The sequence below is a fragment of the Natrix helvetica genome, assembly GCF_964273705.1.
Source record: "Natrix helvetica genome assembly, chromosome: 2".
In the NCBI taxonomy this organism is placed as follows: Eukaryota; Metazoa; Chordata; class Lepidosauria; order Squamata; family Natricidae; genus Natrix; species Natrix helvetica.
This window is the reverse complement of record NC_138552.1, coordinates 297,392,277-297,461,667: the sequence shown is the minus strand read 5'-3', so window position 1 is coordinate 297,461,667 and position 69,391 is coordinate 297,392,277. Positions and strand designations below refer to the sequence as shown.

Here is a 69,391-nt window from a genome sequence, read left to right as displayed (position 1 = left end):
AAAGTTCCCAAGGTTGAAAAACTCAGCTGCCCACTGTTGCAACATGGGCAGCTTTATTTAGCAATCAATAAAATCTTATAAATAATGGCACGCAGATGCTTGCCTCATCCTGAAGTGGAAGGCCTGTTGACCTCGGGTGATATGACGGGCTTTCCCCAGGCAAAGGCAGAGGGGGGGGGGGGGTTCAATAGCCACACCCCCACTTGATGGGATCCCCTGATGCTATTGCAACCTTCTGATCAGCAAAAGCAATGGGGGAGCCAGATTCACTTAAAAACGTTTCCTGACTTAACAACTATAGTGTTTCACTTAACAACTGTGGCAAGGAAGGCCGTAAAATGGGAGGAAAATCAGGAAAGGACAGTACCCGTAGCAGTGATAGTAACAATAACAGTATTACAGAGTGGGAAGGGACCTTGGAGGTCTTCTAGTCTAACTCCCTGCTCAAGCAGGATGTCCTTTTAGACAAATTGCTGTCCAATCTCATCTTTGAAAGCGCCCCTGTTGGACCACTGGAGGAGAACTTCTGGAGGGAAGCTGTTCCACTGATGAATTGTTCTCAACAGATTTTTTTTTTTTGGTTTAGGTTGATGAGTTTCCACCCATTGCTTCTGGTCCTGCTTTCAGGTGCTTTGGAGAATAGATTGATCCCCCCTTGTTGGGAGCAGCCCCTCAGATAGGAAGATGCTATCATGTCTCCCCTAGTCCTTCTTTTCATTAAACTAGACATGCCCAGTTCCTGCAACCGTTCTTCCTATGTTTTAGTCTCCAGTCCCCTAATCCTCTTTCTTGCTCTTCTCTGCACTCTTTCTAGAGTCTCCACATCTTTTTTACATCGTGGCGACCAGAACTGAATGCCGTATTCCAAGTGTGGCCTTACCAAGGCATTATAAAGTGTTATTAACCCTTCACGTGATCTTGATTCTCTCCCTCTGTTGATGCAGCTTAGAACTGTGTTGGCCTTTTTGGCAGCTGCTGCACACGGCTGGCTCCTATTTAAATGCTTGTCCACTAGGACTCCAAGATCCCTTTCACAGTTACTACTGTTGAGGAAGGTACCACCTATACTGTACCTGTGCATTCCATTTTTGCTGCTTTACTTTTCTCACCGTAGAATTTCATTTTGTTAGATAGAAGCCCTGCGTTCAAGTCTGTCAAAATCCTTTTTGTGTCGATCTTCTAAATCAGGGGTGTCCAAACTAGGGAACTTTAAGACTTGTGGACTTCAACTCCCAGAATTCCCCAGCAGCTGGCTGGGGAATTCTGGAAGTTGAAGTCCACAAGTCTTAAAGTTCTCAAGTTTGGACATACCTGTTGTAAAACGTTGGCGATTAGCTCCAGCTTGGTCTCATCCTTGGCTTATGACCCTTCATTTAGTGACTGTTCCAAGTTACAACAGTGTTGAAACAAGTGGCTTACATTACATTCAGTCCTCCTGGTTACAACTGTCATCGCATCCCCGTGGTCACATGATTAGAATTCGGGCACTTTGTAACCGGCATGGATTTATGACAGTTGCACTGTCCTGGGGGGTCATGTGATCGCAACCTTCCGATGAACAAAGTCAATGGGGAAAGCTGGATTCACTTAACAACTGGATGACTTGCTTAACAACTGTGGTGATTCAATTAACAACCATGGCAAAAAAAAGATTATAAAATCAGACACACCTAACCACTGCCTTACTTAGCAACTGAAATTCTACTCCCAATTGTGGTTGTATGTCGAGGACTACCTGTAGGTTCAAAGCCACTGCCGAAAGGAAGGCCACAACTTCTTTTTATTGCAGGGTCTTTCCTGCTCTCTGAGGAGGGGGCTGGGAGGGGGCAGCATCCTTAGCAGCCTTCCCTCAAGGAAGGGGAAGAGGCCGGATGCCCTTCGGCGGGGTTTTTTCGTATGAAAATGTCAGTTCTACCGTCTTCAGCTTGGCGCCTTGCCAGCATCCTGCCAACAAAAGTTAGGAGGGTGGAGGCATGGGGGACAAGTGGGCAATAAACCTGTATGGGGATGTGATGGGGACTGGGGACAGACGGACGACGATGACAGCTTGACGAAGACCAGGGAGGCGGGGAACCAGTTTGTGCCAATGTTCAAGGCTACGCATGCTGACCCAAACATCCAAGTGATTCTCAAAACTCTTATGCAGCTCCCCATTGGCTGAAGATGAAATTGTCAAGGGGGGCGGGAAGGGCCAGGATGAGTGTGAAAATTTGTAACTTTTTGCAAGGGAGTCTTAGTTCTTAGCTTGTCTTTATTGAAGGGACACGGTGGCTCAGTGGCTAAGACGTTGAGCTTGTCGATCAGGCAGGTTGGCTGTTCGAAACCCTAGCGCCGCTTAACGGAGGGAGCTTCTGTGACTCGTCCCAGCTTCTGCCAACCTAGCAGTTCGAAAGCACATAAACAATGCAAGTAGAAAAATAGGAGCCACCTTTGGGGGTAACAGCGTTCCGTGCGCCTTCGGCATTTAGTCATGCCGGCCACATGACCACGGAGATGTCTTCAGACAGCGCTGGCTCTTTGGCTTTGAAACAGAGATGAGCACCGCCCCCTAGAGTTGGGAACGATTAGCACATATGTGCGAGCGGAACCTTTACCTTATATTGCATGTGGGAGAAAGAGGGTCAAGGCGGCTCCTACCTTATAATTTGCAGTAGATATGCATCATGTAGATGATAATCTGCTTCAGCCTGGCAAGATTCTGTCTCAAGGTATTGAACAATCCAGACATCTCTTTGGTGGAAGAATGTCAGTCATTCTTCGTTCTCCTTTGTCCTGACCAATCCTGATTCATCTCCATGCCCTGCTCTAGATAGTTCTTGATGTACAACTTGTCAAGGCTGACTTGTGATGCACCTCTACTCAGAACTTGACAACAGATACAGAGGAAGAGGAAGGGAAATGCTTGGGATGTATTGGGACCTGAGAGGGAGGGGAGGAATTTACGTGCAGCCTAAGAAAATCATGATGCTTCAAGTCCAAGTGATGGGAACCTTCTGGAGGCGCAGACTGTTTCCCCAAAATAAAAGTGATGTGTTGGATTGGTGAACAATGGGTGGCCCACATGTGGAATAGGGGAAATTAACTACAGATAGTATTCAAGTTATGAACGGAACGGAGCTTGCCCATTCCATTTGTAACTTGAGGATTCATGCGAGTGAATCTCATACCTTGAACGTGATCACTCCCTCTTTTCGCCCACACATTCGTTAATCAAATGCGCAGTTTGTTAATTGCACATGAGCTATTTCAGGGTGTGGAAGGCCATGGGCGGCCTAGTGATGGAACAGGCCACCTGCCTGAGACCATCCAAGGCTTCTCCGACCCACTGAAATACTCCCTGCTCCCCACAATTGCTTCCTTCCATGATCTGCTGTGCTGGGACACTTACCGCGCAAAGATCTAGCAAGCTTTTGATCCTGAGTCCATGGGAACACTGCAACGGACGTAAGTGTGAAAAACAGTCATAAGTCCCTTTTTTCAGTGCCAGTGTAACTTTGAACCGTCGCTAAACGAATGGCTGTAAGTCGAACACTACCTGTATAGCGATACAATAAAAGCACAGATTCACATGACGTAGTATGGCCCACCCTGCGGGGTTGACTGCTCCAGTATTATTTATGCAATAAGGATAAATAACGGACAGCCCTCGAAGGATGAAGTGATGGCATCGCAAGTGTCTTCTCGTTGCGTATTTCTCAACAAATATCGATGGAGATTTTCAGTTATCCATTTCAAAAACGCATGGCACAACCTAGGACTGGGATGCCCAACCTATGGCACAGGTGGCACATGGAGCCATGTCGTCACGTCCCGAGAGGCGCTGCTCTGTCAGCTGATTTCAGCCTTCTTTTGAAGCCACTTTTCGCCCTCCTTAAGCTCCAGAGGCTTTATAGGAGCCTGGGGAGGGAGAAAACAGCCCCCACTCCTTCCCCAGAGGCCCTCCAGAGGACTAAAAACGACCCTACGAGCAAACCGGAAGTCCATTCTCGAAGTTGGGGTTTGCCCACAGGGCCAGTTTTTTGCGCTCCGGAGGCTTCAGGGAGGCTCTTTTCGCACTCCCCAGGCTCCTATAAAGCTTCTGGAGTCTGGGGAGGGGGAAAAAAGCATGCCAAAAATGGGGCAGGGGGAAGCGCTGATCATGCGCGTTGGGTCGTTGATGTGGCATGCCCTGGGTTCCCCCTGCTTTTGGCATGAAAGCCAAAAAAAGGTTCGCCATCACTGACCTAGGAACACAAACCCATCAGGACAAGATTCAATAGTTCATCTGCATTTAAAAGACAAAAGAGACTTTGCTGCCTCTTTTGAAGACAGCAGTAAAGTCCACCTTTTGGACAGAGAGGACGGCTGGTTTGAACGAGGGGTCAGAGAGGCGATCAATGTCCAACCTGAACAGCTCTCTCTCTCAACGGAGGGGGGAGGGATATGACATCATCCATCTCCAGTCTACAGCACAGTCCTTTCAGCAGTTCCAAGAAGGCTCCACACCCATTTGCCCCACTCAGGTGACCCTGAGGACACAGGTAAACCTCCAAAGAACATAAATCCTTCCATCCCCCACCATCCAGTCAGAGCTGAAGGAGCTTCTTGGGTGAGAAGTGAAGTATCTTCAAAGAAAAAACAAAAAAGTTTCTCAACAAAAAAAAAGTTGAAGCTGAAAGTCCCACGGTGGTTGTGGAATCTCCTGGGAAGGAAATTCTGGGATTTGCAAGAATTGTGACCCAAAATTTGAGGTCGCAGAAGGGAGCACCAGATTGTCCTCTGAAGCGGCTCCAGAAAAGAGTATTGCAGTATATCTATGGAGATCCTCAAATCCAGCCAGGTCATGGCTGTCCAAGATATATTTTTTCAAAAGGCAACTGGACTTCCTTGGTTGTTCTCCTTGAAGGCGTTTCGCTTCTCATCCAAGAAGCTTCTTCAGTTCTAACTGATTGGTGAGGAATGGGAAGATCTACATTCTTTGCACTCAATTGGTCATCGGACCTTAAGAAAGCATGACCGGAAGAAAATCGACTCATTTGACCTGCGGTACTGGAGAAGTGTCCTACATATTCCTCACATACCCACGGTTACTAACAAGCAACCAAGCAACTTCTGGAGCGCCTAACATCAGACATGTCACAAGAAGGCAAAATCACAAGACTGTGTTACTTTGCCCGTGTCGTGCAAGGGAAGCCACTGGAGAAAGCAACTATGCTTGGGAGGGAGAGCTGTTAAAAGAAACCAGGCCATCAAAGAACACCATCAAAGATGACACCAGAAAGAGCGTAGAACAACGCAAAGGAGTTGTGCAAGATCAGAAGATGTGGGAAGACTTGGCCCAGACAATTACCAAGAGGAGGAAATGACTGAATGGATAATATCACCGTGAGGCTACTTAGGGACTCATCTGCATCCTCAGAGTCACCTGGATCAGACGGCAGATGGGTGTGTAACCGTTGTGTAATTGCTGAAAGGTCTGTTGTAAAAAGGAGACAGGTGACGTCATATCCCTTCCCCTCTTTTGAGGGAGGGCTGCTCAATTTTGACGTAGATGGCCTCTCTGACCCCTTTTTAAAACCAGTGGTCCTCTGTCCAGAATGTGGACTTTGCCCGTCTTCAAAAGAGCCACCTTTGTCTTTCAAATGCAAATGCTGAATCTTGAGTTTGTTCTCCTATGTTGCGCCATGCATTTGTGAAGTGGTTGTTTTGTTTCTCCAACGTACAGGTCTGTACACGTTTTTTTATTTTAAATTTTCAAAACAAACACAACACAAAGAATCCTCCTTCTTTACATACTGTAGAAAGTGTATCAGTTGGTTACAAAAAGCTTTCGTGCGCCTCTTCCACTGTCGTTACAAAATTCGTATTAACTCAAGTATTTTAAATCATATATTTTTATACAATACAATACAATACAATACAATACAATACAGTAGTAGAGTTGGAAGGGACCTTGGAGGTCTTCTAGTCCAACCCCCTGCCTAGGCAGGAAACCCTATACCGTTTCAGACAAATAGCTATCCAACATCTTCTTAAAGACTTCCAGTGTTGGGGCATTCACAACTTCTGGAGGCAACTTCTGTTCCACTGGTGAATTGTTCCAACTGTCAGGACGCCTGGAGGAGGAGGAGCTTCCGGGGCAATGGAGGGACCTTCCTAGAGCTCCGTAATGATGGGGCTCCCTGGCAGGGATAGCGGGCGCTTTCGGCCCCCACCGGTCATTTTGGGGGCCGTGAGGGGGTCAGTGGTAACCCTGGCCATCTTTGAGAACCAACTGTGACCCGGGGGGAATAGCTGAGACCCGGGAAAATCAGACAGCCAGATGGACAGGAGATGGAGGATTGCGAGAACTCTGAGGCTGAGCCACGGCAGCGGAAAAACCGGAAATGTGACTTGCATGGCTGCCAGGATGGCGAGACAGCTGAGAAACAGAGGAACGGAAGAGCGGAGGAGCGTCTTCATGAGGGAGCGAGTCGGTGAGGAGGAGAACAAACTGTTCGGGGGCGGTGTGTGGGCCCAGCCGGCGACGGCGATGATGGCGGCACCGGCGGAGATGGCATTGAAACATCGGGTGCCATATTTCCTTCCATCTCTCTAACCGCGGTGAGCTGCCTATTCAGGAGGCCGAGGGGCCGGCGAGGAGCTGTGGGGATTTAAGAAGCAAGCCAGGGTGGGCCGCCGGAGGCTTTGGGCGACCCCAGAAGATCAACAAGCCATGAAACTGGCCTTGGCACTTCGCCTATCCCCCCCCTGCCCCCCCCCCGCGGATTTCCGATTTAAGCACTTTAAGCACTTTAAGAACTCTAAGAACTGCCTCTGGGCCTCGATGGAGGACTATTGACTATCATGGTTCGGCGTTGTAGGCTTCCTCTCTCCTTTTATTTATCCATTTACATCTTGGCCTTTTCACATGTATTTACATCCTGGACCTGCCATAGCCATAGTTATCATCATCATAATCTACTCAAGGGCTGATATTTTACAACTGCGAGGGTCCCCCCTGTCACAGGTATGCCCCCCTGCCCTGGTGAGGACACACCTCGATGAAGGGTTTATTGACCCAGAGAGGTGGAGGAAGCGGGGGATTAGGGGTTTTTTAGTAAAATGTTTTTTAAAATTTTTAAGGGGTTCCAGGGAGGGGGGGAGGGTTACTCAACCTGGGGGTATGGATATAGCCAGGTCAACAGGTGGGATCAGGATGGAGGGGAGCGGAGTGGGGGAGGTGAAAGGTTACAGCATTCCTATGGGGGGGAATCCGATAACGACGGTCGTAGGGAGGGGCGGGCGCGAGGACACCAGAAGAACACATAGTCGGTTGGGAGACCGGGGCTGTTGGACACGCCCGGTCGCTTGTACCAACCCCCGCAGTCTAGGTGGACAGGATCGGCAGAGCCTGGGCCTTAGGCTGATGTTATGTAATGCGAGGTCCGTGGTTAATAAGGCCCCCCTCATCAGGGACTTGATCTCAGAGGGGGAGCCGGACCTCGCAGGAATAACGGAAACCTGGTTGGGCCCGGAGGGGGGGTTGCCCCTCGGTGAAATGTGCCCTCCAGGTTACCGGGTGTTCCATCAGCCACGGGCCCAGGGTAGGGGCGGTGGGGTAGCGATAATCATCCGGGAAGATTTGACTCCGAGAGAATTCACTGTGTCGCAGACATCCGGTTGTGAGTCTCTGGGCGTGAAATGGGGCCCAGGGAGACAGTTGGGTCTGTTGATAGTATACCTGGCTCCCCGCCATACATCAACGGCCCTGCCCGGACTCCTCGAGCTGATCGCGGAGATGGCGGTTGAGACCCCCAAGCTACTAGTGATGGGGGACTTCAACCTGCCGTCGACGGGAGAGGCATCCGAGGTAGCCCGGGAATTCATGGCTTCCATGACAGCCATGGATCTGACTCAAGTAGTTCGGGACCCCACACACGAAAGAGGCCACATACTGGATCTTGTGTTTGTCTCCGACCAGTGGACGAGTGATCTGGGTATAGGGAATTTAGTCATCACGCCCCTGTCATGGTCAGATCACTCACTTCTCCAACTGGACTTCCCTGGCGCTACTCCCCGCCGCGGGGAGGCGGAACCAGATTGTCCCAGATGGTTCCGCCCCAGGCGTCTGATGGAACCAGATAGGTTCCAGGCGGAGCTTGGGCCACCTCCTGCAGACCTGTCCCGCTCCCGGGCAGAGGACCTGGTGGCCGCGTGGAATAGTGCGGCCGCCGGAGCCTTGGACCGGGTTGCGCCTTTGCGGCCTCTCCGATGGCAACGATCGACCCGGGCCCCCTGGTTTAAACGGGGAGCTAAGGGCGATGAAACGCCATAGGAGACGTCTAGAGAGCAAGTGGAGATCCTCCCGCTCCGAATCCGATCGAACACAGGTAAGAGCCTACTTAAGGACCTACCTGGTGGCAATAAGGGTGGCCAAGCGCCAGTATTGTGCCACCCTTATAGCGTCCGCAGAGAACCACCCTGCCGCCCTGTTTCGGGTGACCCGCTCCATGCTGTCGCAGGGACAGCGGGATCCCCCGTTGCAGGGCAGGGCAGAGGAGTTTGGGGCATACCTGCAGGATAAAATTGATCGGATCCGGAGGGAGTGGACCCACCCTAGTGTTCCAGAGGGGGCGTCCGAGGCTAGTCTTGAGATTCCACGCTGGGAGGAGTTTGACCCTGTTGTCACCGAAGATTTGGACAGGTTGCGCGGGCGACTGCGAGCCACCACATGTTTATTGGACCCGTGTCCCTCCTGGTTGGTACTGGCTTCCTGGGAGGGTACACGAGGCTGGCTACTGGGGCTGGTGAACGCTTCGTTGGGTGAGGGCCTTTTACCAACCTTGAAAGAGGCGGTGGTGAGACCCCTGCTCAAGAAGCCTTCCCTGGACCCAGAGGAGCTAGCAAATTATCGTCCTGTCTCCAACCTTCCTTTTCTAGCGAAGGTTGTTGAGAGTGTGGTGGCTCAACAGTTCCCGCGTCATATGGAGGAAGATGATTATCTAGACCCGCGCCAGTCCGGCTTCCGGCCCGGTCACAGTACTGAGACGGCCTTGGTCGCGTTGGTGGATGATCTCTGGAGGGCAAAGGATGGGGGTTGTTCCTCCATCCTTGTCCTATTAGATCTCTCGGCGGCTTTCGATACCATGTGAAAGTTGGACTTTGAAGAAAACAACACAGGAAGAAAATCAACTTGCCAAATTGTTGGAAATGTGATTATGAATCAGGCACGTACTACCATATGTGGTGGTCGTGGCAAAAAAACAAAAGGACATTGTTGGAAAATCCAAAAGTGGCGATAGAGATAACCCAAGAGGAAATAGAATTCACACGAGAACTATTTATTTTGGGAATCATAAACGATAAACATAACAAGGGGGTAATCTACTCAATAATACATATTATTACGGCAGCAAGAATGATCTTTGCCCAAAACTGAAAAAACAGGGAAATTCCACAAGAAGAGGAAGTAATTAGGAAAATTCTGTTTTGTGCTGAAATGGATAAATTGACGTGGGAATTGAAGAACAAAGACGAATCCGAATATTATAAGATCTGGGATAAAATTTATCGATGGTTGTGTTGCAGAAAATGACAGACTTAGACATCTCAGGATGCAAGAAGAAGTTTATTTGGCAGCCAGGTTCAGAAAGTTAGCCCATGGCTAGTATTGCAAGTTCTGAACAACCTTCATTATCGAAGCAAGCGTTCTTATACATTCTCAAAGGCAGCGTAACACAGAAATACTTAACTCATTTCTCATTGGTTACCATGAGAGAAAAAAAGCCTTAGAAGGAGATGGGGTCTTACTTCCCCTTTTGTCTTGGGCCACAGGTACCGACTACGTGTCTCTATAAGCGAACTTTAGCTGAACCTTGTGGTTTTGGGCTTTTGACATAAGGACATTTACTGGAACTTTTACTGGACTTTTGTGGTTGAAGGCTGATGACATTTCCCTGTCTTCTTACAAGCAAGCTTTTTATCTGTCCCTTATGCCACGTCTTGTTTTTATATTTTAATCCACATTTTATTCTGCTTTATTTGGAACAGAAAAGGAAAGACCCCAAATAAGCAATGATTAAGATTTATAGAATGGAGGTTAGAATTATGTCTGAAATTGTAATAGAAAACAAAGCAACGCGGTTGGAAATACGATATCTTTATATTTGTAAATACCGAATAGACCAATTGCAAATAAGCATGGTGGTTATAATATTTAACATTATATCTTAGTATGTAGGGCAAAGGCATTGCCAGGACAACTGTGTCCAATGTTTTAATGTGTGTTCAATAAAAAACTTTTTTTAAAAAAGGAAGAAAATCAACGCGGTTGAGCTGTGATGCTGGAGAAGACGCCTGCCTACTCCTCGGACAGCAAGGGACTAACAAGAAAGGACTCGCGCACATACTGGTCTATGACAATCCGCCACAGCCATTTGCTGTTGCCAGCCAACTTGCTGGGGGACAAAGCGCTGAGGTTAATATCAAGGAAATGGTGGAATAGAATCATTAAAGAATGGATGCCAAAGGAGGGACAAAATGAAATGTGAACGACAAACATTAAAATATTTTTTTATTTGTTTTAATGAAATTGCCCCACGGTAGCTTGTCCTGCAGTGAGTGGGCTGTGGGGAGTTGGACAGAAGTTGGCTGCAGTGTGTTGTCCCATTCCGGCACAATAACACCAGACATGTCCCTGGAAGACAAAAATCACCCAAGTGTGTCTCACTCATTTTGGCCATGTCACGCGGGGGAATTATGGAAGAGGGAGTGGTCAAAGGAAACCAGGCCACCAAAGAACACGGTAACTGGACACTGTCAAAGCCGATATCAGCCGGAGCATGGGACAACTCAAAGAAGTGGCACAAGATTGGAAGATGTGGAGAGACATGGCCCAGAGAATTGCCAAGAGTCTATAACAGAATAAGGGAAGGGACCTTGGAGGTCTTCTAGTCCAGCCCCTGCTCAAGCAGGAGACTCTATAGCATTCAATGCTAGGAAACTTCTCCTTAGTTCCAGGTTGCTTCTAGTCCAGCATGGTACATACCTGAGCTGGGCTGAGGTTAGTTCTGTCAACTTACGTGGCTCTGTACAGATTTCTTCACCTGTCGGAATGTAGGTGAAGATTGGAGCGACATCACAGGAAACCACGGGCGCATCCAGATGTAGTTAGTTTCCAAACCTTATTCTGGAATTCTCTTTGTGGAATGAGTGTGGTCAACATAGGAGACAAGGAGGCGGCTGGATGTTTTGCAATGTTGTAAGTGAATGATTTGATCCCGCTGGACACTGGCCTTAGTGGACTTCCCTCTTTGTGGCTTTTAGGGAGTTAAAACAGTTCATTTAGCGACTGTTCGAAGTTGCAACAGCACTGAAAAAGGGGACATGACCGTTTTTCACTCTTACGACGGTTGCAGCGTCCCCGGGGTCACCTGATCAAAATTCAGATGCTGGCCAAACGGTTCACATTTATGACGGTTCCAGGATCCCGGGGCAATGTGACTCACTTTTGCGTCCTTCGGGGGGGGGGAGGGAAGCCAGATTCACTTAACAACCATGTTCCTAACTTAACAACTGCGGTGCTTCGCTTAACAATTGTGGTTATAAAGGTTTCAAAATGGGGCAAAACTCACTTAACAACTGTCTCGCCTAGCATCAAAACTATTGGGCTTAATCATAGTTGTAAGACTACCTGTAGTGTGGCTTGTGATGGCATCGTCCTTCAGTCATTGTTGTAGGCAGGCAGTCAATTCCCTTTTTCCTTAAAACTGCTCGGAGCATGGAAGGCGTCTGTGTTCGGCGTAACTGTGCCTCTTCCTTTACCAGCCAAAGAGAGAGAGAAAAATACAAAATATGACAGATGTATATCTAGATCGGAGTTCTGGCTTTGCAGACCGGGGGTGGGGTAGGGGTCCATATGAGTGGCCGGCAAGCGCACATGCGCAACTCAACTTTGTGCGAGTGGCATGCACACGTGCCTGCTGCTCGCTTAAATGGAACGCGTGTGCATGCGTGCCCATGGTTTGCACAAGCGAGGTTGCGTGACAGCATGAGCATGCTTGCCAGCTGTTTCCACGGCCCGGTTGCAAACCCCAGAGCTCACTAGTGGGCCACAGCGCAGTGTTTGGGAGCCCCTTCCCTAGATTACAGGTACAATTTTTTACTTGATTTGACACCCCCAGGAAGCAGCAGTCTCCTTCTAATGACACACACAAACACACACACACACACAGAGGCAAGCACATACGGTCATCTCCATTTGCACCACCCTTTTACGTTCCCTTCTTGGGACTAGACTTAATGAGGTGTTCACACACTCACACACACCCACACACTTTCCACAGGGAAGACAGAAACGAAGAGAACATTGCATCCTTTGTCAGACCTGGCAGGTTGTTTTGCATTCCCATCTTCGAAAAAGTTTCCCAATCAAGAAAAAGTTTCCTAAGTGTTGTTAGTGACCGGTCCCTCCACGTATTTTGACTGGCATCTCTTGGCCAAAGTTCGTTCCAGAGGTTGGATATGGGCAGCCTAGAGAAAAGAAGGGCTGTGGGGGAAAAGGAGGACTAGGGTTCCAGTGTTTGAGAGTCTGCCACAAAGAAAAGGGGTCCACATATCCTCCCAAGGCCCAGGAGGCAAAACAAGACATCACAAGATATCACAATGCCCCCTCCCAGGAGGTAACAAGGAAAACAGGTTGTGAAGAGGATGCGTAAGGCCCATGTTTGCACACACACACACACACACCCCCAAATGGAGAAAAAAAGAACCTGGGTAGTAGACATGCTGAAGCTGGAACTCTGAGAGGCGCTTGCAGTGGGCAAAGTCTGGGCAATCTCTCTGGATCTTCTCCTGCCTTGGTCACCTCCCTTGGTCCACCGGAGAAGGCCTGGGCAGGAAGGCTGAAGCCCGGGTTCCCCATGCGGCCTGCAATTGGTCCTGGGTGGAGGGTATTTATGCGCTGGGTGGAAAGAGGGTGGAAGGGGAAGGGTGACCTGGGGGAGCTGTGCCCCTTCCCCAGTGTCAACAGGAGAGGTTCCTCAGTGCCGGGTGAGCAGAGAAGGGGCACGCATGAGGTCACTTAGTTGGCTCATGAAACATCAGCAGGAAAGGGCTCCGTTGTCATTGCCCTCCTCCTGGCAAACCCTGCTCCCTTCCGACACTGATGATGTCACCTAGATGGGTCATGAAACGTCTGCAAGAAAACCACCCAGCTCAGTGATCACCAGGGAGCCCACAGTCCTCCTCCTCCTCCCTCTCCTCCTTTCCTTCCTTTCTAGCAGTGATGATGTTCCCTAGTTGGGTGTTGAAACGTCTGCAAGAAAATAAGATATAAAGTAACCTAAAGTAATACACACCCATACACATACATAACACACATACAATATACATATACATCTATGTCTGTCATTCTGTCTGTCTGTCTATCTATCTATCATCTATCAAATCTATCCATCATCTATCTATCCATCCATCCATCCATCTATCCATTTGTCCATCTGTCTGTTCATCCATCCTATAAATAGATATCTGCGCCCATACATATACATATATACATACATACAAGCAGAGGGATAGAATCAAGATCACGTGAAGGGTTAATACCACTTTATAATGCCTTGGTAAGGCCACACTTGGAATACTGCATTCAGTTCTGGTCGCCACGATGTAAAAAAGATGTGGAGACTCTAGAAAGAGTGCAGAGAAGAGCAACAAAGATGATGAGGGGACTGGAGACTCAAACATATGAAGAACGGTTGCAGGAAAAGAAGGACTAGGGGAGACATGATAGCAGCCTTCCAATATCTCAGGGGTTGCCCCAAAGAAGAGGGAGTCAAGCTATTCTCCAAGGCACCTGAGGGAAGGACAAGAAGCAATGGGCGGAAACTAATCAAGGAGAGAAGCAACTTAGAACTGAGGAGAAACTTCCTGACATAACAATTAATCAGTGGGAAAGCTTGCCTCCAGAAGCTGTGAATGCTCCAACACAGGAAGTTTTTAAGAAGATGCTGGATAACCATTTGTCTGAAGTGGTGTAGGGTTTCCTGCCTAAGCAGGGGGCTGGACTAGAAGACCTCTAAGGTCCCTTCCAATTCTGTTATATGTACATATATGAATTAATCACTGTCCATTTGGAAGACATAGTGGAAAGAGGGAGAGTTCACAAGGTTGATGCCATATATGGACAAAATTGTGACTGAACCTAGATGCTGTGCTTTGGATACCATGAAGCCCCCTCCCAGGAGGTAACAAGGAAAAGAGGTTGTGAAGAGGATGCGTAAGGGTCCCAGACAACCCTGCAGACCCTGCTCAAACATCGCTTACATGCCATGTCCTGGACAGAAGGGAGTGAACTTCCAATCTTCTTTTCTGCCGTCCTCACCACTCTCTGCACCGCCTTCCTGTAGGAAGCAGTGATGCTTCCAAGCCAGAGAGTAACGCAATATGACAGGATGCTCTCCATCCTCCCTCTGCAGAAGGTGGTGAGGACAGCGGGAGGAGGATGTACTTTTCTCATGCCACGGGGAAAACGCAGGCGCTGCCGGGCCTGCTTCACTCCACTGTGACCCAGCCAGCCTAGCACAGAAATGTGATGCTGCTAACTGGCTAGTCTAAAGAAAAGAAGAATTGGGGGAGACATGATAGCAGTGTTCTAATATTTGAAGGGCTGCCCCAAAGAAGAGGGAGCCAAATTATTCTACAAAGCACTCGAATGCAGGACAACAAGCAATGGATGCAAACTAATCAAGGAGAGAAGCAACCTGGAATTCAGGAGAAACTTCCTAAAAGTGAGGGCAATTAACTAGTGCAGGGGTGTCAAACTTGATTTCATTAAGGGCCGCATCAGGGTTGTATTTGACCTGGGGGAGGGCGTGGCCAGCTTGACTTGTCACTCATGTCGAAGGCGCTTGTGGTGGGCCTGAGTGCCAGCAGAAATGGGCTCCCAAGCTCAGGTTTCTGCTGCCAACAGCCTCCTGCAACCCTCTCCCAGCAGAAATGGAGCTCGCGAGAGCTGCGCACGGCCCTCCCGAGCTCCGTTTCCGCTGGCAAAGGCACCGCAGGCCGCTCCTTCGCTGTTTCCAGGGTGTTCTCTGTGGGCCAGATCTAAGCACCCCATGGGCAGATCTGGTTCCCAGGCCTTGAGTTCGACACCCCTGAACTAGTGGAACAGCTTGCCTTCAGAAGTTGTGGGCGCCAGAGGTCAACCTTGGACTACAAATACTCTGCTATTTTAAATTCTGGGAGTCCTTGGTGCTCTCCGAGCTTGGTGGTTTTCTTGCAGACATTTCATGACCGAACTAGGTAACGTCATCAGTGCACGGAAGAGATTCATCTGCTCACCAGCCAGTTTTGGAGGCCCAGCGTTGTGTCTCCCACAGAAGCCCCGATGTATCTGACCTCACCAAAGTACCAGTCTGGAGCAGTGCAGGACTTTCACTTGGGGCCCTGAGGCTGAGGGACTCTAGGTCTGGAGAAACAGAGGTGGGTCCTCCTGGAGTTGCCCCTTTGGAGCCAGGACCTTGTGGCCAGGCAACCTGTTGGCAACAGGCTCACTCTCAGCTTGCCTGAGGATGAGAGCATTTGAGTTCTGGGCGTAAGAAAGGAACACGTACATGCCCTTGAAGGAACTTCCATCATGGTGCCCCATCTTCCGTGGTCAATAAGGGCCACGTGGAAGCGCCCAGCCCTCTTGCTGGACAGACAGCTGCCTCCCTTCCAGAATGCCAGGGGGTGGATCGTGTCGGAGCCAGGGCTGAGCGGGGCAGGGGTCTTCAGGAGCGATCCCGTGGGAGGGTGGGGTGGTGATGGCAGGGATTCGTGGCCCCTTGATGGGGGAGTCTCGACAGACAGGCAGACACCAGTGAGTGCCGTATTTTGTAGTTTTATATACAGAATACAGGAAAAAAGTTTCCGTAAAGCCTAAAACATAGCAATTACTTCTGTACATTAGAACTCAGCTGCTGAGAGAACAGGATGGGGGGTGGGGGTGGAGGGGGGGAGAGGGGGGGGGGAAAGTATTGGAACAGAGGGGTGAAGAACAGGATTACGACAAAAAACGCTTTGCTACAATTAAGACAACCGGAGGCCACGTCATACCACATATGTACCACATATGTACACAGCTTTAGAAAACACTGAAAAAATGCCATCAGTTGATGTATTTACACAGAGCCCAAAATACTTCTCGTCATCGGAAAACGGGAGGGTGGGGTGGGGGTAACGATGCCAGGGGAGGAGGCCTGGCCTCTCCCTGCCCAGCCCAGTCCCAGAAGGGCCGGGGAGGGGGGCAGGAGGGGTAGAGAGGCACAGGGTGTGGGCACGGGGGGGGGGGGGGGGGGAACCAACCGGCATGGGGAGAGCGCATCTTTACATTAAATAAAACAATGATAGTTGTATAGATTTTGCTGTATGAAAACTGTATTTCTCTCTCTTTTTTTTTCAATATAAAAACTATTGTCACTGGCACAAAATAGAACAAGTTTTTTGATTATTTTACAATGGCGAGGGAGCACGCTGGCCGCGGGGCTACGACCCCCAGCCACCCCCCCTCCACCCAGCATAGCCTCTGCGTGTGGCAGTTTCCTTTTTCCTTTTTTTTCCTTTTTTTTCGTCTTTTAAATGAAATGTATAGTACAAATATATGTGCAAATGCCCCTAAAACTTGAGCAAACCATAAAAAAAAATTAAAAGTTTCTTCATTTCATGCAAAGGGCATCCAAAGTCTGCAGCCCCCACGTAGGAAAAAAAGAAAAAGAAATGCGGACAGACGGGGTCGGGGGGGGGGTTGTCAAATGAACGGGTGTCTCTGATCCGGCAGGGGGGAAGAGAGGAGGGGCTTCTCCCCCCCCTGCCCGGGCCGCCCCAGGGCTCCTATGGCACTGAGTTGGACCGGAGCACGGGGGCCTGGTGGCCCCTGGGCGACAGCTTCTCCTCCAAGTCCGTCTCGTGGGCTAAGGCCGAGGCGTCCACCTTGGGAGGTTTGGTTGCAAACTCTGTGATGCTGAAGACAAACTGCAGGCAGCCCAGCTTGATGTAGCTGCCGTGGTGCAGGAGGGCCGTCCCCTCCCAGCCTGCTCCACTGCCCCCGATCAGGCTGGAGCTGCTGGCTCTGCAGCTGCAGGGTGGCTGGGGCTGGCCCTGGGCCTGGGCTCGCATCGCGGCCGTCTCTTCGCTGGGCGCCGCCGACGGCTCTTCCTCTGGCGGCTTCCGGTTCTTGTGGCGCTCTGCAGGGAGAACAGGCAGAGGATGGAGGCTGAATGGGCAGACTATCCCACTTGGGCCCCCCACCCCCACCCCGTTTAATTGCAGAGAGTGCTCGATTTATGACCGCACAACATTAATCAATGGTACGATGGGCAAAAAATTACATCTTACAAATAATAAAATGATAAACAAAATGAAAAATTAAACAAAATAAATAAAAAATAAACAAAATAAAAAATTAAACAAAGTAAATTAAAAATACATAAAATTAAAAAAGTAAACAAAAAATTAAATAAAAATAACAAAATAGAAAATAAATAAATAAAAAATAAAAATAAATAAAAATAACATAAAATAGAGAATAAAAAAATAAATAAAAATAACATAAAATAAAAAACACAAAATAATTGTTGCGCCCTGCCAGTGGTCTCTGGGAGCTGGCAGCCGATTCGGACGGTGAGGAGGGTTGGGGAGGAACCTGGGCCAGTCCTGGAGTCTGGGGTGGGGTGTGGTGGGGGCCTCGGAGGAGGGCTCTGTGTCGGAGGCAGAGAGGGGGCCAGAGACACCTGGGAATTACGTGCTGCCTCCAGAGTCGGACAGCCGCAAGGCAGAAGAACAGGGGGAGCCTGTTTCCAGTGCGTGCATGCGCAGAGCTGCCAGAAGGCAAGAACAGAGGAAGTTAGTCGTTAAGTGAATAACGAGGAAGAGGAAGGAGAGAATTCTGGGAAACGGTTTGAAAAAGCAGATGTCCATAGGTAAGAGTATCTCCGTAGACAGTTGCCCATAAAGGACCGATAGCAAGGAGGGAGGCGGGGGGGTGGGTGTCAGCACAGAGATGATGGGATGGTTTTCTCCAGGGCCTGGGAGTGGGGATGGGGGTCAAGGGCTTAAAGAGGCCCACTTCTCTGGGTCTTGGGATAATGGGGGTGCCTCAGGCATATCTCTCCAAAGACTGGGCAGTCTGCATTTATGGAATAGGAATAGGAAAAGAATAGAGTACAATAGAACAGAATGAAGAATAGAATAGAACAGAACAGAACAGAAGGAGGAATAGAATAGAATATAGAATGGAATATGGAATAGAATAGAACAGAGTAGGATGGGATGGGCAGAATAGGAGGTGGAAGGGGCCTTGGAGGTCTTCTTGTCCAGCCCCCTGTTCAAGCAGGAGGACCTATACCATCTCAGGTAAGTGAGAGAAATCTATTTTTAGGATAAAAAGAGGAGCCTTTACGGGGCTGAGAACTCAAACGACTTCTCCTGTGGGATGGGTGGCGTATAAATGTAATCAGTCCATCACTGTGGCCACACCCAAAAACAACCACCCGGGAGGAGCTCGGTAGCTGTGTGAAGACTACCAATTTCGTTGCTAAGGCCTTCCGCCCACACCTGTCCCTGTGCAATTGCCACAGGCGTCTCACAAAGAGGAGTAGGAAGGTCCCAGGCGCAGGGTGGCCCTTTGGGCAAATGGCTGTGTGTGTCTTTGTGTGGAAAGACTGCTGGCCTGGGGGAACTTACTGATCACGCTCTGGACTTTGGCAACCATGCTGCTGGGCGGGATGAAGGCCGCCTTCTCCGAGAAGTCACACGAGTACAGGACGTTGTCCACCGTGGTCCCGTGCTCGCTGTAGTTGAGCAGTTCGTAATGTTTGGTGTTCTGGGGGAGAAACTCTGTTCTACCAAATGGCCAAGGTTGGGGAGGGGGGGAAAGTCTCATCGTCCTCCCCCACCCCCAGGGATACCTGGGCCCGCTGCCCTCCTCCCAGCTCTCACCTCATCGTAGAAAATGCAGGCGTGTTTGCCAGAGACGTAGTTACAGTGACCGTAGTTTGTAAGGCACACGTCCATGTCTGCTCCTGCCAAACGAAGGGGGAGGGTCAGAACTGCAGTGGGGGAGGGGGGACTCTCACTACCAAAAGGCTGGGGGGGGGGGGAAGAGACTGGGTCAGGCCTCGGGTCCCTCCTTGCTGCGTTTCTTGTACGTAAATCATGTATTAACCGCTACCCGGGGGGGTGACTTTCCCAGCGATGGGGGGGCAGAGGAAGCCCCAGGAATGCCACCACAAGGGGGGTCTCCTCTCCCGCCTCCTCCCCCCCCTTCCGGCCATGCAGAGACTCCAGCCCTTGCCTGTCCCGATGTAGAGGGTCCTGTAGCACATGTTCACCGCGCTGCCCGAGCCAAGGAGTGGGTAGAAGACTGCCCGGGCCTGCACCTCCTTCCTCTGTCCTGCAAAGGCAGAAAGATGCCCTGGGTGCCAAGCGCCTCCCCTGAAAGGCTCCCTTCCCATTGCCCCCCACTTCCCCCCTCTCTCTCTGATTGCCACTGGGGAGAATTAGGCTGGGCTCAGCTTTCCCACAAGGCCCCTCCCCAGGAAAAAGGGCCTAGCATGTCTGCTGGAAGGAGGGGGGGGGCTGTTTAGCTAGACTGGTGCTCCCCAACCTGTGCAGTTGTCCACTGGGGGGCGTGAGCAGATGGCCAGGGTGTAGGCATGCCCCACTTGCGTGAGCGTTACAAGCGTTGTGGGCGCTTGTGGCTCCATTCGCGCAGACACTCACGCCTCCACTTGTGCAAGCAAAGGGCGTTTGTGCACGCAAACACACCTGCGCCCACAAAAACATCCCCTCTTTTCCCCCTCCCCTCCCCCACTCTGGCCGGGGGGGGGGGATCCCAGGGCTCTCTTGTCCTCCAAGGGTGGCAGAATAGCAGCGCCCAGAGCCCAGATGGGAAGTGGGGTGTCCCCTTTGCGGTGTGGACAGGCTGGCAGCTTCCGGTGAGGGCTTAGTTCGGGCGACAGAGGCGCCTTGGGACTCGGCTGCTTTGAAAGCCATCGAGTTTGGTGCTCAAGGAATTTTGACGGGAAAATTTGGTCCCGCTACTCGTCTTTTCTTCGGTACTTAACGCACAAACGATGTTGGATGCCTCGCTATGTTATTCCCGATGGGAAAAAATGATTTGGTACCGGTTTTTGGTACTCATTGTGTCTCCCCGAACCAATTAAGGAGGAGTACCAAGGTACCGCTCAGTATCTACTCTGATGGGCACCCAGCAGGCTCTCAGGAGTTGTGGGGGAGGGGGGGAGAGAGAAAGTGCGAGAGAGCACACCAACGAAAGCCAGAAAGACTGGGGGGGGGGGGTGTTAGAAACTGGGCACATGCAAGAGGATGCCAAGCCCCCAACTCTCTTTTTTAACCCCCCCCCCCTCCCCCGGTTGGAGCAGCAATCCTCACAGGGAAAGACGAGATTACGACAGCCCGGGCTACCTTCGGCAGGGCTGCCAGCAGAACTGGGCGGGGGGCTTCCCACGCTGTCAGCCGCGGGTTGGGCTTTGGAGGCGAAGAGCTGGTGTATCCTCTGCAAGGCCAGGAACTTGACCAGTTTCTCGTCCAGCATCCCGATCTCGATCTCTGCTGATGAAAAGGCAAAGGGGGTGGGGGGCGAGGGGGGTCAATCGGCTGAGGGTGCCTGGATCGAGCCAAGGGCTCCAAAGCAACAGGAGCAACCACAAGGCGTCTCTCAAGGAAGCTTGCTGGCTGTCCAGCCCAAAAGGAATGCGGGTCCACCCTTGGCAGAAGGCCCAACGATGGGCAGGCTGGCTCTGACCACTCGACGATGAGAATGGGTCAGTCTCCTTTGCCAGCCTTCAATGTACGTGTGTGTGTGTGTGTGTGTGTGTGTGTGTGTGTGCTTCAAGTCCCAAAGGGGCTTTTTCAAGAGGCAGCTGGACTTTCTGGTTTTTCTTTGAAGGCGTTTCGCTTCCCATCCCAGAAGCTTCTTCAGCTCTGACCGGATGGTGGGGAAGGGAAGGGTTTCTACTCCTTGCAGACAGCTGCAGGTCCTTTGCATCCTTTGAGAGGGTCCTTGAGGCCACCTGGAGGTTCATCTGTGTCCTCAGGGCCACCCGAGTGGGGCAAATGGGGGGGGGGGAGCCTTCTTGGAACTGCTGAAAAGACCATGTTGTAGACTGGAGATGGGTGACGTCTGTTGTGGGTGGGCTGTTTAACTTCGACCTCTTGCACCCTTCTTTCAAACCAGCCGTCCTCTCTGCCCAAAATGTGGACTTTGCTGCCTTCAAAAGAGCCCCCTTTCTCTTTCAAATGCTGATGGAAGTGCTGAATCTAGTACTGATGTCTTTCTTCTCCGAGGTTGCGCATGTGTTTATTGTGGTTGTTTTGTTTCCCTAAGATGCAGATCTGCACACATCTCACTGCCTTGTGTTGTATGGCCTCCTTGACTCTCTCAAAGGATGCAAAGGACCAGCTGTCTGCAAGGAGGATCAACCCTTCCCTTCCCCACCATCCAGTCAGAGCTGAAGAAGCTTCTTGGAGGAGAAGTGAAACGTCTTCAAAGAAAAAACCAGAATGTCCAGTTGCCTCTTGGGGGAGGAGGGGGGGAGGGGAAAGCACCTCTCGGACAATCTCCATAGACATTCTGCCCAGCCAGCATGACTCCCTGAAAAGGACTTGCCCTCCTGCAGGAAGGAGGCTTTCGCAAAGGACTCTCACCTCCGCTGCCATCTATTAATGCCTTCACAGGTCCCGCAAGGTCCACTGCGGCTGAGGAATTGGAAGGGAGCGAGGAAGGGGTCGCTAAGGCAGGAAGGGGGCTTGGGCTGACCTTTCCATCTGGAGATGAGAGGGAAGCAAACAGTTAGGTCAGGACATGGTTAAATCTCCCAGATCTGGGCAAACAGCTAAGTCTGCTTATCTTAACAGAGTAACAGAGCTGGAAGGGACCTTGTGGGGTCACCTAGTCCAACCCCCAACCCACCCAAGCAGGAGAACCAACTCCATTTCTGACAGATGTAGTCAGTCCAGGCTCTTCTTGAAAGCTTCCAGTGATGAAGCTCCCATAACTTCTGAGGGCAACCTCTGTTCCATGGGCCGATTGCCCTCACGTTATTTATATTTTATAACCAAGCTAATACAATGAAATAGCAATAGCCTTAGACTTATATACTGCTCCACCGTGCCTTTACAGCCCTCTCTAAGACGTTTACAGAGTCAGCCTCTTGCCCCCAACAATTTTGGGTCCTCGTTTTACCGACCTCGGAAGGACGGAAGGCTGAGTCAACCTTGAGCCGGTCAGGATCGAACTGCCAAATTGCAGTCAGCCGGCAGTCAGCAGAAGTAGCCTGCAGTACTGCACTCGTAACCACGCCACCCTCGCTCAAAAAAACAAAGGCTAGGAAATGGCTATAATTACAGGAAGTCCTTGACTTATGACCTCAACCCCAAATTTCCATTGCTAAGTGAGACATTTGTTAAGTGAATCACACCCCATTTTACGACCTTTCTTGCCACAGTTGTTAAGTGAATCCCTGCAGTTGTTAAGTTAGTGACACGGTTGTGAAGCGGATCTGGCTTCCCCACTCACTCCGCTTGTCAGAAGGTCGAAAAAGGGGGTCTTGTGATCCCGGGACACTGCGACCGGCATAAATATGAATCAGTTGCCAAGCATATGAGCTTTGGTCACATGACCATGCGGATGTTGCAACGGTCGTAAATGAGAAAAATGGTTGTAAGTCCCTTTTTTTCCAGTACTGTTGTAACTTTGAACAGTTGCTAAATGAAGAGTTGTACAGTAAGTTGAGGAATACTTGTATACTTTGTCCCAAAGGTGCTTTTTCCAAGAGGCAACCGGACTTCCTCGCGTCAACGCCTGAAGCGCTTCCATGACTGCTATCAACTTGAGAAGGGAGGAGAATTCCATGCGTACTTCTGGCTCCTGTAAAGCCTCCTATTCTTGTAACTGGGATGTGAATGCGCATGTCCAGAACCCTGCCGTAACATCTTGTTGGTGAATGTGATTGATGACTTCAGGCAGAGGGGAGGGGACACAGGGGTAAAGTTCAAATGCCATTAAGTGGGATTCAGTTTTGGCTCCACAGAAGATCAAGCCAAGATGTTGATCCTAATAAATGAATGTTTTTTTGTTTGAACTTTGTCTCGAGGCTCGTAAATTAATTAGGTCATCTCTTGGGAAGTTCACATCTTGGTTTTCTTTGAAGATGTTTTGCTTCTCATCCAAGAAGCTTCTTCAGTTCTGACTGGATTGGGGGGGGGGGAAGGGAATGGAAGGATTTCTACTCGTTGCAAACAGCTGGTCGTTTATAATAAATCCTTCCCTTCCCCACCATCCAGTCAGAGCTGAAGAAGCTTCTTGGATGAGAAGCAAAACCAAAGTAAAACCAGAAAGTCCAGTTGCCTCCTGAAAAAAAAACACCCTTGGGACAACCACAGCCTGGAGGACAGAGAATCTCCATAGATACCTGTATATTTTATTTATTTGTAAGTGGGATTTAGATACACAAGGAATTGTGAATGGGAAACAGCAAAAACCAGAGCAAAAGTATTTTTGGTTGGAAAAACAACCTTTCCTCCTTCCGACTTTTAGTCCAAATTTAATTTTTGGGTTGACAAATTACGGCATCCTTCTTTCGGTCCCTCTGGATACAAATACTACTGCAGTGGTACCTTGCTACCAGGGTGGATTTGATTTAAATCACTAGTAAAAAGGCTTCATTTAAATCAACTTTAAACTAATCAAGCAGAGAAGCAATAAAGGAGAAGCAATTTTTCCTTAGATGATAGGAGAAATTTCCTGACAGTGAAAACAATTAATCAGTGGAACTCCTTGCCTCCAGAAGTTGTGAATGCCCCAACACTGGAAGTTTTAAATAAGAGATTGGACAACCATTTGTCTGAAGTGATGTAGGGTTTTCTGCCTAGGCAGTGGGTTGGACTAGAAGACCTCCAAGGTCCCTTCCATCTCTGCTATTCTATTCTATCATTTTTAAAGAGCCACTCTCTGTTCCCGCAGCGTCTCTTCCTCTGACCTGCTGTTGACTCACCGACAGTCCCAATGCTGCAGAATATACAGCCAAATATGCTACCTATCTAAGCTCCGTTTCATGCTGAATAAACTAAATTATTCATGTATCTGAAATAGAAAACTAGCTTTACATTTTTTTACTCTGAAAGCATTTGATTAAAATAAATTTGATAAAAATCAACAAAATCCAATTAATTTAAAAAAAAAAATTTTTTTTTTAAAAAATAGATCTTTATCCATCCTGCTCAGGATTCATCAGCAATTTGTTCCATGATGACGCAATGAATAGTAAAGCCGTCGGGTGCTGAGCGAACCAGGGGAGCTGCTATTTCGGCTGGAAGAAAGAGCGAGTCACGAGGTAGCTGATGTGGGGAAGTCCTTCCTTGCGCATGGGGGGGGGGGGGAAGACAAGCGCCAGGACAAGGTCTCTGCTTCAAAATGCATCGAATACTGAACTCGACAGGTTTTGAAACGGTCGAGTGCCAAGATAGGAATGTAATAAGTAAGTAAATAATAACTATCCCATGAAGGTAGAGCAGGGAGGGGAGCTTAGGTTGAGGTCACCAAGGCCCAGGGCAGGCTCAAGCCACAACACAGAGGGAAGAGCTCCGGATTTCGGCAGCCTGTGTGTCCACTTTGTGCCACACCCAGGCATGGCTGAACCTGTGGAGGCTACAATCACCAGATGCAGCCATGACTGTTTCCTTGGCATCAACCAGATGCCTGCGGCAAACCTGACCACATTTGTTGTATTGGAAAGAGATAACAGAATCAGAGAGTTGGAAGGGACCTTGGAGGTCTTCTAGTCCAACCCTCTGCTCAAGCGGGAGACTCTAACTCAGTCCAACCATGGAACCTGGAAGACAGAATTCCCCAGCCAGCGTGAGAGTTGAAGCCCACCCGTCTTAAAAGTTCTAAGATTAGACACCCCTGAGATAGTCTCTCGCTTGAGCAGGGGGTTGGACTAGAAGACCTCCAAGGTCCCTTTCAACTCAGTTATTCTGTTATTTTCCTTCCTTCTTTCCTTCCTTCCTTCTATCCATCCTTCCTAGAAGGACTAGAGACCTCCAAGCAATGTTCCCTCTAAGGTGCACGGCTGCACGGCCGCGCACATGGCAAGAAAGCACCACGCAGCAGTTTCCAACTGCTGCACAGTGATTTCTAATGTCACAGGCTCAGAAGCTGAGGGGCCTCAGATTTTCTGTCCTGGTTAGGTTTAGCACGGGAACGGGGGTGGGAATGGCGGCAGGAACTTAAGCGGCACGGCTGGTCTCCTAGGACCTCCTAGGGGCCGGCTGCGCCGCTCAAGCTACCGTCAGTCGCCCCGTATTCAGCAAAGCAAGCGCGGGGAAGTCCTTTGCAGGCGGCTAGAACTGGCCGCCCGCTAAGGACCTCCACAGACTTGCTTTGATGAGCACAGGGCGACTGATGGTAGTTTGTGTAGTTTGAGGTGAAGCCACCAAAGCCCCCGCCCCCACCTGAATAACTGCTGCCGCCTCCTCCTCCTCCTCCTCCTCCTCCTCCAACAGCACTGTTGGATTTGCCGCCCGGCGCTGCGGCTGAGGTGAAGCCGACAAAGTTCCCGCCGGTGCCCCCACCCATGGCAGCGGCAGTGGTGCCTCCCCCTCTGCTCGGAGCCCCTGAGCTGGGCCCCACATTATCTCTGCCGCTGTGCTTTTGAGGAGCCATGAGGCCTTTTTTTCCCTGTGGGAGCTGTACAGCAGGTGCGAACCGACCGCGGGAGGGGAAAAGGGCGCCGGAGCCCTGGCAAAGGTGAGGTGCGAGGAGGAACCTGATGGCAGCGCCATCGCGGGAGCTAGTAGGAAGGCGACGGAGGGGGCGGGAGCAGGAAAAATAAGGCTTCATGGCTCCTCAAAAGCACGGTGGCAGAGGAGGAGGCAGCAGGGATAACGTGGGGCCCAGCTCAGGTGCTCCAAGCGGAGGGGGAGGCACCGCCACTGCTGCCATGGGCGGGGGCGCCGGTGGGAGCTTTGGCGGCTTCATCTCAGCTGCAGCGCCGGGCAGCAAATGTGGTGATGCTGTTGAGGGAGCGGCAGCAGGTATTCTGGTGGTGGCGGGGGCTCATTGGCATCTTCAGCAGCGGCCCTGCCCCCAGTGAAAAAACCGAAGATGGAGCAGATCCAGGCTGATGATGTCGCTGCAGCTGCCAGGTCCGGATGGAGGTAGCCAGAGCGGCACCGAGGCGAAAGAGCAACATGACTGGAGGAATTCTGGGAGTTGAAGTCCACAAGTCTTAAAGCTGAACACCCCTGGTTTTTTTTTTCCTAAAGGGTTAGGAGTGCAAGGGTCTTGTAACTTGACAGCTTTAAGACTTGCGCACTTCAAATGGCAGAGTTTCTGAACCAACTTTTTGGTTGCTAAGCAGGAGCGTTGTTAAGTGATACTGATATTATATAACACTTTGAATTAAGCGGGTACCTTGAAGAAACATAACTTTGAGTTTCAAATAACACTGATTTCGTTGTTGTCTTAGGTGACATCTGTGAAAAAAATTCAGGTGCTCAGGCATGAAAATGTGCCGCTCAAACACTATACTTTTCTGCTCACACTGAAAAAAAATTAGAGGGAACATTGCCTCCAAGGTCCCTTCCAACTCAGTTATACTCTTATACTCCTTCCTTTCCTTCCTACCTTCCTAGAAGGACTAGAAGACCTCCAAGGTCCCTTCCAACTCAGTTATTCTGTTATTTTCCTTCCTCCCTCCCTCCTCTTCTTTCTTTCCTTCCTTCCTTCCTTTCCTTCCTTCCTAGGACTAGAAGACCTCCAAGGTCCCTTCCAACTCAGTTATTCTGTCATTTTACTTCTTTCCTCCCTTCCTAGAAGGACTAGAAGACCTCAAAGGTCCCCTGCCCTACAACATTCCAGACAAATGGCTGTCTAAGTTTCTTCTTATAAAGTTAAAAAAAAATATCTTGCCTTTGGAAGCAGAGGCCTATATTTAGGATTTCTGGCAAGGGGGGCTGGGCCTGCTAGAACGCTGACAGGGGGAATGCCCAGAGCTTCCTCTGCAGTCCCCTCTGCACTCACCTGGAGGTGGGGCCGAGGAACAAAAACCATGGGCAGGGGCCACGGCAGAGCCTCCCTCCCCTACAGCCGCTGGGTGAGGAGTGAGTGCCCATGTGGCGGAGACGGGGGAGTCCGCTGCGCCCAGATCCATAGCTAGCAGAGGCCCGATTGGCGCCTGAGTGTTCTTCTGGGACCAGGCCGTGGCGGCTTCCAGGCTGAAGCAAGAGCTGGGGAGGGAGGCCAGCAGGGTGGTGACGGGCACGGCCACCTTGTGGGGGCACGAGACGGGTCCCGCAGCGTTCTCTGTTTTCACGACGGCGCCAGACACGTGGTTGAGGAGCCCACAAGCCGCCGGAGGAGTAGCGGATCTTGGCCAGGGCTGCTGCCGGTGAGACAAGGACCCGCCTTGCCCGCTCAGCCTGGGTGAGGCGGGCGCGGAGGCCTCCCCGTAGAAGCTGGGGCCGTTGATCTTCACCTCGGCGGCGGCGCCCAGGCCGTTCGACGTCCCGCAGGGGGGAGGTTTCTTAGGCCGGTCCACGGAGGAGTGGTAGGGGGTCTCGTCCTGCAAGGAGTTCTGGGGGATGAGCCCCGAGGTGCAACTGGGAGGGGGGGCGCTGGGCTTGTCCGTCGCCTGGTACGGACTGGCGAGGGAGCCGTCGGCCGCCAGCAGCGGCTTAACATCACCTTTCTCTGCCTGCTCCGAGTCCCAGGAAAAAGGGGCCTGCTTGGCTGATAAGTGTTTGAGGATGCTGCACTGCAGGGCCACGATGCTACACAGCCACTGAAAGAGAAAGGACGGCCACAGGTCAGGACGGAGGATCGAAATCAGAAGACATTTCAAAGGGAAAAAGAAGAAGAAGAAAGGGAACTTAAGTAGGAGGCAGGAGGGGGAAAAGCTGGAAAAAAATAGAACATTAAAGAGAACAAGAAATGAGACAATTGGCCACTGGCATGTACTTATGACAGTCCCAGGGTTACGTGATCAAGCAAAGTCAACAGGGAAGCCACTTAACAACCGTGCGACTAACTTAACAACGGCAAGATTTGCTCAACAGCCGTGCCAAGAAGCATTGTAAAACGGGGCAAAGCCCCCTTAACCACTGTGTTGCTTGGCAGTGGAAACGCTCGATTGCAGTCGTACATCGAGGACCTACCTATGTTCCAAATCCACTCCGTGGCCCCTTTTTGCTCTTTTGTTTATACAAGTTTTTTTTAAAAAAAATTATTTTCAAAACAAACACAACACATAAAATCTTCCTTCTTTACATACTGTAGAAAGTGTATCAGTTGGTTACAAAAGGCTTTCGTGCATCTCTTCCCACAGTCATCAAGCATAATTCATATTAACTCAAGTATTTTAACTCAGATGTTTATACATGTTACCATCATCACACCTCCATTTACATTTGGCTATAATTGTTTAAACGTCCTTCATCATAAAATATACCAAGATTTAATGCATAACCATATACTGGCATTTCATTTACTATTTCTAAAATCCTCCAATAACACTGAATCCTTATGGCCTATTCTAGCTAAACATCCACAATATTTAATAACGAAGTTTTCTCATCCTTCTTTCCAAATCACTCTTTACAATTTACATCCCATTTCCTTACGTTGTACCCATACATATATATGTTATTATCATTATCCCTCCTTTATTTGATTATATCCTGCATCATATCATTTGGCGGGGTGGGGGGGGGAGAGGGAACAAGTTATTCCAGCAGAGGGTTGTTTTATTACAACGGTCGCGGGGAGGGGGGGATGCGAGGACAAGAAAAGATCACAAGGTCGGTTGGGAGACCGTGGCTGCTGGCTATGCCCGGTCGTTTGTACCAACCCCCGCAACCTAGGTGGTCGGGAACTACAGAGACAGGGCCTGCGGCTGATGCTTTGCAATGCAAGGTCCGTGACCAACAAGGCCCCCCTCATTAATGAGTTGATCTCTGAGGGGGAGCTGGACCTTGCAGGAATAACGGAGACCTGGTTGGGTCACGAGGGTGGTTTACCCCTCGTGGAAATGTGCCCACTGGGTTTCCGTGCATTCCATCAGCCTCGGGCCCTGGGTAAGGGTGGAGGGGTGGCGGTAGTTATACGGGACTGTCTAGAGCCGAGGGAGTTCACTGTTCCTCAGATACCCGGGTGTGAGTCACTAGGTGTGAAATGGGGCCCAGGGAGGCAGTGGGGTCTGCTGATTGTATACTTGGCTCCTCGCTATATGTCAGCAGCCCTGCCCGAGCTCCTCGAGCTGATCTCGGAGACGGCGGTTGAGATACCCAAACTTCTGGTTATGGGGGATTTCAACCTGCCGTCGACGGGAGCAGCATCCGAGGTGGCTCGGGAGTTCATGGCTTCCATGACAGCCATGGGCCTGACCCAACTAATTCAGGGCCCCACACACGAAGGTGGCCACACATTGGACCTTGTTTTTGTATCTGAGCAGTGGACGAGTGATCTGGGAATAGGGGATTTAGATATTATTCCCCTGTCATGGTCAGATCACTCATGTCTCTGGCTAGACTTCCCTGGCGCTACCCCCCACCGCGAGGAGGCGGAGCCAGTTTGTCCAAGCTGGTACCGCCCCAAGCACCTGATGGAACCGGATAGGTTCCAGACGGAGCTTGGGCCACTACCTGTAGCCCTGACCCGCGCTCGGTCGGAGGACCTAGTGGCCGCCTGGAATAGGGCGACAGCTGGGGCCTTGGACCGGGTTGCGCCTTTGCGACCTCTCCTACGGCAGCGACCCGCCCGGGCTCCTTGGTATACCGAGGAGTTGAGGGTGATGAAGCGCCATAGGAGACGTCTAGAGAGCAGGTGGAGGTCCTCACGCTCCGAGTCTGACCGAGCACAGGTAAGAGCCTATTTACGGACCTACCTTGTGGCATTGAGAGCGGCCAAACGTAGACATTGTGCCGCTCTCATTGCGTCTGCGGATAACCGCCCTGCCGCCCTGTTTAGGGTGACCCGCTCCCTCTTGTCGCAAGAGACGCGGGGGGCACCCTTACAGGGAAGAGCAGAGGAGTTTGGGGAATATCTGCAGAACAAAGTCGCGAAGATCCGAAGCGGATGGGCCCCCTCCAGTGGTCTGGATGGGCCGTCAACAGCGAGTCTTGTGAGACCATTCTGGGAGGAGTTTGACTCTGTTGCCCCCGAGGACTTAGACAGGTTGCGTGGACGGCTGCGACCCACCACATGTTCAATGGACCCGTGTCCCTCCTGGCTGGTACTGGCATCCTGGGAGGTGACACGAGGCTGGCTTCTGGGCCTGGTGAACGCCTCATTGGGTGAGGGATCCTTACCAACTGCCTTGAAAGAGGCGGTGGTGAGGCCCTTACTCAAGAGGCCTTCACTTGACCCAATGGAGCTAGCTAATTATCGTCCAGTCTCCAACCTTCCCTTTCTGGCGAAGGTTGTTGAGAATGTGGTGGCGCAGCAATTTCCACGTCACCTCGATGAATCCGACTATCTAGACCCACGCCAGTCCGGCTTCCGACCTGGGCACAGCACAGAGACAGCCTTGGTCGCGTTGGTTGATGATCTCTGGAGGGCCAGAGATAGAGGTTGTTCCTCTATCCTGGTCCTATTAGACCTCTCAGCGGCTTTTGATACCATCGACCATGGTATCCTATTGTGCCGGCTGGAGGGGATGGGAGTCGGAGGCACCGTTTTACGGTGGTTCGGCTCTTACCTCTCCGGCCGGATGCAATATGTGTTGACAGGGGGGCAGAGATCGACCCTGAGGCCACTCTCTTGTGGGGTGCCGCAGGGGTCGGTCCTCTCGCCCCCCTTCTGTTCAATGCATATGTGAAGCCGCTGGGCGAGATCATCCGTGGTTTTGGGGTTGAATATCATCTGTACGCTGATGATACCCAGCTGTACATCTCAACCCCAAACCACCCCAACGAGGCTGTCGAAGTGATGTCCCGGTGTTTGGAAGCTGTCGGGGTCTGGATGGGGGACAACAGACTCAAACTCAACCCTTCCAAGACTGAGTGGCTGTGGCTACTGGCACCTCGGTTCAGCCAGCTGACTCCATCGCTGGCCATAGGGGACGAGCAATTGCCCCGTGTGGAACGGGTGCGCTATTTGGGCGTCCTCCTTGATGCCCGGCTGTCAATGGATGACCATGTGGCAGCCGTGGCAAGGGGGGCGTTCCACCAGGTTCGCCTGGTGCGCCAATTGCGCCCCCTACTGGACCGGGATGCCCTACGCACAGTTACTCATGCGCTGGTGACGTCTCGCCTAGACTACTGTAATGCTCTCTACATGGGGCTTCCCTTGGGATGCGCCCGGAGACTGCAGCTAGTCCAGAACACGGCCGCGCGGGTTGTCATGGGGAGTTCCAGATACTCCCACGTAACACCACTCCTGCGCGAGCTGCACTGGCTGCCTGTGGTTTTTCGGGTGCGTTTCAAGGTTCTGGTCACCATCTTTAAAGCGCTCCATGGCACAGGACCTAGTTACTTGCGGGATCGCATCCTCCCACATACATCCCTGCAGCCAATTCGCTCTCACAGGGAGGGGCTTCTCCAGGTGCCGTCCACTAGGCAATGCCAGCGGGCGGCGCCAAGGAGTAGGACCTTCTCTGTGATGGGCCCAACCCTCTGGAATGACCTCCCCCCCGATATTAGAACCACCACGGACTTCCGCTCCTTCCGACAAAAATTGAAGACTCACCTGTTCCGATTAGCTGGCCTGGCATAATTATAACTGTTATAACTGTTACCTCCTGGAAATATACTTTTAACTGGTATTTTAAGGGTATTGTTTTAAATTTAATTGATTTTAGGGGTTTTAAAGCCATATTTATATTCTCGCTGTACAGTTCTTTTAATTCTTTTAACCTCCTCTATTTATACTTATTCACTTATTCATCTGTTTATCTATTTAATGAATTTTACTATGGATGATGTATTTGCTGTGTGGACTGTACACCGCCCCGAGTCCCTTTTGGGAGAGGGGGCGGTCTAGAAGTGCGAAGAAGAAATAAATAAAATTTCCCCCCTAATAATCAAGACTTAACAGAATCTAACTTAATTCTTTTTTTTATTAACATTTATATATAATCCAAAAGGGCTTCTAATCTTCCTTTCATGGGTACCATTCAATATTCATATTGAGCTATTACTTATCATAACGCTACACATTGTATACATTATCATTATCAATTATTTATTTAACTACAACTATTGTCACTAAATTTCACTAAGTTTAGCTAGTTTTAAATTATACTTTTTCATCTATCAACCTGTATCTTTCCAGTAGCAAAACAGTCTCATATCTTCTGCCATTTGTGGTGTCAATCATCTAATCATCTCCTTAATCAACTTTGTATGGACTCCTCTTAGCAACTTTTTGCTTATAAAATCTCTCATGTAATTTCGATGCCCTTCTTCTGTTTCCTTAATCAGCTTATCTTTGATTGTCGGTAGTGTTATCAATGATATTGCTAATAAAATTTCTCTCTTTAAATCCATAAATTATTTTGTTTTCTCTTCTTCTATATCTTGCCATCTGGGGTAGATTTCCCCTCCATTTAATTCCTCTTTCAATATTCCACTCTTTCCCTTTTCAGAGACAAACCAATCACCATAGATATCAGCAATTTTAATTTATTTATATTCATTTTCCTCTTCGATTTTTAGGATTTTAACCACCACTTTTTCCATTTGATTAGCATCTTCAACTTCTTCATCATATTTTGCTGTTAGATGCACTAAAACTTCCAACTTCTTCTTTATCCTCTCAAATGTGTTTGATAATTTCTGTATTTCTGAGAATATCTTTTGCAGACTTAAAACTTCTTTCTGCTGTTGAAATTGTGCCATTATCTCCAGCTAACAAACACTGCTGCTCTAGCTTAGAAGGTTTTAACAGGATTAAGCATCAAAATAACATTTCACCTTTCTCTGGTTAAAAATATACTTCAAAGGAACATCTGTACGCTTTTCTTCTTATCACTCTCTATGAACAAGCTGTGAGACCTTGAGGTGCCAAGCCAGGATAATCAGTGAAAAAAGTGTTTAGTTTCCAATACACAAACCTCCAGCCTCCCAGTAGCAGTGTTACAATGTTACAATTTCTTTTTGTATCTTTTTTGTATTTCAAGTTAAAAAAAAGTCCGATTCTTAAATGAGTTAGAAAAACACGCACAGCAATGAAAGAGGAGAATTTTAGTCCATAGATTACAGAGACTAGTAAAAGAAAAAAAAGTAGAAGGAAACTTAATCCATTCGTTTTAAAAGGCTTGCATAAATTCCATCCGTGAAGATAGCATTTAAAAAGTAAGCTAACCCACTGTCCAAAACCAGTCCAAATTTAATTCCCCCGCTTATTTCTTCTGTTCTCCAATTTAAATTAATTTTAAGGTTTTTTTTTTTTATAGGCAGTCACTTTTAATACAGTAAAAATTCCTCACCATCTGGAAACACTTTCTCTTTCCATATCCTTCCGTTTTGGAGCCGCCCCGACTTCATCAGCCTAATGGCTGGATTTTTTGTCACCGGCTTGAAGAAGTTCTCTTGGATCAATCAGGGACTTTGCGATGTCCCTGAGATCAGCAAGACATATTCTTCCTGTTCACCGTCTCTGCGGGACAGTTTAGGTCCGTTTGGACCACCCAGTGGCAAAAGTGTTGACTGCGATCTCAGAGCATTGAGATCGCACGTCGTGTCGTCACGGCTTTGGCTCCTCCTCTCCCCTTTTTGCTCTTCTAGCAGCCCCTCAAAGCCGACTAAGGAAGCTCCATGGGGCAGAGGTGATGACGGGGGGAAGGAGACGGACTAACTGGCCCCACTGATTTTCTGAGGGTGCTGGGAGGGCTCAGCTTGCTCTGTTGCCCCAGCTGTGAGACCCAGAGAGACGGGAGGTGTCTGATGCAGTCTGGCAGGAGTGCAAGCCCACACACCAGCCCAATCTGCACCCCCCCAAAAAAAGAGGAGGCTTGCCAGCTGTTTTACCTCTTGCTGTTCCGATTGGGCGGCTAAGTGCTGGGAGGGGCTGCTGGGGGACTTCGACAAAGACTCCTCTGAAAAGCCGTTGCAAATCAGCTCCCCATCCCGGATGGCTGCGGGCGCCATTAATGCTGGTGGGATCCGATACTGGGACTTGATGGCCTCCGGGACCTGCGGGCAAAGAGAAACGGAGAAGAGAAGTTGGTACAGCCATCGCAGGACGCCCTTCCGAGCGGCAAGGGTGCCACCTCTTGGCATGACCCGGGCACTGCAAGGATGGCCGGGGACAGGCAATGTGGGGTGCCACCACATAGCTTCAGCCTTGATGGGGGGAGGGGAGCAGTAGGGAGGGGGGAGGGGAAAGAGTGACTGAATCAGAAACCAACCCAAGAGCCCTCCACAGCTACCTCAAGAGATGCCAGATCTCAGAACCGTTACCAAACGTGGGGGAGCTTGCTTGTTTTTCTTGAAGACATTTCATGACCCATCTAGGTAATATCATTAGTAAGGAGTGGGGTTTGAGGAGAGGAGGAGGAAGAGGAAGTGGATTGTGGAGTCCTTGATACTCTCTGAGCTTGTTTTTCTTGCTTGTTTCAACACCCAATTGGGTAACATCATCAGTGCTAGTAAGGAGTGTGGTTTGCTGTCACTATATCCTGGTAGAGCTTTCCGAGTCAGTGTTGGTGGCCTTTGAGATTCTGCTGCTTGCTGTCAGCTTCTTTGGCAGTTTCTTGATCGGGGTATTCCAATCCGGTACAGGCACTGATGATGTTCCCTAGAGGGGTCATGAAACGTCTGCAAGAAAACCTCCCAGCTCGGAGAGCACCAAGGACCCCTCGTGTCAACCCTTGAGCTACAAAGATTCTCCTTTATTGTTACCCAAACAACTAATTCGAACTTTATTGGAGACTAGAAAGATGACCAGGGAGGAAGGCTTGAAACCAGGAGGAAAGTAACAGAATCAAAGAGTTGGAAGGGACCTTTAAGGTCTTCTAGTCCAACCCCCTGCTCATACAAATTTCAGACAAAGGTTTGTCCAGTCTCTTCTTAAGCTAGGCTGCAACCAATTACCATATTTTTCGGAGTATAAGATGCAAATTCCCCCCCCCCCCCAAAACATGGAAATGTTGGTGCGTCTTATACACTGAATACAGCCATTTTTGGCCTCCCAAAGCTCCATCCCCACATCCCATTTTTGCGGAAAAAAGGACAGTTTTTTGCAAAAACGGAGGCATTTTTGCCTTCCCCTAGCCCCCAGGAGCACTCTGCAGGCTTCAGCAGGGCAGGGAAGGCAAAAATGCTGTTTTTGCAAAAAACGGGTGAAAATGGGCCATTTTTCACAAAAATGGGCCCCTTTTTGCCTTCCCCCCAGCCCTGCTGAAGCCTGCAGAGTGCTCCTGGGGGCCGGGAAGGCAAAAACGTTTCTTTCTTTCTTACCTCTTCAAAATCTTGGTGCGTCTTATAGTCCAAAAATACGGTAGCTCTAGTGAAAATATACCCTTGGCTGCAAATGGGAGTTGAGGGTTTTTCTTCCCTTGTGATCCAAGCTGAGAGCAGCCTGACACGGGGTTTCCTACCTTCAGGCCCTTCCTCTTCCCCAACTGGACCACTCGGCGGTTGGGCGGGTGCTTCTTGTGGATCCGGTTCAAGAAATCCACCTTCACCGCGTGCTGAGAGATGGTGTCCTGGAAGCGGTCAAACACCTGGCACCGGTTGCTCAGCGTCATGTTCTTCTGGTTCAGCTGGAAGAGACGGAGGGGCCTAAAGGAAACCGGCCGGCCATTCCTCCCCCGCAACCCTCACCCCCCCCCCCGCCACCCCGATCACGAGGCGAGATCCTAGCTTACCACCACGTGCTCAATGTGATTGGGGCACATCCACCTGCCCAGCGGCATGGCCGTCAGGGGGGGCTCCAGGCAGTCCATGTGGAAGAGTAGAGGGCAGTAGTCACACTGGATCAGGGGGGCCACTCGGCAACTCCTGGAAAAGTATAATGGGAATCCTCACTCCACGGAGAACGCGGAAGAAGGAGGCGGCCTCTTGCGCTTGGCCTGTTGCTGTGGCCATTTTTTCCCCCATTTTTTAAAATGTTTTGTTACAGATTTTAACTTCTTTGTTTCTTCCTTTGTTTTCTTTTAACTTTGTTTCTTTTATAAACAAAGTATTGCCGGGGTTTTCCCCTTTAACATCTTCTCTTATGCATAGTTCATTTTACATCATATTTCCATTTCCAATTTCAGCCACCTTATTTTCTTTCCGTATTTTCCATCTCAAATTTAATTTCTTCTTAATGGATAAACAATATCATTAAAGGTGAATCAGAATATTTTGAAGTCTGGAACAGATTTAATGAATGGTGTAGGACAAGGTGACAAGACTGGAACAAACTGTATATATTGTGATTGGACAGAAGGATAGATACTGTACTACGTAGGCTAATAGTTAACGGTTGAGACTAGTTGTATATAATGTGAATGTATGGTCACTTCGACTTCGCGGTACTGCATTGTTTTAAATGTAAAAATAATAAAAATATGTTCAAAAAAATAATATCATTATTTGCCCCTCCAAGTTAATCAAATTTAACATTTCCTTTCTATCTGTTATTCTGTTTTATTATAGATAACATATATCCTCAAATTTAATTTTGTGTGATAAACATTTCACTTGGTTAATTATCCACAATTAATAGTATTGATCGGAATCCCTCACATCATATTAACTACATACCATTAGCAGGGTTAACATATTTCGTTCTATTCTACTAGTAAATCCTTTTCCTTCTTTCTTCTTTTTAACCATTTTCTCTTAGTCTCTCATGAACTCCACTTCTCTTCTCTTCTTTTCTTTTCACCCATTCACCTAGCTTTTGCTTTTTCTTGTTTTTGTAGTTTCTACATTTTTTCTCCCCACTCTTTTTTCTCCCTTTTGGTTCTGGTAATCTTCCCCAGATTTTTTCCCAGTCTCTCCCCACTGTTCCCACCTTTATTGTTTAGTTTTCCCTTTGGGGGGGGGGGGCAATTCCCCCTTGTCTACTTTTAGTGTGTCACTGTAAATCCCTGTTGGTGTGGTCATTCACGCTTCCCACCCTCTGACCTCCTGCTCATCTGGAAGACAGGGGCCAAAGGGAACTGGGCCTCAACCCCGCTGCAGGCTCCCCTTGTAACGTGAGAAACAACTTCCCTTGTGACCTGTAAACCCAACCGTGGGGAAGCAGGAATTCCACCAGAAGCTTCAGAAGGACAGAATTGGAAAGGACCCCAGAGGTCTTCTACTCCAACCCTCTGCTCAAGCAGGAGACCTTACACCTTTCCAGACAAATACTTGTCCAGTCTCTTCTTAAAAACCTCCAGGGATGAAGCACCCACAACCTCTGGAGGGAAGCTGTTCCACTGCCCAGTTTTGAATGTTAGGGACTTTGAAGGTCATCTAGCCTCACCCGCTGCTCAAGCAGGAGACCTTAAACCTTTCCAGAGAAACGGCTGTCCAGTCTCTTCTTAAAAACCTCCAGTGATGGAGACCCACAACTTCCCAATAGAGGAGAATATTTGTGCTTGAGCTGAGGGGCCCTTGATGCCCCCTTGGTGGTTTTCTTGCAGATGTTTCATTACTCAAACTAGCTAACATCCTCAGTGTGAGTATCGATGAAGTTATCTAGTTTAAGGAATGAAACATCTGCAAGAAAACAACCCAGCTCAGCGAGCACCAAGGACTCACAACTCCTGGGGGCAAGCCATTCCACTGATGGATTGTTTTCCCTGCCAGGGAAATAGATATAGAATAGAATAACAGAGTTGGAAGGGACCTTGGAGGTCTTCTAGTCCAACCCCCTGCTCAAGCAGGAGACCCTACACCACTTCTGACAAATGGTTATCCAACATCTTCTTAAAAACTTCTAGGGTTGGAGCATTCACAACTTCTGGAGGCAAGGAGTTCCCCTGGTGAATTGTTCTCACTGTCAGGAAATTTCTCCTTAATTCTAAGTTGCTTCTCTCCTTGATTAGTTTCCCCCCATTGCTTCTTGTCCTGCCCTCAGGTGCCTTGGAGAACAGCTTGACTCCCTCTTCATTTCTCCTTAGTTCCAGGTGGTTTCTTTCCTGGAGGACATGACAGGGGACCTTAAGCTCCGGTGAAGGCAGGGCATCGGTTGGGATGGGAGGGAGGTTTAAGGGTATTGGAAAGAGGGTGTGTGCGTGTGCTGCTGAGCTCCTCAAATTGGGAACACCTCCTGTTCCCAGGCGCAGGTATAAGACCTCCCCAGCCCAAGCCCAGCAGGTTACCTGCTGCAGGTGAAGCAGACTTTGACGGGCAGGGGAACCAAGCCGTTGTGGTCCAGCTCATGCTGTGCTTTCTTGACATTCTTCCCGGAGGTCTCTTCCTTTCTTCTTCGCTTACTAGTACCTGGCAGGGCAGAACAGGAAGTAGAATGGGACACAACAGGAAGAGAGTCGCTCTAGGGGAGGGATGGGTGGTCTCTAAATCTGATACACCACAAAGGCACACACGCACACAGAGGGGGGGGGGGGGAGGATAGATGACAGGTGATAGATTTCTAAATGTGATGCACGCAAGTGCACAGAAATAAATAGGTGGTAGGTATGTAGGTTGATGATATATATGGCTCTTTAAATTTGATACACACAGAGTGGTGTATGATGACAGATAGGTCCCTAAATTTGAGACATATAAACATACACTCACTGGGGGGGGGGGGGGATGACAGATAGTTCCTTAAATTTGATACACACAAGCACATAGACCCAGATCGACAGGCAGATGGACGGAAGGCACAGACAGACCTACAGATAGACGGATGGATGATAGGTAGGCTGATACGGAGATAACAGATCTTGATATACATGTAGGTGACAAGATGACAGACAGACAGACAAGGCTAGGCAGATGTTGGGGAAAGGGGAAATCTATGCACGTCCCCTTTATTACCTGTGGACTTCAATCCCAGAATTCCTGAGCCAGCAGGAAGTCCACAGCTCGTAAAGGAGGCCAACCCTGCTCATAAAGACTGCCCTGCTTGGCTCAACCACTGGGCCCATGTTCCTGATCCGGGCAATGGTGGAAGCCAAGCAGCAGCCCACCCAGGGTGTTCCTATGGCCCTCTACGCAGCCCCTTGCGAGGAGCCGCTATACACCAGGATCCCCCACCTGGCAGGGCCGTTGTGCAGGTGAGCTCATTGGGCAGCTGGAACTGGGTGGGGTTCCTCTCCATGGCGGCCGCGATGAGCAGCTCGAAGGGCCGCTTCAGGTGAGGCTGCCCCCCTTCGGCTTCCGCCCCGGGGGCCGAGTCGTCGTCCACGTCAATGATGTCCTCGTCCACGTCGATCTGCTCCGAGTTGGGGGTGTCTGTGCTGGTGTTGGAGGTCGGGGTGCCGGGCCGGCTCGCTCTGCGCTCCAAGAGCCGGGCGTGGGGAAGGGTCCGGAGGCTCCCACCACCCGCCCGGTCCAAGTAGTCAGCATCGCTGGTGGGAGACGAAGTCCTCTTGCCCGATTTGTCAACCAAGCCATTCATATGACCGAGTTCCTTCTTCTGCTCCCTCTTCTGCAAGGCACAAAACAGCTGTCAGTCTTCCCCTGGGCACGCTGCGTGAGTGTGTGCGTGCATATGTGAAAGAGAGAGAAGAGGGAGAAGGAAAAAGGAGAGAGGGGGAAAGAAAAAAGAGAGAGCAACAGAGAGGGAGGGAGGGAGGGAGGGAGAAACAGACAGAATGAGAGAGAAAGAGAGGGAGACAGAAAGAGAAAGTCAGAGAGCAAAAGAAAGAGAAAGAGAGTAAGAGAAAGAAAAAAAGAGAGAGCGACAAAGAGGGAGGGAGAGAAAGGGAGAAACAGAGACAGAGCGAGAGAGAAAGAAAGAGGGGGAAGAGAAAGAGAGCGGGAGAAAGAGAAAAAGAGAGGAAAAAAGAGGGAGGGAGGAGAAATAGAAGGAGAGAGAAAGAGACAGAGGGATAAAATATCTCTTCCAAGAACCTCAAAGAAGTCCCTGTGGGGGCTGCTGGATAGAAGTAGTCCTTGACTTATGACCACAATTCAGCCTAATTTTTTTCTTTGCGAAGCAAGACAATTTTAAGTGAATTTTGCTCACTTTTCACAACCTTTCTTGCCACTGCTATTAAGGGGATCACAGCAGTCAAGTTAGTCCCATCTTTGTTAAGTGAAACCTGGGTCCGCCATGGACTTTGCTTGTCAGAAGGTCGCAAAAGGGGATCGTGTGACATTCCCCCCCCCAGGGACATTGCGACCGTCATAAAGATGAGCCAGTTGCCAAGCGGCAGAGTTCTGCTCACGTGACACACACACACACACACACACACACACACACACACACACACACGGGGACGCTGCAGCGGTTGCAAGTGTGAAAAATGGACATAAGTTGATTTTTTTCAGTGGCAACTTTGAACGGTCATTAAATGAACATTTGTAAGTCGAGGACTACCTGTGCAGGACCACCTCGACTTATAACCATTTGCTTAGTGACCATCTGAAGTCACAGTGGCCCTTGAAAAAAAAGTGACTTAGAATGGAATTCCCTCAGTTGGGTGATCAAAATTCAGGCACTGGTCAACGGATTTATTTGATTGATGGATGGATGACAGTTGCTGCCTCCCAGGGTCATGTCTCTCTCTCTCTCTCTCTCTCTCTCTCACACACACACACACACACACACACACCGACCCTTCTCAGGTGGCTTCTGACGAGAATTCAATTCTCAATGAATTGAATTCTCAAAAAATGAATTGAAATGAACCCAACTGACAGAATTCATTCTATCAATGGAGGAAGCCAGACCGGCTAGAGGACTGTGTGACTCCCTTAACACCTGCAGGGATGAACTTAACAACCGTTGTAAAAAAGTTGCAGAACGGGGCAAAACCTGACTTAACAACTTGCCTTGCTTAGCAACGGGCATTTTGGGTTAAGTTAAGTCGAGGATGACTTGAGCTGCCCGGCAGTCGAGTTCCGGCTGGGCAGTTTGAAACCAGCAATAAAGGAGAATATTTATAGCCCAGGGCTGAAACGAATGATTCATGTTTGGGGTGGGATGGGGGGGCTCTAACGAGTGTGTCACAATCACACAAGGGACTGAAAGAGAAGGGGAGGGGATATATCCCAGGGCTTAACCCAGACCTTCCCTGGATTCTCCCAGCCCCTTTTCAGGATGCCAAGCGGGAAGGGTTCCAGGTGGAGAAAAGGCTCCAGGTGAGGAAGGAAGGAAGGGAGGGAGGAAGGAAGGAAGGAAAGAAAGAAGAGCTGATGGGATCAAAGAGCCTTAGTTTCTTCCAGGCAGCAGTTGGCGCAACTGGTTGCTGTAACCACACACACCCCCTCGTTCCACAGAGAAGGCCAGGGGCTCCTCAGGCTGAGGAAGGTGGAAGAGAAGGCAGGCCAAAGGAGGAAGGGGCTCTTGGATTCAAGAGGGAGAAAGGGACTCCGCTGGGGTATCAAAGTTAGGCTGAATGGGTCAAGTCTCTCCAGGAGGGAGATGGGGGACTTCTCAATTAGATGGTTGGATGAACGGATGGATGAAGTGAATAGATACACACCAATAGTAGGTAGGTGGATGATGAATGGTGGATGGATGGATGGATGAAGTAGAGGGAGAGGGAGGGAGGGAGGGAGAGCGCAAGGGTAGGTAGGTAGGAAGATGGATGGATGGATCAAATTAACAGACACAGAGAAAGAGAGAAAGAGACTAGGTGAAGGTAGACGAAAGAGAGAGAAAGAGAAACCGTGGGTGAGTGTGTAAGTAGGTAGGTAGATACTGTAGATAGATAGATATAGATATAAACAGACAGACAGACAGACAGACATGCATACATACATGATGGATATTGTATAGAGACAAGAGACAGAGTAGGTGAAGGCAGACAGACAGGCTCTAGAGGGAGGGAGGGAGGGAGGGAAGAATCTGCTCTGTTTTAGAACCACAGCAGGGGCAGAAGGAACCTCCCAGAGCTGGGAGAAAACCTCTGGTGCCCCCCACTTGCACCAGGCTCTCCCAGCTGGCACTGCTGCTGCTGCTTCCCCCCCTTCAGGCTGGGGGAGGGACTATTTGTAGCTGGCCCCTCTGCTGACAGCCCAAATGCTTCCCCTCAGCCCCCCTGCGCCTCACCCCCCCCCCAAGGAGGAACCCCGGGGGACCCCTCGTCCTTCCCCTGCCGCTGCTGCTATGGAAACGAGGGGAGGCCCCTCCGGGCTTTCTGAAGTGGCTGGAAGGAAGCGGGGCCTTGGCAAGGGAAGCGCCCGCCGGAAAGGGGGAAAAGGCCAGTGCCAGCCTCCCTGGATCAGGGCCAGCGTGCCCCGCCCGCAGCTGCAATGGGCCCAAGGAAGCGGGGAGCCCTGAGCTGCCCAGGAACACGGAAGGGCTCATCCCCAGCTGCAATTCACTCCAGTAAGTTACTCCTTAGGAGTGTGGGTGTGCATGTGTGTTGTAGTTTATCTGTAAGGTTGACTCAGACTTCTGTCCTTCTGAGGTCCGTAAAACGGGGACCCAGATTGTTGGGGACAAGAGTCTGACTCTGTAAACAGCTTAGGGAGGGCTGTAAAAGCACCGTGAAAAGGTATATAAGTCTAAGGGCTATTGCTATCCTTCCTTCCCTCCCTTTTCTCCCTCCTTCCCTTCCATCTTTCTCTCCACTTTTCCCCCTTCTTTCTCTCCCCTCCCTTCCTTTCCTTCTCCCTCTTTTCCCTTTTCTCTCTTCCTTTCTGTGCCTACCTTTTCCCCAGTCCTTCTTTCCTTTCCTTCCTCCCCCCCCTTTCTTCTTTCTCTCTCCCTTTCCCACTGCCTCCCTCCCTCTCTTCATGCCATGGTGGCGCAGTGATTAGAAGGCACTATTGCAGGCTAGCTCTGCCCACTTCCAGCAGTTGGATCCTGACTGCCTCAAGGTTGACTTAGCCTTCCGTCCTTCTGAGGTCCCTAAAACGAGGCCTGAAGATTGCTGGGGTCTGTAAACTGGCAAGAGGAGGTTGTAAAGCACTAGGAAAGGGTACAAAAGTCTACGTGCTATTGCTACATTTTCTTAAAATTTATAATGCATTTTCCCCCTTAAGAGTGGGGGGGGGGCTCTTTTTTGTCTGCTGCAAAAGTACCAGCTGTGCTTTTTATAGGCTTATTTCCTTACAGCTGTTGGGAGCCATTCTTCGTCTTCCAGATAGGAGAGGAAAAAGGGTGTGTGTGTGTTGTGTGTGTGTGTGTGTGTATCTGGATGCCCCAAATCTCTTTACCTTCCGGCGCACGGTGCAGCGATGGCACATCCATTCCCCGGGAGGCAGCATCTCCTCGCTCAACGGAGGGTTGCTGTGGGAGGAGACAAAAAGCACAAATGAGTTGTGTACGTCCTGGAACCTTGGCTAAGTGTGCGTAGATTCGACACATCCCAGGCGACGAGCAGAGCAGGCCTCCCTTCCGCCTGACCGCTTCTGCGTCCAGCCTGGATCCCTTGGGTCGTTTGCTGTTGCCCTCCTTTGCCCAGGAGAGAGGAATTCTCCCCGTTTTTTTAAAAAAAAATATTCATTATTATTAGTACAAATAAGGCGGCGAACATATCCAACATATCTCTCCTCCTCCTATTTTCTCCACAACAACAACCTTGTGAGGTGGTCTGGGTTGAGAGAGAGAGATTGGCCCAAAGTCACCCAGCTGCCTTTCAAGCCTAAGGCGGGTCTAGAACTGCTCACCTCCTGGTGATTGGCCAAAGTCACATAGGTAGCTTTCGTGCCTAAGGTGTGACGAACTCTTGGTGATTGGCCCAAAGTCGCCCAGCTGGCTTTCACAGCCAATGCAGGACTTGAAATCTTTGGCTTTCTAGTCCAGTGCTTTAACCACTAAACCAAACTGTTCCTATCCTATGATAAACTTTCAAGGACCTGAACTTCTTCCTCTGTACAGGCTAAGGATTCTGCTACCTGCTTTGCTCCTTTCCCGGAATTCCTTCCCAAGCACCGTGTGAGCACAAGTGCATCCTGGGACTGGTCACCTTAAGCCTCTTGTGAGTGACCAAAGGCACCTAACACCACATTTCAATTCCAAGGTAAACACCGCCGCACCTTCTGATAGCGGCTGAGCTGTGCAGAGTATGGAGACAGCAAGTCCCTAAATGAAAAGAATGACTTGTGGCCACTTTTCACACTTATGACCGTTGCAGCATTCCCCCCCCCCACGGTCACGTGATTTGTATTTGGATGCTTGGCAGATAACTCACCTTTATGACGGTCACAGCGTCCCGGGGTTGTCTGACCCCGTTTTGCGACCTTCTGACGGGCAAAGTCAAAGGGGAATCCAGCTTCACTTAACAACCGGGTTACTGCCTTGACAACTGCAGTGATTCACTTAATAACTATGCGAAGAAAGGTCGTAAAATGGGCCAAAGCTCACTTTAAAAATATCTGTTAGCAACATAAATTTTGAGCTCAACTTTGGTCGTAAGCCACTGCATCGCAAAAAAGATGTGGGGACTTTGGAAAAAGTGCAGAGAAGAGCAACTAAGATGATGAAAGGGCTGGAGAATAAAATATGTGAAGAAGGGAACTGCAGGATTTGGGGTCTGGCTAGTTGAGAGGCAGGTAACTAGAGGGGACATAACAGCAACATTCCAGTATTTGAGGGGCTGCCACAAAGAAGAGGGGGGTCAACTTCTTTTCCAAAGCCCCTGAAGGCAGGACAAGAAGCTACGGATGGAAACCGATCAAGGAGAGAAGCGACCTGGAATTTAGGAGAAACTTCACAACAGTGAGAACAATTAACCAGTGGGACAGTAGCTTGCTTCCAGAGGTTGTGGGCGCTCCATCACTGAAGAGACTAGACAGTCGCTTGCCTGAAGTGGTCTAGGCCTAGGATCTCCTACTTGACAGGGGGTTGGACTAGACAACCTCCAAAGTCCCCTCCAGTTCTATTCTGATTGACTGACTTCCCGTACTCAGGATTTCAGCTGCTTTTGCCTCTTTAGGTGAAAGCCCACACACCGACCAAGGCTGGACTGCAAAGCAGACTTATATCCTCACTGCTGTGAGCCCCTGAGAACCAGCTGGGGACGCGGCTGGGAGTGACACCCTGCCCCCCCTTGCCTGCCAGACCCCCAAAGCTGCTGCTCCGGTTTAGAATCAGCCCCATTAACAATGCAGGAGGCAGAGAAGCCAGCAGCCATTTTGAGAGCAGGGAAGCGAGTGTGACCGACAGCCTCAAGAGGCATTGTGAGAAAGCCACACAGCGACCGGCCCAAAGAAGCCACGGCTGGAAAGCTGCAGCTGGCCTCCCTTGGCCTCCTGGTTCCACCACCTCCCGCGCCCGTTAAATTTCAGGGGTCAAAACGGCTCACCCCAAATCCAGAACACAGCAGAGAAGGGGTGAGCTGATTTTTTTTTTAAAGGGTGGTTTTTCCAAATGCAGTTTTCACAATCCCAATGGACCCCTGTCTACTAATTAGGAGGACTTGGAGGAAGATGGCAGCAATATGGAAATGTAGACTCAATCACCCAGGCCCAAACCAGGTAATAAAGATGAAATCATGGGAACTGGAACAAAGTTTATTAAACGGAGATGTTCCATTATTCATCCAAGTAACTTCTTCAGTCCGAAAAAAATATATTTTGGGGGGTTAGGCATAGAGTCAGGGAGTCGTCGGAATGAATTAACTTGCAGGGGTCTCTCCCCAAAATGAAATGCAATAGGTAAATGTAGACTCAATCAATTACTACATACAAAGACAGCAGCAAAGTAAACCTGAAGAAGTGGCATCCTGCTAGCAACGCTCAAATTATTCCACTGATCGGCTGGAAGATGCCCAGGAAAAAAGCAGGGCCTACACAGAGTGCTACTAAGACGTTACTCACCCATTCTCTCTGAAGCCTAGCTGCTTTTACACCTGGGTTTTGCTAGAGCCCTGCTCTGCATGCCCCAGTTAACACTTTCAGCCCTCGGATAAAAGGCATCTAAGCTACCTCATTGCCAGTTGTGACAGGAGGCAGCACCCAAGGGCCTGCACAACACACAACAGAGTGTTTCCAAGATTGTTACGCAGCTTGGTGCTTCCTTCCAGAAAGTGTCTGCTAAGATTCAGGGCCTGAGGGCAGGGAGTGACGTCTTCCCCTTTGCGCCATGTTCTTACAGGATGCGTGATGCATTCTGCAAAATTGTCAGACAGACCAAGAGAGAGAAAGAGAGAGGGAGGGAGGGAGGGAGGGAGAGCACCAGCCAACCAGTCAGCCACCTAAACCTGCCTGACTCTCAATCACTTACAGCAGGGTGGCCCAACCTTGGGAACTTTGAGACCCGTGGACTTCAACTCCCAGAATTCCCCAGGCAGCAGGGAGTTAATAACTTTTATTGAAAGGCATAAGTTTCCCTGAGCTGTAGAGTTACAAGTCAAGTCAATTCAAGGTTTATTACAGTCAAAACCAGAAGACCGGAGCAAGTTAAAAACACTCAAGGAATATCCAGTTTAAAATTGTAGAATAAAATAATAAAGCAACAGATAAAATCTGTTTCAAAACCACAACTTGGCATCCAATCGATCAGTTGCTCACATGCAAAACACATAATATCGAATCTTAAACTCTGAGGCCTGTAGTCATTAAATACTGAAATGCAGGGAAGAGAGAATGCCAAAGGGTTTGCTGCATTGATTGTGTGGAATAGCTACGAGGGATGAATCCCCTGGGGAATTCTGGGAGTTGACGTCCACAGGTCTCAAAGTTCCCAAGCTTTGATTCCCCTGACTTACAGGCTTACGCAATAATTTACATGGCAGCTTCTAAGATGCTCAGAACTAACCAGGCTCACTTGCTCTTTTTCCACTAAGTGTGTGACCCATAAAACAAGTCAACCCCTCAATTTTTCTCCCACACCCCTCATGGACAACTCTGCCATTCTGTAAAACTTTAATGGATCCCCGAGGCCTTGACCCACGCTGGTGCCTCTGCCCACATCCTTCTGGGGTGAAAGTATCTCTGGTTAGCTGTCCAGCAGGGCTCCGTGGTCACTGGAGAGAAGCACAACAGTGGGGAGAGTGGAGGCAAGGACAGCCCCCAGGCAAGCATTTCTCTCCTGGAAACTAACCAAGGAGAGAAGCAACCTAGAACTAAGGAGGAATTTCCTGACAGTGAGAACAATGAAGCAGTGGAAATTGTGAAAGCTTCAACACTGGAGGCTTTCTGAAAAGTATAGGAGTAGGGGTTGGACTAGAAGACCTCCAAGGTTCCTGTTGTTCTGTTAAGGATGGAAACTAGGAGAGAAGCAACCTAGAACTAAGGAGGAATTTCCTGACAGTTAGAACAATTAATGAATGGAACAGAAGTTGCCTCCAGAAATTGTGGTTACTCCATCACTGGACTGCCATTTCTCAGAAATGGTGTAGGGTTGCCTCCTTGGGCAGGGGGCTGGGAATAGGAGACCTCTATTATTCTATAGAAGGAAGGAAGGACGAAAGGAAGGAAGGCAAGAGGGAGGGAGGGAAGGAAGGACAATGAATGGAAACTAATCAAGGAGAGAAGCAACCTAGAACTAAGGAGAATTTTCCTGACAGTGAGAACAATTAACCAGTGGAACTGCTTGCCACCAGAGGTTGTGAATGCTCCAACACTGGAAGTTTTTAATAAGATTGGATATCCATTTGTCTGAAATGGTGTAGGGTTTCCAGCCTAGGCAGGGGGTTGGACTAGAAGCCCTCCAAGGTCCCTTCCAGTTCTCCTATTTTATTCTATTCTCCTGCTTTTGGGATAGAAGAGAATACATGTCCTTGACTTCTAACCATGTGTTTAATGACCACTGGAAGCCACAAGGGCACTTATGACAAGAACTGCCTTGATTTATGACCGTTTTCTATACTTATTACCCTTGCGGAATTTCCATAGTCACATGATCAAAATTCAGACCCTTGGCAACTGACTCATACTTATGACGGTTGCAGTGTCTGGGGGGCGGTCACGTGATCCCCTTTTGCAACGTTCTGATGAGTGAAGTCAATGGAGAAGCCAGATTCACTTAATAACCACGTGACCCACTTAAGAACTGCAGTGATTCACCTAACAACTGCGATAAGAAAGGTCCCAAAAAGTGGTGACATTCACTTAACAACTGTCTTGCTTGGCAATGGAAATCCGGGTCGTAAGTCGAGGGCTACCTGTATTCGAGGCTCGGGTTTGAACTGTGAGATTCTTGGTGCCCCCCCGATTTCTTGCAGACGTTTGTGCAGTGTTGCCCTGATGACGTTACCTAGTTTGGCAATGAGACATCTGCAAGGAAACCAACCCAGCCCAGAGAGCATCAAAGCAAGTCTGAATAAATTATTAATTTTAATTGTTAATTTTAATTTAATTTCTAAATCTCATTGTAAATGTCTATTGGTTTTTTTTGGGGGGGATTTTCTATTTAATCTTTCTTTTAACTATAATTAGGCTGCAAACCAATCAGCCACCTTTCAGGATGAAAGCCAATACCAAAATGAAACACGATCCCCGGCGGCGGCCTTTAGCTCTGGCAAAACCCGGGGTCTTTCAGAAAAGCCAAAGCCACAGAACCTGTTTCGTTAGGCACCTTCCCTGTCCCGCAGAAAGCTCCGGCAACCTTCTCTTCAAGGAGAGAAGCAACCTAGAACGAAGGAGGAACTTCCTGGCAGGGAGAACAATTCATCCGTGGAACAACAACTGGCCTCCAGAGGTTGGTGGCTGCTCCAACAGTGGAAGTTTTAAAGACGAGATTGGGGAACCCTTTGTCTGAAGTGGTGCAGGGTTTCCTGCCTAAGGAGGGGGGGGGATGGAGTTGGAATAGAATAGAGCTGGAAGGGACCCTGGAGGTCTTCTAGTCCAGCCCCTTGCTCAAGCAGAATAACTATCCAAACCATCTCAGACAAGCGACTGTTCAGTCTCTTCTTAAAAACTTCCAGTGATGGAGCGCCCACAATTTCTGGTGGCCAGCTGTTCCACTGGTTAATTGTCCTCACTGTCAGGAAGTTTCTCCTGAATTCCAGGTTGCTTCTCTCTTTGATTAGTTTCCATCCGTTCTTTCTTCTCCTGCCTTCTGGTGCTTTGGAGAACAGGTTGACAAACCACCCCCCTTTCTTTGGGGCAGCCCTTCAAATATGGAAATGCCCCTATCATGTCTTCCCTAATTCTTCTTTTTAGTCTCCAGGCCTTTGGTCATCTTGGTTGCTCTTCTCTGCGCTTTCTCCAAAGTCTCCACATCTTTTGTTGCAATGTGGCGACCAAAATTGGTTGCGGGATTCCAGGTGTGGCCTTACTAAGGCTTTGCACAGCGGCACTAATACTTCACCTGATTTTGATTCCGTGCTTTTGTTTATGCAACCCAGGAGTGCGTTGGCTTTTTTGGCTGCTCCTGCTGCACACGGCTGGCTCATGTTGAAGGGATCGTCCACCAGGACTCCAAGGTCCCTCGGACAGTGACGGTCTTTGAGACCGGTTTCACCTCACCTGGACTTCTGCCTTTGGTTTTTCCTGCCTAAATGATGGGAAGACCTCCAAGGCCCCTTCCAACTCTGTTATTCTAGATCAGGGGTGTCCAAACTTGGCAACTTTAAGACTTGTGGACTTCAACTCCCAGAATTCCCCAGCCAGCTCTGCTGGCTGGGGAATTCTGGGAGTTGAAGTCCACAAGTCTTAAAGTTGCCAAGTTTGGACACCCCTGTTCTAGATATTCTAACCTCCCAAGAGGAGCAGAAAGGACTGGAAACCCGAGGTGCTCACAGCTGCTGAGGTTTCATCTTTGTCAACAGGAAGCCCAGGAAGGGCTTCGGCAAACAAAGGCCCATCTTTCAGCCTCCCCTCCATTCAAATGAAAGGGTGACTCAGAGCAGTTAGCTGGCCAGTTTAATTATCTTAGTTAAGAGTTTCTGTTTTGGTACCTCCCAGGAAACACAATTTCTTCTTCCTTTTAGCCACCCAAAAATTCCCCTTCAACACCGTGGAGGGAGTCCTCCGCTTACGGCTACAATTAGGGTAACTTCATGGTCATTTTTTTGTTTGTTTTTTACTTGAGCCCCCAAACTTATCTTGCTAAGCGATACCGTTGTCAAATAAATTTCTGTCCCCTTTTACGGCCTTTCCTGCCACCGTTGTTAAGTGAAACACGGTTAAGTTCGTCACACCCTTCTGAAGGGGAAGAATCCGGATTCCCTATTGACTTGGCTTGTCTGAAGGTCGCAAAAAGGAGATCAAGTGACCCCGACATAAATATGAGTCAGTTGCCAAGCAACCAGATTTTGATCACGTGACTGTGGGAAAACTACAACTGTCGTAAGTCTGAAAAAAGCAGTGTTCCAATATCTCAGAGGTTGCCACAAAGAAGAGGGAGTCAAGCTATTCTCCAAGGCACCTGAGGGCAGGACAAGAAGCAATGGGTGGTAAGTAATCAAGGAGAGAAGCAACCTAGAATTGAGGAGAAACAAGTCCCCTTCTTCAGTGCCATTGCAAACTTTGAATGGTCACTAAATGAGCTGTTGTACGTTGAGGACTGCCTGCAGTCAGTCTCAAGGCCGATGTAGTGAGAGACGTTTCATACAACAGACAAACAGGGGGCTCGTGCGTATTCTGCAATCAGAGTAGAACGGGGCTTTTCCTTCTGGGCGGGAGCTGTGTGGTTTCGCCCTTAAGCCGCCGCTAAACCCCACATCTGCACCACATTACCTCCTTTCGTGCACTCCCAAGTGTGCAAAGGGTTGAAGGATATTTGACTTCCTTTTCAGTCTGCTGCGATGAATGTATTTTAAGGAGCGTTTGTGACGGCTTCCCCGAGAGGCCCCTCCCGGATCCATTGGCGTAACGGGCGGGAAACGCCTTGACACCCACCTAGCGCTATTCATGGTTTGCTCCGGCGGGCCCTCCCTTCTGCCCACGTGTGACGGGCCTGTTTGCCACAAGCGAATGCGAAGAAGAGGAAATTGCACAAAAGAGCCTGCAGCAGAAGGCAGCAAAGGCTCTTGCGCACAGAGGCCGGGCCAAGTCACCAAGTCAGAGTGGCTGAGATTCCAGAGCTGAAAGAGGCACCCGGCGGAGCCAAGAACTCAACGTGGCAAAGACGTTTCGGCGGAGAGAGGATTCTGGACCCGGCATTGCAGGGCCTGAAATGAACAAGAGAGGGAGGTCTGGAGGCCTTCTAGTCTAACCCCATGCTCAAGCAGGAGACCCTGTGTCGTTCCAGACAACATGGAATGTGGCAGCCTCCCACATTCCCAAGAGAACCTGCGCTATTTCAGATAAATGGCTGTACAATCCCTTCTTACTATACCTCCAGTGATGGAGCACCCACAGCCTCTGGAGGGAAGCCCTTTGTATGTTGAGGACTGCCTGCAGTCAGTCTCAAGGACGATGTAGTGAGAGACGTTTCATACAATAGACAAACAGGGGGCTCGTGCGTATTCTGCAATCAGAGTAGAACAAATTGACTCCCTCCTCTTTGGGGCAGCCCCTAAAATACTGAAATCCTGTTATCATGTCCCCGCTAGTCCTTCTTTTCTCAAGACTGGCCAAACCCAATTCCTGCAACCGTTCTTCATATGTTACACAATCGAAGGTCTGATTGAACTCGATCAAGCGTTCAGTTTTGGTCACCACAATGTAGAAAAGATGCGAACTCCAGAAATGTCCAGTTTAATGAAAAGAAGGACCAGGGGAGACAGGATAGCAGTCTTCCAATATCTCAGGGGTTGCCACAGAGAGGAGGGAGTCAAGCTATTCTCCAAGGCACCTGAGGGTAGAACAAGAAGCAATGGGTGGAAACTAATCAAGGAGAGAAGCAATTTAGAACTGAGGAGGAATTTCCTGACAGTTAAAACAATTAATCAGTGGAACAGAAGTTGCCTCCAGAAGTTGTGAATGCCCCAACACTGGAAGTCTTTAAGAAGATGTTGGATAGCTATTTGTCTGGAACGGTATAGGGTTTCCTGCCTAGGCAGGGGGTTGGACTAGAAGACCTCCAAGGTCCCTCCCAACTCTGCTATTGCATTGTATTGTATAAGCTTCTTACTTGTATCTGTTGGCTTTAAATGCAGAAAATGCATTGCAGCTAGTCCTCAACGTACTACCACAACCAAGCCCAAATTTTCTGTTGCTAATCGAGAAGATGTCAAATAAGTTTTGCCCCATTTTACAACTTGCCACCGTTGTTAAGTAAACCACTGCAGTGGTTAATAGCAATAGCACTTAGACTTATATACCGCTTCGCAGTGCTTTTCAGCCCTCTCTAAGCAGTTTACAGAGTCAGCCTGTTGCCCCCAACTATCTGGGTCCTCATTTTATCGACCTCGGAAGGACGGAAGGACGAGTCAACCTTGAGCCTGGTGGGATTTGAACTGCCAAATTGCCGGCAGAAGTAGCCTGCAGTACTGCACTCTAACCCCTGCGCCACTGAGGTTGTTAGTCACATGGCTGTTAAGTAGATGTCAGAAGGTCGAAAAGGGGACGACGCAATCCTGGCCCATGAGCCGGTTGCCAAGCGTCTGAATTTCCATCCCGTGAAAATGGGGAAGCTGTCGAGGTTGTGTGGAAAACGGTCACAGTTTCCAATGCTGTTGTCACTTCAAACGGTCAGTAAACAAATGGTTGTAAGTCAAGAACTACCTATATAGAGAATCATACCGAACCGCTGTTATTCTATTAAGAAACCCTAACCCTATTTTTAAAAATGGGTGATATTTCAACCCTCTATTTAACCCAAAACTGGGGGGGGGGGATCTGGGGGGGGATCTCTGCTCTCCCAGGTGCTGTATGAAAAGTTGGAGTGAGGGTCGCCCCAGACTTAACCCCCCCCTGAAATGTCGCAACCTGGGCTGAAAAGGGGGAGCAGCAGCTGATATAAAATTATCAAGTAGGTGGGCGATCAGAATTACATTAATTAAACCTTACATATTTAATATCTATTAATATTATCTATGTAATTATTATTATATTTGAACATGCATACACCCTCACTCTCTCTCTCTCTCTCTGATGGTTATCCTCAAGAACTGGTACTTCCCAGGTTTAAAATAAATTAGGAAAGAGGTAAGCAGAAACATCTGCATTCATCCTTCCTTTTCTCCCCGTCATCTGGGGTCTTCAGTTTGCAGTTTGACTGTGTGTGTGTGTGTGTGTGTGTGTGTGTGTAATATAAACCTCTGACTTCTCCAGCTCATGGCCTCTGCATCCTTACTCTATCAGCAGTTGTAGGCAACGTGGCATTGAGCAGGCCGGGATTCTCCAGGACCTAGGAGGGCAGTGGTTGCCCACTCCAGATTTCGTTCTCGAGATTTCTGCCACAGACTTTTTACTCACAGGTGCAGGGACTAAGCACAGAGCTTTTTGGGATGATAGAATCATAATGGGAGGGACCTTGGAGGTCTTCTAGTCCACCCCTCTGCTAAAGGCGTGCTATTCTGGTCAAACAGTTGCCCAATCTTATTTTTGACACCTCCAGTGATGGAGCACCTAGACTCCAGGAAGGGAGCTATTCCACTGATTGATTGTTTTCAACTGCCATGAAATCTTCCCTTATTTCTAAGTTGGTTCCACAGGCTGCTTCTGATCCTTCAGGTGTTTTGGAGAATAATCTCCATGTGCCTCAAGCACTGGAAGACAGCTGTCATGTCCCACCCCCCCTAATCCTTCTCAAACAAGAGGGGGGGGTCCACCTATTCTCCAAAGCCCCTGGAGGCAGGAGAAGAATCAACGGATGGAAAGTAATCAAGGAGAGAAGCAACCTGGAAACTTCCTGACAGTGAGAACAATTCATCAATGGAACATCTTGCCACCAGAAGTTGTGGGTGCCCCATCGCTGGAGATTTTAAAGAAGAGATTAATGCCAGAACAGTGTAGGGTCTCCTGGAGGTTGGACTAGAAAACCTCCAAGGCCCCTTCCAACCATAGGATTCTAGGTCTACGCATCTTAAAGTCTTTTGGCTGGGGGAATTCTCGGAACGGAAGTCAGAGGGAGATCCAACTTGGAACTTAGACCAATTAACCAATGGAACAGCTTGCCACCAGAAGTTGTGGATGCTTCATCACTGGAGGTTTTCAAGAAGAGATTGGACAGGCATTTGTCTAGAAAGGTATTGTGTGCCCTGCTTGAGCAAGGGGCTGGACTAGAAGACCTCCAAGGTCCCTTCCAACTTTGTTATTTTTTTTTAATAGACTAGATACACCTAGTTCCCTTAACCATTTATCATGGATATTCTTAAACTTATGACCATAATAGAGCCCAAAATTTATGCTGCCAAGTAAGAAATTTGTTAAGTGAGTTTTGCCCCATTCTACAACTTTTCTTGCCCCATTTGTTAAGTGAATCGCTGCAGTTGTTAAATTAATAACACGGTTGTTGAGTGAATCTGGTTTCCCCATTTGACTTTGCTTGTCAGAAGGTTGCAAAATATGATCACATGACCCCGGGACACTGTGACCGTCATAAACGTGAGACAGTTGTCAAGCATCCAAGTGTAAATCGCATGACCATGGGGAAGCCGCAACAGGCATAAGGGTGAAAAATAGTCACAAATCAGTTTTTTCAGTGCCATTGTAACTTCAAAGGGTCACTAAGTGAACTGCTGTAAGTCGAGGACTACCTGTATAATTTAGCCTCCAGATTTCTCCTCTGCAGAATTTTCAGTCCTCCAGGCCACGGTTGTCCCAACGGTGCTTCCCCCCCCTCCCCCAAGAGGCAACTGGACTTTGTGGTTTTTCTTTGAAGACGTTTCGCTTCTCATCCAAGAAGCTTCTTCAGCTCTGACTGAGGTAAGCTGAAGAAGCTGCTTGGATGAGAAGCGAAACGTCTTCAAAGAAAAACCACAAAGTCCAGTTGCCTCTGAAAGAAAAGCACCTTTGGGTCTTCTCTGCAGACTTTCTAGGGCTGTGATGGCGAACCTGTGGCACGCATAACACCGGTGGCACGCAGAGCCCTCTCTGTGCCAGCTGTCGCCCCAGCCCATTTCCATCAAGCATGGGCGCATGCCTCCAGCCAGCCACCTGGTCTTCCAGTCCCTGTTGCACATGAACGGGAGGCAGGGCATATGCGGGGGATGTGTGTGTGTGTGTGTGTGTGGGGAGACACGCTTGCATTGCATTTTAGGGCCTCGCGCAGTGCTTCCCGCACCACATTTTGGCTCCCAGGATGGTGCAGGAGGCCTCATTTTGGCCCTGGAATGTCTCCTGCACCAAACTGGGAGCCAAAAATGGGTGAGGGGCCCAGGGTGCAGGCACAGGGAAAGGGGGAGCATGGGGTGGGTGGGTGTCAAGCGCACATGTGGGGGGAGGGTGACGTGTGCATTGCATTCTGGGTGTGGGTGCGCGCATGCTTTTGGCACACAGCAACAAAAAGGTTCGCCATCACGGTGTGTGTGTGTGTGTGTGTGTTAGAAAACTGACCCAGTGCAGAGAAAGACGGGTTCAGGTTACAACAACTGGATTCTTAATTGCAACCACTCGTTCCCAGAGTCCCAAAGTGCATGTTGGCGCCACTGCGACAAGCCCGGCACAGAGGGGGCAGCTTTTGAGAAAACTACCGTTGCAAAGGAGTTCTGGAGTTACGAGTCTCCCTCTTAGCCGCATCTGAAGGATGTAAGTCACCCATGGTTGGCTTCTTTTCCATCAAAGGCAAAAATGAAGAGGGAGGGAGGGAGGGAAGCCCCTCTTTATTGCCTTTCTGGACTATTTGAAACTACAGAATCTTGGTATTTTAATGATACTGCACTAAGAGGTTCATTTAGGGACCATTCAAAGTTACAGCGGCACGGGGGAAAAGTGAGCTCTGACCGATTTTCACGCCATCGTCGCTTCTACTCCACCGTCTCATGATCAAAATTCAGACACTTGGCCACTCGTATTTATGACGGTCACAGGGAGGGGGGGTCATGTGACTCCCCCCCTTCAGGACAGCCAGATTTAACAACTGTGTTATGAACTCAACAATTAACTGCAGTGATTCATTTAACAATGGTGGCAAAGAAGGTCATAAAATAGGGCAAATCTCAGTTAACGTGTGTCTCGCTTAGCAACAGAAATTCTGGGCTCTATTGTGGTCATTAAGCTGAGGAGTGCATTTAAGGCCAAAGCTTCAATAACACCCAATACATACAAAAACAGAGTTGCTTTGGGGGATTTTGAGAGAACGACAGAATCTCGTAAGGGCCTTCTAGTTACCGAGAGTGACTTTCGTATCTCCCTTATTTACACTTCAGCCACAATTAGCAAACTTCTTTCTCGGTTGAGCCCAGAAATATTTCTCGTTTCCTGTCCCCGGAGCTTTTTTTTTTCCTCAATCAAGGAACAGCTCACCCAATATGTCTTCACCGCGTACTTGGCCAACGGCATGATGGAATGCCACTGAAAACATTTGATTTATGATTGCATTATGCCGCCCCTGGGAAGAATTACGAAGGGAAAATGAGGGGGTAATGGGAGTTCAATGTATGGTGGTGATTTGTGGCCTACACCGTAAGGAAGCCGCCTTTTGCATCTCCTCAACCAGCCAAATGTCCCTTGCTGAAGTAACTGGGAGAGGGGCCTTGGAGTCCCAGTGGACGGCCATTTGAACATGGGCCAGGAAGGAGTGCGGAGCAGCAGCCAAAAAAGCTAACACAATCCTGGGTTGTACAAACAGAGGCATCAGTTCCGCTTTACAAAACCCTAGTAATACCACACCTGCAATACTGCAACCATACTACTAAAAAGCCCCCCTCACCCCCCCAAATAACGCAGCCCCAACTCCATGCCAAAGGCGAGGCTGCCTGTATGCCAGGCTGCTCAACCACAATTTAAAAACAAAACAAAACATGTGGAGACTTTGGAAAAAGTTCAGAGAAGAGCATCTAAGACACAGTAAAACACAGGAAGAATGGCTGCAGGATTTGGGTCTGGCTAGTCTAGAGAAAAGAAGAATTAGGGGTGACATGATAGCAGTATTCCAGTATTTGAGGGGCTGCCCCAAAGAAAAAAAAAGGGGGGGGGTCTAATTATTCTCCAAAGCACCAGAGGACAAGAAGCAACGGGTGGAAGCTAACCAGAGAGAGAAGCAGCCTGGAATTAAGGAGAAATTTTCTAACAGTGAGAAAAATTAACCAGTGGAACAGCTTGCCACCAGAAATTGTGGGTGCTCCAATGCCAGAGGTTTTTAAGAAGAGACTAGACAGCCACTTCTCTGAAGTGGTAGAGGGTCTCCTGCCTGAGCAAGGGGCTGGACTAGAAGACCTCCAAGGTCCCTTCCATCTCTATTCTATTCTTAATTCTATTCTAAATAAAGTATCAGCCTTAATTGTTATACAAGACGCAAAGTAAATTATGAATTAATTAGGGCATATTTCGGAAACCTGACACTCTGTTTTCTGTTTCCACAGAAAAGAGGATACACATAAAATTCAAATTTTAAAAATAATTCTCAAATGGGAGGAAAAAAACCTCCACCCAGTGAAACATTAGGATCGTTTTGGTTAGAATTACTGAAGTAGCTCCTCCCGGGAGTTGAATCACAGGTAGCCCCTTGACTTATAACCCGTTGCTTAGCAACTTTCTCAAGTTACGACGGTGCCCCAAACAGCTACTTATGGCCTGGATTCTAAGTTCTGATTTGCTGGGCTTCCCCTCCCCTGTGGTTACGGGACTTGGCAACTGGTTGACATTTGCAGCATCCTGCAGTCACAATTTGTGATTTTTTTTTTGTTGCAACCAGTGTTTACTTCCCCCCCCCCAAAAAAAGGTCTCACAGCAAACAACAGGATTGCTTAACAACAGCCTCCCCCCCCTCCCAAAGGGCTGTAAAACCAGATGTGGTCATAAATGAGCCTGCTTAACAACCAACAGAGACTATAGTGACAATAGACTCCATTATGGTCATTAAATCGAGGATTACCTGTAGGTGATTTTTTAGTTTCCTGCTAAGACGTTAATACAGGTAGTCCTCGACTTATGACTCCAATTGAGCCCAACATTTCTCTTGTGGTTAAGTGAGTTTTGCTCCATTTTATGACCTTTCTTGCCACAGTTGTTAAGTGACTCACCGTAGGTGATAAGCTAGCCACACGGTTATTAATGGATCCAGCCACTCTGTTGACTTAGCTGGTCAGAAGGTCACAAAAGGAGGGGAAATCACGTGACCTTGGGATACTGCAAGCACCAGACGATGTGGTCGTAAGTTTGAGTCTGCAATGAAATTTCATTTGAATGTAGGCCTATTTTAGTGTACACAATAAAGTTGTTCTAAGTTCGGTTTGCCAAGTGTCTAAATCAATCATGGGGCTATTACAAAGGTTAAATGTGAAAAATGGTCATAAGCCTTGAGTTACAGGTAGTCCTCAACTTACGACCACAGGTGAGGGGAGGGAAGGAGCATTAGGGATGTTTGGTGCCTTGAGTCACAGGTAGTCCTTGACTTATGACCAAAGCTGAGACCAACTTTTTTTTTTTTTTTTTTGCTAAACAAGCCAGTGTTTAAGTGAGTTTTGCCCCATTTGGCTACCTTTCTTGCCACTGTTGTTAAGTGAATCACCACAGGTATTAAGTTAGTCACACGGTCATTAAGTGAATCTGGCTTCCCCCATTGACTTTGCTGGTCAGATGGTTGCAAAAGGGGATCATGTGATCCCGGAATACTTCAACCGTCATAAATACGAGTCCGCTGTCAAGCCTCTGAATTCTGATCATGTGACCACAGGGATGTTGCAACGGTTGCGTGAAAAATGGTAGTTAAGTGCCTTTTTTCAGTGCTGTTGTAACTTCCAACGGTCACTAAACGAGCTGCCGTAAGTCGAGGACTACCTAATCCCGCTGGGCTGTTGTGGAAGGAAGCGCAGAAACGTGAGCACTCCGATGGGATTCATCTGGTGAGATAAACCGAGAGGGCTCACTTTCATTTGCAATTCAGATCTGGCTCCTGGGTCTTAGCCAGAAATATCTCCACAGTGCCGGACTTCGCTCCTTGACAGAAGCTTCTGGCAAGAGAGTACAGGAAGTCCTCAGCTTATGACCATCCGTTCAGTGACCCTTGGAAGTTACAATGGCGCTAAAATAGGGACCCAGGGCCAGCCTTCACACTTATGACCAACTGTTGCAGGATCCCCATGATCAAGGGATCAACATCCAGATGCTTGCCCACTGACTCGTATTTATGACGGTTGCAGTGTCCCGGGGGAGGGGGTGGGGTGTTCCATGTGATCCCCTTTTGCGACCTCCCGGCAAGCCAAGTCAATGGGCAAGCCACAGTCACTTAATAACCGTGTTCCTAACAACTGCACTGATTCGTTTAACAACCGCGGCAAGGAAGGTTGTAAAACAGGGGCCCAAGCTCCCTGAACCACTGTCTGGGTTAGCAGCTGAAATGTTGGGCTCCATTTTTTGGTCGAGTTGTACTCCAGGAATTTACCTGGCTCCTGTTTTGGATGGCCTCAAGGCTTGAAAATCCTCAAGAGGAAAGTCTTTTTAATGGTTGTGCCAAGTTTATAAAAAAACCGTCCCTGAAGCAGCCAGTTTGGGAAGGTTTTTTCCTTGGCTGGGTGGGGCCGTGGATCCATCCTCCCTTGGCTACTATGCCTTTCCTCCCCTCTACAATTCTGCCCTTCTGGCAGCTCTTTCCTTCCGCTACGAGGCTTCCTTTGATATCTGGATAGAATAATCCCAGCACCCCAAGGAAGAGAATCCTCCAGAAGTTGACAGGGAAGCCTTAATTAACTGTAATTGTGCTTAATTTGTTTTAAAACCAAATTAATGCTCCTCCCGGTCCTGCTACGTACTTTTCCCGAGTCTGACTGGAGGGCTAAATGGGGAACATGGCTCAAGAAATCTCCAACCCATTATCCACTCCTTCAAACTGCTCCCCCCCACCCCCAAATCAACTAAGGCAGGGGTGTCCAAACTTGGCAACTTTAAGACTTGTGGACTTCAACACCCAGAATTCCCCAGCCAGCTGGCTGGGGAATTCTAGGTGTTGAAGTCCACAAGTCTTAAAGTTGCCAAGTTTGGACACCCCTGAACTAAGGTGATGGATAAAGGAGAGTATTTTAGCTCAGGGTTCAAACTGCGTGGTCCTGGGTGCCCTCTGAGCTTGGCTGTTTTCTTGCAGACATTTCATGACCCAAACTAAGTAACGCCATCAGTGCTGGGAGGAAGCAGGGTTTGCTGTATGCAAACCCTGCAAAGGTAGCACGGTCGGTGTTACCTAGCTGAGTCAGGAAAGGTTTGCAAGAAAACAATAAAGCTGAGAGAGCACTAAGGACCCCACAATCTTCCTCCCCCCTCCTCCCTTCTGCACTGACGATGTTCCCTAGTTAGGTAATGAAAGGACTGCAAGAAAACCATCAAGCCCAGAGAGCACCTCAACGAAGGAGGCCCAGGATTTTGGTGAATGGCAGTCTGAATCTCATTGCTCCATCGAAGGGTCTTTTTCTCCTGTAACAACAGATTGTGATGCTGCTCAGTCCATCCATCCAATGGCTGCCAAAATAGAAGTCTCTCCTGTATGGCATGTTGTTATTACCACAAAAGTCCTCTGAAGAGATTTCAGAGCAGGTCACCACGCTCTCCCGGCCAGGATGAGGTCCCTTCTCAGCCCTTCCATCTCCTACCACTGGAGAAGAATCTGGGGCCTTTGGACGACCAAAGTTCTACTGCTAGGCATCAGAGAAGACCAACAAAGATTATTAAGGGACTGGAGGATAAAACATGTGAATAACAGTGGCAGGAATTGGGGATGTCTCGTTTAATGAAAAGAAGGACGAGGGGAGACAGGATAGCAGTCTTCCAATATCTCAGGGGCTGCCCCAGAGAAGAGGGAATCAAGCTATTCTCCAAGGCACCTGAGGGTAGAACAAGAAGCAATGGGTGGAAACTAACTAAGGAGAGAAGCAACCTAGAACTAAGGAGAAATTTCCAACAGTGAGAAAAATTAACCAGTGGAACAAACGGCTTGTCTCCATAAATGGTGGGTGCTTCATCACTGGAGGTTTTTAAGAAGAGACTGGACAGCTATTTCTCTGGAATGATGTATTGTAGGGTATGGATGTCCAACCTTGGAACGTTTAAGACTTGTGAACTTCAACTCCCAGAATTCCTCAGCTAGCATAGTTGAAGTTGAGGTCCACCAGTCTTAAACGCTCCAAGGTTGGACTTCCCTGGTTTAGGGTCTCCTGCCTGCACAATGGGATTGGACTAGAACAACGGTCACCAACCTTTCGGACCTCAGGGACCACTAGATTCATAATTGTAAATCCTATGGACCACTAATACGTTTTTTTTAAAAAAAGATAAATAGTATTTAGTGTAAAATAAAAAAATGCAAATAATTTTTCTGGGGACCACCAAAATTTTCTCGCAGACCACCAGTTGGTGACCACTGGACTAGAAGACCTCCAAGGTCCCTTCCAACTGTCTTGTGTTATCCTGTCCTTTGTTGTAATCTGAAGCAGGTTACAATCCAGATTTCTCAAAAGCTGATCACTTAAGGGTTGAAACTTTTAGGAGTGGTTCTTAAATTCACCCCACATTTTAGAAGTCCTCTCCTCACATGCATGCAGCCAACAATTGAGGAGCACCTCAAAGAGGGGCACATATGCAATCCATGTTTAATATACTTTCCACAGTGCATAGAGCTGGTGAATTACTGACTTACTTTGCATATTCAAAATGTTTATCCTTCACGCTTCGTCTGGAAGGACTCCTTGTGCAGCCATTAAAGAGAGAGTCAACCCAACATGTTATCAAATAATTCACCTTTGTGCAACAGTAACCTTATCTGAACAATCGTAAAAGGAGGTAAGGCCTCCATAAACAGTGGAGAACTACCTGGCAGGTGGCAAATAGCAGGGTCAGTTCTCAGTAGCACCTCTGGGTAAAGCCTGAAAGGGGCCCATTTAGGAGATGAAGGGACAAGGCTGGCCAAATGGACTCCGGTCCTTGACCATCATCTCTTAACATCCCGAAGGTAGCAGAATTTTAAGCATTTTACAAAATACCAGACTTTTGAGGAAGTGTTTTACAGGAAGGATCCTGGATGCTTCTCCGAGCTTGGTTGTTTTCTTGCAGATGTTTAATTACCAAACTAGGTAACATCATCAGCGCTAGGAGGAGGAGGAGGAGGAGGACTGACAGGTCCTTGGACCTCTGTGAGCTTGGTTGTTTTCTTGCAGACATTTCATTACCCAACTAGGGAACATCGTCAGTGCTGCCAGTGTTATTACTGTACTGTTACAACAGCACTGAGGCTCTTGCCTAGTTGGATAATGAATTGTCTGCAAGAAAACCACAAAGCACAGAGAGCTCCAAGGACCCCACAGTCCTCCTCCTCCTCCCACCTCCCTTTATCATTATCCTCCATTCTCCACCCCCCTCCCTTCTAGCATCCTCCTTGTCATCCTCCTTCCTTCCTCATTATCCTCCTCTTTGAAATTCCTCCCCCACCCCCTTTGTAGCCTGATGTTGTTAACTAGTTGGGTAATGAAACATCTGCAGTTCAAACCACCAAGCTCAGAAAACATCAAAGACCCCGACCGACAAATATTCTCCTTTATCGCAACTTTTTACATAGGCTGGAGGAAGCCAACAAACCACAAAGACCATTTTTAAATGCTAGATAAAGATCAGAACTGGGGCACTTGCAGCAGGTTGGAGCCGGGACGAACAAATGCATTCAGATGAACAGTTATCTGTACCCCCTTAGAAGACAAAACAGCACACACCCGGGTCTGTCAGAGAACAGGAAGAAGCTGGAACTCCTCAGAAAGGCAGACTCAACTCCAGAATTTCCTTTTAAGCCCTCACACCACAGGTCTCCAAATGGCTGACCTATATTGAGAGCAGCCGAGCCAAAAAACAAACAAACCCATAAGGGGAAACAAAGTCAGTTCCTTAAAGGTACAGAGGGAGCAACTAGGAAGTAGCCACCAGGAAGAAAATTCGCAAAAATAATATGGTGAGGAAGTAATAAAAGGCCCTTTTAAAGGCCGTCAGCAAAGTCCCAAAGGCGGTTTTTCAAAAGGCAAGTGGACTTTGTTTTTTTTAACCTCGAAGACGTTTCCCTTCTCATCCAAGAAGCTGCTTCAGTTCTTCACTTCTTCGGAATTGAAGAAGCTTCTTGGAAGAGAAGCGTTTTCAAGGAAAACAGAAAATCCAGCTGCCTTTGGGACAACCGTGACCCGGGTGACTGAGAATCTCCATAGACACGAAACATTCAAGTTCCTTATACAGGGCCAGTGTCTTTTTTTCAAAGGGAATTGCAGCTGATTTCAAAGGTTTTGGAACTCTTGACTTGAGAGGTTATCAGCGGGAGTTCACCCAGACGGACAAGATGATTCACGAAGGTTTGGAGAAGGAGTTTTACAACCGGGGGAAAACAAGCTCTGTTTGCTCTCTGCCACTATCAGTTTATTTCCTAGTTACCTGCAAAACAAAGATCCTCTTTTTCCCTTGATGAAATTCCTTTAATTACAGAGATCCCTTTAGCAAACCATCCTGACGATGTTCCGGAAGTCTTTAGAAACCTGGCTTTTCTCCCAGGCCTTGGGGCTAGGGTGTTTGTGGAGCCCTGGGACGTAATTTGCAGTTTGTCTGCATGTTTAGATTCATTTTTTAAAAAACTGTTTATCTATTTTACATCTAAGCTTGCCCAGAGTCATTCTGGAGTTGGGTAACTTCTAAATCTAACAGCGTGGACGGTATCTGTCCTTTGTAAAGCCAGTCTCACCCACAAAACGATAAACGTACTTTGGGAACAGCCGGCGAAAGTTAATGTATATTTAAGTGCATATTAAAAAGGAGGGAAGGAATGAAGATCATTTAAGCTAGAGGCATACGGGTATTGTTAAGCTCCCCCAGTCTGATGTTCCCAAATGTGTTAAGAGGGCTACTTGGCAAATTCCCAGCCAATGTGGCCAATGAAGGCTGGGCATCATATATGTAGAACAACATATATGAAGGCACCTGATTGGAGGAACGGTGAAAGAAAACGAAACAGTCAAGCATCTCCTAGCTACTTTTAATTTTTTTTTTATTCACAAAAGCTGCTCAAAGAATCGGTAATGTCAGCATACTGGCTGCAGCAGAAAGAACAAGCGTGCATCGAAGAGAAGTTTTTAAAACACACAATAACTTTCTCGCTAATCTCCATTAAATGTAGCACGTCCCGAGACGAAAGAATAGACTGGACATAAAATATGGGCCCTGAGTGCGCAAATTCTGAAGAAATACAAAGGAGACAGGATACTCCATTTATCTATTTTGCCAGGCTGTCGGCCGAGGTTTTACAAACTCTTTCCTATGCTTTTTCTAAACAATGCCATGGCAACCATCGATAGCTCGTCTTCTGATATCTTGAAAAGGAAGCTACGGAGGCCATCTATGCACACGCAGCCAGGATCTCATCTGACCAAAAGGCAGGGCTCTCTACATGGAGCTTGCTCCTAACTGTAATCCTTTTAATACAAATTAATCCTTCGCCGACTATCCACAGGCTGCATCCTGGTTGCACAAAATCACAAGGGAAGCGGCCAGGTCAGCGTCAGCAGCGAGAACGCATCTAAGGCAGACAGGCTTTTCTTTGTTTGACAGGCAAGTTTTGAGTAGGTACAGTTCAGAAACAACGCGGCCTATCGCACACAGAGGAAAAGCGAAGAACGGCCTTATTTTTCAGGACAATCCCCCCCTCCAAAAACACTGCCCCCTCTCCATTTTCCACCAAGAGTCCATCAGTTTCATCGCGCTGAACAGCTTCTCTCCTTTCTCGTGAGTAATAAAGCTTAGATTTTATAAGAGCTGGGAGGCAGAGCAGTGCTGATGCCAAGGGCCCAAAGCCCAACCTATAAAATTAAACCCCAGCACTCCCCAAACAGAGGAAGAAAGCAGGGTCGCCTCAGCCCCTAATAACGGCCAGCTTCTGCCATTTTCCTTCCCTAGGCTGCCTCCCCTTCCCCAACGTAACCTAGACTCCAACGTCCAGCAGCTTTTCCTCGGCTCCCAACAAGAAAAGGCCCAGAGCGGCTGTGGGCGAGAAGGAGCCTTGTTTGAAGTCGAAGCAAGAAATGCAAAGCGATTTTTTTTTTATTTGCAACTGTGTAAACAATACAAGTCAGCCCAGCGCCACAGAAAGCGGGGCCCAAGTTAAACAAATGCAGAAAGAAAGCCTCCCCTGTGCGCTGCCAGTTTATATAATTTAAACAAAAACAAATGCCGGGGAAAGAGAACTGAAATGCCACCTTCAATTAAACAGCCATTTGCCTTCCGCCCAAAAGCAGCTCAGGGCCATCTTTAAAAAAGAGGCACGGAGTGACCCTTCCCCCCGCCCCCCCAACAGCTCCTCACCCGCAGCCTCCGGGAGGCAAAATGGTTGGCTGAGAGGCAGCAGCAGCAGCAGCAGCGGAGCCCTGCAGAAGCCAAGGGGAGGCAAGTCTCAGTTCCGCCAATGAAAAGGGCAAAGGAGGATGGGAGCCATTCCTCCAGGAGCTGCCAGGAGCCATTGAGACGGTGGTAACGGCCGCTCTCTCCCCCTCTCTCTCTCTCGTGTAGATGCGCTGGGGCGTAACTCTCAATACAGACAATGGCTGGGAGGTGGCAGGGCCGGCATCCAGCACAGGCCAGGCTGGGCCATTGGTGTAACCGTCCTAGGGACACAGAATTCAGGCTACTGTCCTCCTCCTCCTCGACTTCTCCAGCCTCCTTCCCTTTCGGGGCGGGCTGTGTCCTTCCAAAGCCTCAGATCACACCAGGCACCTTGCCGGTGGGGTCATCACCTCCTCCTTCCTGCTGACCAGCTCAAAAACTTTTGGCCGCCTCCCATCGCAAGCCTGAGGCACAGCCCGGCCCAGATCCCCAGCCAGGTGGAAGAGGAGGGCTCCGGGGAGGGCACAAAAGCCACCGGAGGCTCGCTTCCCCGCTGACCCTCCCGATCTGGAGGCGGCAGGCGAGGACGCCTTGGCCTGTCGCACCGCCTTCCTTTTATGGCTGCTGCTGCCGCCACCACCACCGCCTCTTCCCTGCGCTCCTGCCAGCTCCGGAGGCCTGCACCACCCAGCCTGCCTGCCTAGCGAGCAAAGGCACCTTCTTTCAAACCGGGCTCCCCAATCCCCGGGCCAGGGCTGCCAAATGCAAACAATGGGCTGAGAAACCTGCAGCCGATTTCCCGGCTGGAAGAGGAGGAGGAGGAGCCCCAAAGCACCTCCAGGCTATAAACAAAAGAGGGAGGAAGCAGCCCCAGCCTGCCTGGGTCTACTTGGGAGTAGCTGGCACCCTCCTCCTCCTTTCTCCTCCTCCCAGCCAAGAGGGCCCCAGCCCAGCGTCCCTCCCTCCCTCCCTCCCTGGATGAGCGGGCTTGGCTGGGCCTTGGAGGCTGATGGGGGAAGGGGGCTCGGCTGGCAGGGTGGGAGGGGGGGAACATCAGGAGGGGCCCAATGGGCAAAATGGCGCTGGAGGAAAAGAGGCAGCAATCCCAGGCGGGTTGCCATGTTGTCGGCGCCCTGCCCGGCGGGAATGGAAAGCAGCCGGGATAACAGGCGGGCAGGGATAACGGACGGGCAGTGCCGGAAGGACGAGTATGGAGGGGTGAGGAAGGAAGGAAGAAAGGGAGGTGGAGGAAAGAAGGAAGGATGGATGGAAGGGAGTGGAGGGAAGGGAAGAAGAAAAGAAAGAAAAAGGAGGGAGGGAAGGTGGAGGGAAGAAAAGGAGAAAGATATAGAGGGAAGAAAGAAGGGAGGAGGGAAGAAAATAAAGGAAAAGGATGGAAGGAAGGTAGATGGAAGAAAGAAAAAAAGAAATGGAGAAAGAGGAGGAAAAGAGGAGGAGACGAAAGAAGGAAAAGCAGGGAAGGGAGAAGGCTATTGGGAAGAAAGGAAGGGAGACAGAGAGGGGAAAGAAGGAAGAGGGAAATCAGGAAGGGAAGAAAGGAAAAGGATAGAAGGTAGGTGGATGGAAGAAAGAAAGGGAGAAAGAAAGGGAGAAGGAAAGATGGAGGGAAGAAGGAAAGAAAGAGAGAAGGGAAGAAGGAAAAAGCAGGGAGAGATAGAGAGCAGGAAGAAGGAAGGGAGAAGGATAGATGGATAGGAATGAGAGGGAGAGAAGAAGGAAGGAAAGGAGAGAGCTATGGAGGGAAGAAGAGAAGAAAGAGGGAAAGAAGGAAGGAGGTTAGGAAAGAAAGAAAAAAGAAAGGGAGAAGGATAGATGGAGGGAAGAGGGAAAGAAAGAAGCAAATGGAGAAGGATAGGTGGGTAGGAATGAGAGCGAGGGAGGGAAGAAGAGAAGAAAGAAGGAAAGAGATGGATGGGGATGAGATAGGGAGAGAAGGAAGGAAGGAAGGGAAGGAGGGCCGGGGTCCCCCTCTCTCCCCCTCACTCACCAGCACTGGAGGTGGAAGGCGGCCGGGCAGTGGTCGCAGCACAGAAGGTCGCCGCCCTCCTTGCAGCTGTCGCAGCTGTCGTGGTTGGTGGCGCGGCCGCTGCGCCGTTGGGCGGCCGTGGAGGCGGCGGCGGAGGCCGAGGGGGGCTGCTGGTGGTGCTGGTGGGGGGCTCCGGGGGGGCCTCCGGCGTGGGGGGGCGGGGGCGCCCCGTGCGGGTGCCCAGCGATGCCCGGCGGGGGCGCCGCGGGGTTGTGGTGGTGGTGGTGGTGGTGGTGGTGATGCTGCGGATGGAAGTGGTGCGCTGGGTGACCGTCGCCTCCTCCTCCTCGCTCCGGCCGCCGACTCCGCTTCTCGCTCCCGCCGCCGCCGCCGCCGTCGTCGCTCCGCGGAGGGGCCAGCAGCGCCTGGATTTGCTGCGGGGGGAGGGGCAGGGGGAGAACGTCGGTCATCCGGGCACCTGACGGGACCCCCCCCGCCCCTACCCCTTTCCTCCCCCCCCCCGCGCTCACCTCCATGAGGCCCCCCGTGGTGTCCAGGTCGTAGACCACCGTCTTGGCCTCCATCCTCTCCCACATCCAAGGGCGAGGGCCGGGCCGCAGCGCGACGCTCAGGCCGGGCCGGCGGGGTAAGCGCGTCGTCGTCGCGGGGCCGCGGGGGACTGGTCGCCGCCTGGGGCTCGGCCTACCCGACGGGCCTTCTCCTGAGGGGGCCCTCCGCCGCCTCCGCCGAGACAGGCCGCGGGCCGCCTGAGGGGGCGGCTGCCATGACAGGGGGCGGGGCCCTCGCCGTCGCTGAGGGGAAGGTCGCCCGCCGCCGCCGCCGCCGCCGCCTCACATGCAGGGCCCCGCCGCTGCCACAGCGCTCGTCGCGCAGGCGCACCGCCGCCTCCCCGCCTCCCCGGGAGCATGCGCGCGGCGGCGGGCCTCTGCCGCGCAGGCGCGGGGCGGCCGCACCAAAAAAAAAAACACACACAACACGGCTTCTGGTTCGCTCGGGGGGAAAGGCAGCGCTCTGGGTCCTCCACGCCGCGCATGCGTAACGATACAGCCTCCTCTTTTCCCCCCACTCTTCCCCCCCCTCCCGTTCGGCTCCGTTTCCGCGCCCCGCCTTGCCCCCGTCTCCTGTGTGCGCAAGCGCCGCTCCGCGCGCGGGCGGCCTTGATTTGCGCACGCGCGGCCGCTCCGGCACTATTTTTGTTACTTTCCCCCGGTCTTTCTGCGCAAGCGTGGCCTCCCCCCTTTTTCCTTCATTCTTTCCGCTCCCGTTCTATCGTGCGCATGCGCCACTCTCTTTCTAAGATCTGCTCCTGCGCGGAGTGACCTTTTATATATTTTTGTTTTATTGCAAATGTACAACCGCGTTTAAAGTCATGACTTAAAATAATGTTTTAATAAATAATGCGGGCTTATAACTAGGCGAGGAGTATTTTATTTTGTTCCCTATTTTTTTAATAGCGCAGGTGCTTCGTTGCGCATTGGCTATACCAGGCGTTCGTCGGAGTAACGGGGGTGTTCCATGCGCATGCGCAGAAAGAACCAGGACGTGATTCTGCGCACTACCGGCGAGCAGTACTGCGAAGGGAAAGGGGAGCAGTTCTTTTGTTCGCACGCCGAATATGCCGGCTCTTTTCGGGGCTCTGCAAGGGGCTCTTCCTTGCAGCAGCGGCCCGGTGCTGCGAGAACCCTGCACATCACATAGCCGGAGAATGGCGGACTGGGAGCATCTTTGGGCCACAATGAAGGGGGGGGGGGCGGAGGAGCCTTATGAGGAGGGGGCTTGCAGATCACGATGGAGAGGGGCGAGGCTGGAGGGGAGACAGACGCACCCGCCGGGGTGGACCATCTACACGGGTGGATTCGTTCGTGTGAACACGGATAGGAAGGGTCTCCGGGGAGATAATGCCCTTCCTGTAGGGCAGTCCTAATTCTCTGGGGTCGCAGGCTGGAATTGGGGAGGGGGTCCTCCCCTGGGCGTGGTGCGTGGTGGGGGGAGCCCTGGGGGTGCATTGCATTTGCAGAAAGCGGAACGGCGTTTCTTTGGGGGGGGGGCAGCGGATGGAAGGGGCGGCACTTTTAGGGAGCAGAAGGTGGGGGGACCTAGGGGACGGGGTGG

At 49.7% G+C, this 69,391-nt stretch overlaps 1 protein-coding gene across 3 annotated transcripts; it reads right to left on the bottom strand.

Moving 5' to 3' along the window:
• Positions 1–15,835: 15,835 nt before the first annotated feature.
• On the bottom strand, positions 15,836–68,206 carry PHF12 (PHD finger protein 12). Of its 3 annotated transcripts, none has more exons than XM_081942809.1 (15): positions 67,789–68,206; positions 67,280–67,692; positions 43,225–43,297; positions 39,148–39,541; positions 38,265–38,385; positions 35,832–35,964; positions 35,562–35,726; positions 33,991–34,155; positions 27,047–27,806; positions 21,670–21,789; positions 20,428–20,574; positions 19,295–19,393; positions 18,940–19,022; positions 18,685–18,823; positions 15,836–17,186 (listed from the first exon to the last, which is right to left on the bottom strand). In XM_081942809.1, exons 1-15 carry the CDS (start codon positions 67,852–67,854, stop codon positions 16,834–16,836), a joined length of 3,231 nt encoding a protein of 1,076 aa, XP_081798935.1. In that variant the 5' UTR covers positions 67,855–68,206; the 3' UTR covers positions 15,836–16,833. The 3 variants fall into 3 exon arrangements, with proteins under 3 accessions (XP_081798935.1, XP_081798936.1, XP_081798937.1); XM_081942810.1 differs by having other exon boundaries at positions 20,428–20,571; XM_081942811.1 differs by lacking the exons at positions 67,280–67,692; positions 67,789–68,206 and adding an exon at positions 65,254–65,423.
• Positions 68,207–69,391: the final 1,185 nt, after the last annotated feature.

Bases quoted from the DNA above. Each gene is read 5' to 3' on its own strand.
- PHF12 (XM_081942809.1), bottom strand. From the start codon at position 67,854: ATGTGGGAGAGGATGGAGGCCAAGACGGTGGTCTACGACCTGGACACC. The intron at 20,575-21,669 runs GTGAGAGTCCTT...CCTTTTCATCAG, and splicing joins ATTAATAGATGGCAGCGGAG to CAGAGATCGAGATCGGGATG. The intron at 19,023-19,294 runs GCAAGGGCTGGA...TTCGTTTGGCAG, and splicing joins GACCCTCTACATCGGGACAG to GAGCAGACATGGACGTGTGC.